At 37.0% G+C, this 72089-nt stretch overlaps 4 protein-coding genes across 4 annotated transcripts; 2 read left to right on the top strand and 2 right to left on the bottom strand.

Moving 5' to 3' along the window:
- Positions 1-2137: 2137 nt before the first annotated feature.
- On the top strand, positions 2138-4412 carry LOC110925452 (protein FAR1-RELATED SEQUENCE 5-like). The gene is made up of 6 exons (XM_035984294.1): positions 2138-2313; positions 2506-2764; positions 2854-3417; positions 3768-3893; positions 3954-4080; positions 4192-4412. The coding sequence occupies exons 1-6, from the start codon at positions 2138-2140 to the stop codon at positions 4410-4412; spliced, it is 1473 nt and encodes a 490-aa protein (XP_035840187.1).
- Positions 4413-28692: 24280 nt separating this feature from the next.
- LOC110925449 lies at positions 28693-29146 on the bottom strand. Its single transcript, XM_022169404.1, has 2 exons — positions 28984-29146; positions 28693-28904 (listed from the first exon to the last, which is right to left on the bottom strand). The coding sequence occupies exons 1-2, from the start codon at positions 29144-29146 to the stop codon at positions 28693-28695; spliced, it is 375 nt and encodes a 124-aa protein (XP_022025096.1).
- A 7481-nt stretch (positions 29147-36627) lies between these two features.
- On the top strand, positions 36628-37311 carry LOC110925448 (protein DMP10). Its single transcript, XM_022169403.1, has one exon. It carries the CDS (start codon positions 36628-36630, stop codon positions 37309-37311), a length of 684 nt encoding a protein of 227 aa, XP_022025095.1.
- Positions 37312-38126: 815 nt separating this feature from the next.
- Positions 38127-41550, bottom strand: LOC110921018 (probable serine/threonine-protein kinase kinX). The gene is made up of 5 exons (XM_022165279.2): positions 41373-41550; positions 39180-40127; positions 38807-38929; positions 38574-38723; positions 38127-38496 (listed from the first exon to the last, which is right to left on the bottom strand). The coding sequence occupies exons 2-5, from the start codon at positions 39990-39992 to the stop codon at positions 38362-38364; spliced, it is 1221 nt and encodes a 406-aa protein (XP_022020971.1). The 5' UTR covers positions 39993-40127; positions 41373-41550; the 3' UTR covers positions 38127-38361.
- Positions 41551-72089: the final 30539 nt, after the last annotated feature.

Raw genomic sequence — 72089 nt, 5'->3', positions numbered from 1 at the left:
ATGAGCACTTGAAGTATTGGTCCATTGTTTACGCTGTGATCAGGTTCAGTAGGTGGTCATTTACTTCCACTATTACTTTTATTATTTTCCACTTCCTTAACCGTTTTGATAATATATGACATTGCTTCTATAATCCCTTGTGCCACTATGTGTTGGATGGCACTGTTATCTACTTGGTTTCCATTATTATCGTTATTCGGGTTTTCATGATTCACTTCATTGTCCATCTGGATTATAAAAATTTACCAAGTATTAATATCATGAAACAATATTTAATGCTAATAATCACATGACAACACATTGATCCAAAATCGTCGCCATTGCGACCTTTACTCTCTTTTATATTATGCATCTATATCTATTACAAATACAACTGGAATTGAAAATACAATACTAGTATGCATCAGCAGCTATAGGATTATTTATTTTAGTTGATTATATATATATATATATATATATATATATATATATATATATATATATATATATATATAGAAAGGTTAACATACTTCACGGCTTATCATACATCACGTAGGAGACAATGGTAACCGTTGGATCAGGGGTACAATCACGCATGGGACCACATAATCACGCATGGGACCACATAATCACGCATGGGACTATAATCACGCACGTTCTATGATAATAACGCACGTTATATTTTTTGTCATGTATGTTAATGTAGGTTAAGCCTTGAAGTACATTATACTTTCTCTATATATATATATATATATATATATAGGTAAAGTGTAGGATACAAATCTCCTAATCCTACATTACGTACGCGACAGTAGTGGCCGTACACGTGTCCTGGTTTGTTTTTATTTGATAAGGTTAAATCAGACAATGAACTCAATCATCTGAGGGCAAATTCGTCTCTTCATTCAATCTGCGAGAAGTTCGTTACACTAATATCCCGGTAATTATCATTCGAATCAGTTCCAAATTTTTCATGATTTGTCAATTGCAGTTTTCGTTCTTCTGTGTTAGGGTTTCATTCGATTTGTTTTTTTTATGGATCCACAGAGTAGCACTGGACGAACAGATGTTGATTCTGAAGAATCTGGACCGATCGGTGATCATGCTCAATTATCTGCATATCAGAGAGTTTCGATTGAGGATGTTTTAAATCCGCAACCTCCAAATCCAAATCCAATTGCAAGTACAAGTGCTGTAAACGTAGAGTCGAATGGTAATTATGTTAATGCTGATCTTTAAATTGTTCGTATATTTGTTTTTGTTTAATCGTAGCAATGATTTTGCATTGTTGTAGCTGTTTTTGAAGTTTGATTGTTGAGTATATTTTGATTTGAAAGCAACATGTATAAGTTCGCATGTTACGAGTTTTCAATTCGCATGTGATGTTTATTCTGTTACGGATTTTCGCATGTTTTGATATAATAAATCGTATGTGTAAAACATATTCACCAGAATCATAATTTTCATGTTATGGCTCATACAAATCGCACGTGTTGTTTGTTGTAGGATGAAATTAGGCATGTATTAATATATCGCATGTAAGGAGTATGATAATTCGCATTTGATTTATGTAGATGAAAGGATTTACACTCCGGAGGTTGAAGCATCAGCTACACCAGTGGTTGGAATGCAATTTACCTCTATTGAACAAGCATATGCGTTTTAACAATCATATGCTAAGTTAGGTGGTTTTTCTACTCGGAAGGGTGGTGAAGTACACAGTGGTGGTATAACCAAAACGAAGTATTTTGTTTGTTCTAAAGAGGGTCATAAGGCAGTGTGTATTGAAGATCGTTATTCGAAGTCAAAAAATCCATACAAATCAAGGAACAGGGGGACCATTAGAACTGGATGCAAAGCTCATCTTATGATTTGCACGGTGGATGGTAGATTATATACAGTAAAGAGATTTGTTGTTGGTCATAATCATAAGTTTGTATGTCCACATGATATTCATATGCTGCCAGCTTACAGACAATTGTCAGATGTCCAGGAGGAGATGGTATGGGAACTAGGCACTTTAAACCTTGGTCCTGTCAAAGCTTTCCATATAATGAGGAAATGTTATGGTGGTTTCGAGAACGTTGGGGCCACGGTTGATGATTGCAAAAATTTTAGGCATCGAATTAACAGCTATACAGGAGAATATGACGCTGACATGGTGAATAATAGGATGACCGACAAAAAAGAGTATTTAGCTGATTATTCGTTTGAATATTCTGTTGATGATGACAAACGGTTAACTGGTTTGTTCTGGGCTGATGGGTTATGCAAGCTGAACTTTATGGAGTTTGGGGATGTGATATCGTTCGATGCAACTTTAAAGCCAAACAGGTAGGTGTTTCAAGATAAATATGTTTTTTATTTATTTTCGCATGTTATATGTTTTCCTAAACTCCCAATATCGCATATGTAGACATTGAAGAGTCGGTGTTGAATATATCGCATGTTATACTATATATTTTCGCATGTGATATCTGTCTATTTTCGCATGTTTCAATGTGTATTTCGCATGTGTTTGTTCAGGTACAAGATGGTGTTTGTTCCGTTCACTGGCATTGACAACCACTGTCGAAATGTAACCCTTGGAGCTGGGTTGTTGTCATCGGAGAGCATTGAATCCTATAAATGGCTTCTGAATTCATTCGTAAAGTCATTTGGGCGGCAGCCAAAGGTTGTAGTGACGGACCAAGAGCCTGCTATGAAACAGGCTATTGAGGAGGTTTTTTCTACCAGTAGACACCGATTGTGCATGTGGCATATAATGAAAAAAGTGGCAGATAAGGTATAGCATGCTATATTGTACTTTGTTAGCGTTTTTTTTATAATATAGATTTTGTTATAGGCTGATATAAACTGCATTTATCAATATAGGTTGGACACGAGTTGTGCAATAACGATGAGTTTAAAAGGAGGATGTGCGACATTGTATGGACTGATTCCATTGAGCCTGAAGAATTCGAGAGGCAATGGAAGTTGGTGATGATTGAGTTCGATCTCACTGAAAACAAATGGATTGATGATATGTTTTCGATGAGAAACATGTGGATTCCGGCTTTTTACCAGCATGAGCCCATGTCTTGTCTCATGCGAACAACTTCGAGATCAGAGAGCGAGAATCAATTTTTTTGCCAGGTTTCAAATTCAAAACTCACACTTGTAGAGTTTATGAATCGTTTTGACGGTGCAATGGATGTCCAAAGGTTCAATCATAGAAAGAATGATCATATTTCAAGATATACAGAGCCTGCTGATTGGAGTGAAACTACTTTGGAAAAAGATGCTGCTAAGATATACACCAGGTCTATATTCTTTGATCAGCAATTAGAGATTTATGGAACAATTTCCGAATGTCTGCCGATGGACACCAAAGTCGAGGGTCTACAGATCAGGATATTATTGAAAGACTTTAAATCCCATGGAGATGGTTTATTGGAGGTATTATAGCATATATATTTCAAAGATGCGATTTTTGAAAACCTATTTGCGAATTTCATTTTCAGAACTCGATTTTGCAATATGCGATTTTGATGTTCATATGCGATTTTATATTTATACAATTAAATGATTTTTAGACATGCGAAATTGTTAACTTACACATGCGATTTTAGTTATTAATATATTTTTTCTTTTGGGTTTCTTAGGTGTGGTTCAAGAATCTTGAAAATGATGTAACTGCACAGTGTAGCTGTTTGCGTTTTGAGCAGTATGGGCTGCTATGTAAACACATCTATTTTCTTTTCAAGATGTTTGGTGTTAAAGAAATACCAAACAAATATGTTATGAAGAGATGGACGAAGGATGTGGTGCCGAATGAATTAAATTTGAAGTACAATTTAAGGGTGGGTGACAAGGATTTGCAACACAAGGCTAAACGGATTGCTCGTGAAATCATTCACACAGGGGAGTATTTGGTTAGCAATTTGATTTCTGACCTTGATCAACTTGTTTTAGTGAGGGATCAAATGATGCAGCTTAAAGAGAGAGTTGATCAGAGTCGTATAACTAAGCAACTTGATCAAAAATATGACCGATTTTCCAAGTTGATTGGTTATCAACAACCAGTAACTAATGCTCCTCCTACTGTCCGTGTGCCGGCTGGTATAAGAAACAAAGATCGCGGCTCGCATAAATGGATTAAATCCAAGAAGGAACAAATGATCAGCCGCAAAGGAAAAAGGTCTAGGACATGTAGTGTATGATATGTAAAAGGTCATGATATTCGGACTTGTGAGATACTGAAAGGCAAACAACAAGGCAAACAGCAAACGAAGAAGATGAAAGGTGTCCAGATTGAAAAAGATCCCAGAGACAACGACAACGAGGTCGAAGACGACGAAGAGGAAGATGAGTTTGAAGATTACAGTAGTGATGATGGATCGGAGGAAGAAGATCAGTGGGAGGAGGTTTCAGAAGATGATGAGGAAGATTAATTGTTTTTTAAATGTAAATGCGATTTTATACTAAACACATGCAATTTTACATTCTTCTGTTTATATCTTTTTTTCATGCGATTTTAGTATATAAACATGCGATTTTATATGCATCAGTTTATATTTAGTCTTACATGCGATTTCACTTTTAGTAGATGCGATTTTGAGTTAACTTGTGTTTTTGTGACAAAGATGTCTAAATCATTCATGCGATAATATATTATAATCAAGCATAAGATGTGTTCAAAACATGTACCCAAAAGATAAAATAGTTGTTATTGTCTAACACAGCTACAACCATAAAACGATTAAACAGAGAATTTAGTTACTTGAAGCAAAGATTTTGTCACGTTCGACAGAGCTGAACTCCATCTTCTCCTTCAGAGTGTTTAGAGCATCTTTCAGGAAAGAGAAGGCTAAGTCATCAGCTCGAGATTGCTCCTTTATTTGATTCAAACCTGCGTCTCTGAAGCTTGATGGTGGTTCTTCAAGTAGTCTCTCCCACATCTCTTGATTTTTCTTGATTTCTTCAATAATTTTCCCCTGCATATCAAGAATCAAATGAGAAGAGTTGACATCGGTGCTTATGTAACGCCCCAAAAATCCGAATGATTATATTCGTAAAAGGTTCTTATATAATATATCCCAAAATAAATATTAGGCTATTTTTCCTAGTTAAGGTTTATGGCAAAAGCTAGTAAAAGAGATAAGTAGTGCCAATTGTGTCTTAGAGGCAAACTCAAGGGGGTTAAAATGGGATAAATAAAAGCTAAGTTATTAAAAGAAAAAGATTACACACACACACATACATCTTCGTGTGTGTTCTGGATGGATCGAGCAGGGGCTATCAAAGCCCCAAAACCCTAGTTCTTCAAAGCTTCAAATTGAAGAATAAATCAAGGCTCAAATTCACAACCGAACGTGAATTAGTGATCACCTTCACAAGGGGATCGTAAGGTATGTCTTAAATCTAAGATTTGTGATCATGTGTGAAGTGGGTTATGTTCAAATCCGTGAGTTAATATGAAATTTATCATGTACAAGGGTTAGAATCCTCATATAGAACATGGGTTAAGTATGGTTTTCGTTAATTTGATGATTAGAGGTGAAACCCGTTAGTTAGGGTGAAGATGATGACTAGAATCACCTCCTATGTTCAAGTCTTGTTGAATGATTGATGTATTATGTGGGTATGATGAATTATTGTTAGATGAATTAGGAGGAATATGATGATGTTATGTTTAATGTTCATTTGGAATGATATATGATGATTAGTAGTAGGATTTGATGGGTTATGTATGAGTTTAGAAGATTTATGTATGAATTAGTTGTACGTTATGCTTAAAAGGTGGTACACACACACCAAGCGTATGATAAGATGTATATAGTGTCGTCCGTATAGTCGAATATGATGTTACGGGTATATGATGATAAGTCGATAGTTAAGTATGGTTAATAGTTGACTTTTGAAAGTCAACTAAGTATAAGAAACATGATTTGACTCGTTGTCGTAAATGTAGGTTGATGGGAAGTCGTATGGTACATGTTATAGCAATCCGTGTTAAATGTAATGACATGATGAGTTACATGAGTTTAAACATATACGGATATGATTATATGAGTTATGTTTGTTAGAAATGATTAATGAAAGTTAAGTGTGAAATATGTGATTGATATGATTGTTATCATGTACGAATGCATATGCTAATAGGATTGTGATCTTGATGAAAAGAGAGTATAGGAATCATGTCAAGACGGACTCAAGCATGAAAGGATAACGGGTCAAGAAAAGGCGAGGAATCGGAGACGAGCACGGACGCATAAGGTAAGTGATTTCCGTAATCACTTCTTAGTTCAAGTAAGTAATAAAGTGTTGTGATTAATTAAACATGATGTTTGAGGTCAAATATGTGTTAAAGTCTTTCGTCGTAAATGATGGGATTAAAGTTGACCAAAATGCCCCCGATGGGTATTTTGGGGTAAACGATCTTAAAAGTAGTTTAGAAACAAGTTATTCGATTAGTGTAATGTTTTGGACAAGTATGGATGTGGGGATGATGGGTTGGTTATTCATAGACCAATTAATGCGCGAATACCCTTAACGGGTCAAAATAAGCATATGAACGATACTGTGTTAAGAGGATGTAAGACATCCAAGAATTTAGTAATTTATGATAGACGTCACTGATATTATTATGTTTATAAGAGGTTATGGTAAAACAAACAAGTTATGATAATGTATGCATTAACGGGTCGAAATTTGGTAAGAGGGTAATAAGCCGAAGAGTTAAAAGTCTGAAATTTTATTAAGTCGGATGTTGGATTTTAATTCCATTAGATGGAGAATTAAATTACGAACACGTAGGAAAAAGAATCGGGTAAAACGGACCAATAACGAAGAAGTTATGACCGTTTCCGTGAAATTCGGTTGCACTGGGAATCTGCAGATCAGCAGCAGCAACATTCTGTCGATTGAGGGCGTCGCGCCACGCGACGGGGGGTCGCGCGACGCGACGGGCTAGGTTTCTCTGAAAATTGTTTTCGTGCCTCGTTTTGTCTTGGGAACTCGTTTAAACGCGTTTCAAGTTACGTTTGACTAATTTAACTTACGTTTTTATGAGCTTAAGGGTATGCACTTATGTAGATAGGTATGTATGTATGTATGGTTATAAGTATCCGAGCAAGTACGTGGATTTATGATGGTATGTATGGGAGTAGGTATGTATGAGCTTGGTATGATGCAAGTAGGGATGTATGTATGTATACATGTATAATGTCACGAGTGTACGTAATGATGTAGGTATGTGTACTTGTAGATACGTATATAATGATGTAGATGTATTTATATGTAGGTATGCATGTAGGTTAGCATGTATGCGTGTGAGTATGTACGCAAATAGGTACGTGTGCATGTGTGTACATATGTATGTATGGAGATATTATGTATGACGTTTAGGTATGCATGTAAGTCATTCAATATGATTAAGTTTTTATGTCGTTATTCGTGTACCTGGAGGTTTAAGGGTAATTTAGGTACAGTATCGAAGATTCACCGGAAGTGAAGTACTCAGAAGGAACGTCAATGTAAAGGAATAATGGAACGTAAATAACCCAAGGCTAAGTTTCATTTATATTGATAACATATTAATGTCTTGTATGTGTTTGGTGAGTGCAGGTTGTTCGAGCCAGATTATCTTATGTAAAAGAGCGACCAAAGATCGAGTCACAAGATAGATTGTACGGGAGCGTCGAGTACGTAACTGAGTGAAGCTAGATTATGTTTTCTTATTGTAAACGAGTATAATAAATATATTTAATGTAAAAGACTTTACCTTAAGAATGAATTTTAAGTGCGTCGAGGTGTTTGTGACGAAAGAAATTTTTATGGTATGAATTTCCGCTGCGACTTTAGTCAAATACGTACTAGGGTGTTACAGCTTATTTATGTCAACGTGCGAGTTGACAATAGCTCTTTTATTGCAATGTTTTTTTATTTTTTCTGAATCTTCAGATGCCATTTTTTTGTGGGTGTTTTGTGTGTGTTTTTCTGTTCTATGTCTTAATATGGAAGGTAGTTACTTGGGTATTTTATATTAAAATAGGAAATTTATTATGTAGGTAGGGTGGTAAGTTTCAGTAGTATTTATTGTAAAATTGATCATTACATGTCAAATTACAGTCACATCGGTAATAAATTAAGTTTTTTATTTATTTTAGTTATTAATTCGTTTTTTTTTTTTTTTTTTGCATTTTTTAGGACAAAGTAATTTGAAAGTATTAGCAGCATTTTATTCAAAATCGCATTTGATTTGAAAACGAATTCGCAAACTTTAAGAAATCTCAAAGATAATTAACTATTTTTGAAATCGCATGTGTAAAAAAAATGAATTTGCAAACTATAAGAAATTTCAAAAATTATCAACTTTTTTTTGAAATCGCATGTGTAAAATCATGAATTCGCACATCATAAGACATCTTAAACATATTACCTTCTTTTTATATGAATTCACATGTAATGTGATATGATTTCGCAAACTTTACAAACAACATAGCCTTTCTTTTTGTCTGAAATGTTTTTCGCATGTTTTATTAATATATTTCGCATATTTTATTTGATTTTCATCCTGCATCATCTTCTTCGATAGACGGTCTATCGATTTGTTTCAGTTCTGAACTTCCAAATTCAGCAGAATTTCAATTCGCAGAAGGAGTTGGTGACTAAGAAAATCGATCGATATTTGATTACTTGTTGGATTTTCGAATACGAATTTTGAATAAGAATCTTACGGTATGATTTTTGAGGTTTTGTTTGCTGATTATCAGGGGTTTTTGATTTTGTAATGGACGATTTTAACCTTGGCGGTTTCACATATATATTTTAATTTGATTAATTTAATAGTTAAGCACGGGGTTTAATTAAGATGATCTGACGGTTGTGGTTATAGCGTACGTAATGTACGATTAGGCATATTGTATGATAACCGGCCTATATATATATATATATATATATATATATTTACAAATACTCAATCACTGTGAAATGTAACTTAAAACATTTGAGGTTTTGTAAAAACAGTTTGCAAAAAGGAGAATTACTCACATTGTTACTTTAGGGTTTTTCCTGTGATTTTCCTGGTTATAATCTATTAATTAAACAATGCACACGCGTTAATATAATAACCCAAATTTTACATTAGTTATACCCTCCCCGAGACAGAACTCCAACGACTACGTCGGGCAGAGCCTCAACAGCCGTTACAGAGCACTAGATCAATCGGCCAGCGTATCTAATACGTAACCGGGGGTTATGATACTTACAACGAGGCAGAACTTCGTTATTTTAGTGGGTATAATGCCCGGGTATTACTGCTACACTATAGAATTTGAGAGAGAATTTTGAGATTTGAACGACGGAAACTGAAGGCTGATCGATCCAATTTATAGGATCTGATTTCGAGTTCCTCGCGCCCCGCGAAGAAGACCACAAGGGTCTTCGCGGCCCGCGACATAGGGTGTCTAGGGCCTAGCTTTGACTAATCACCGTATAGCCTTGACACGCGTGTGACACGTGGCGGCTCCAGCTGTCGCGCCCCGCGACTGAGGTGCCTAAGGGCTTCGCGCCCCGCGAGCGGCCCTTAATTCTTGTTTTTATTTTATTTTTGTAAAATTAAAGGTATTTAGGACCGGTTTTTGTATACGAGGTGTATTTTAAGGCGTATTGGGCTGTTCTAAATATTTTAGGGGTGTCGGAAATATTTTAAAAGTGTCGAAAATATTTTAGGAGGGTTGTTATAAAATAAACTACAATCCTAGGCTAGTTGTTTGACTGTTTCTAAGGTTAGAGAGTAATTGTTATATATAGAAATAAGCTACAATCCTTGCCACTGTGAGTAGAACGACGTTGTAGAATGGTTTCTCTCACACACATACATATATACATAACATTACTATGCATGACCCTTTAAACTCGAGTAGGTCCACAGCCTCTGGCGTTTGAAAACCAAATGTATCAAAAACAAATGGGATAAACACGTGCTGGTTGTCAATGCACATTTTCTCGTGTTTGGTCACTTTACCCGAAGCAACCTTTAAAGCAGTCTCACCCACCGTGAAAGCACTACCCCTAAGGCTACATGGTATGGTGCCCATCCTCCCTTGGAGGATGATCCGCCACCTAGGCGCCACATCATAGTCCTCCCAAGGATGGTCCATCCCTCAAATTTAGTGGAAATGGGAGGATGATCCTACATGATCCTACCCCACCACTTTTTTATTTTTTATTTTTTTAATCTTCCACTTTTTTTAACATTTAACAAATAAATTAAGAAAATATTTTCATTCCATATATATAAATAAGCAAGTTTTTTGTGTATAACCACTTGTACCTTGTGCTTTATGAGTTTTCAAAAAAAAAAAAAAACTTGAATTTTTTACTTTTAACCCAAAGGATTTTAGCTTTTGTAATTTTAACCTTACATGATTTGTTTTTTTAACTTTAACCCAAAACTTTTCATCATTTGCAATTTAATTTCACAACTTTTTTCACTTATACTTTTCATCTTTGGCAAATTTTCGTTTTACTATAGTTCTAAATTTTTCGACTTAATACAACGCAACATACGAGTGTGGTTCAACTTTTTTATGTTTTGTTTCAAATTTTGCAAGTTAACACGGCGCAGCGTGCATGTGTGGTTCAACTTATTTAGCTCTATTTTTTCATGTTTGACAGGTTCGTCGCAACACGCAGATCCTAGGTCGAGTCAGTGTTGGTGGTCGATGACGGTTGTGTGACATTAGTACTATTTGACATCGTTTTACGCCCCGCCGCAACGCGGGGTGTGCTTTGGGGGTTTTCTAAAGAAAAAATGGTTATGCATATGGTTGTCGTGACCTTGGCTTTGGGGGTTTTCCAAAAAAAATGTTTTTTTTTTTTTTACTTTTCACAAAAAAAATTTCATAAATTACTTTTAACCCAAAACTATTTGTTTTTTTTTTTTTTTACTTTTAACCCAAGACTTTTTATCTTTTGCAATCTATCCTCGCAACTTTTGCAAAAGTGAAATTGCACTAATTTTAACGTTATTTTACTAATTTCGTGAAAAAAAAGTTAAAAGCGACGGACGGTTAATCATGCATCATGTGGTGGCGTTAATAGACGAAAGATATATGGATACATGCACTAAGCGGCCTTTGTCCCGGTTGTTGAGTGTCATGTGTCTTATGTCCAAGGCTTGATGCAAAGCTACTATCGAGCCGGGGGTCTCACTAGAAGCAGCCTCTCTATTCCTACGGGGTAGAGGTAAGGCTGTCTAGATCTTACCCTCCTCAGACCCTACCTTAGCTTTGCTTTTGGTGCGATTTACTGAGTATGATGATGATGATGATGATGATGATGATGATGATTTTCCGCAAATTTTTCGTTTTATGCTTGGTTTTAAATTTTGTGACTTAACACATCGCAACGTGCGTCTTTGGTTTAACGTTTTTACGTTTCGTTCTAAATTTTGCGAGTTAACACGACGCAACGTGCGTGTATGGGTGAACGTTTTAACATCGTCTATGTTTTCCCCGTTTGACAGGTTTAACATAACGTGTGGGTCCAAAATCGACTTAGTTATAACTAAAGAATCCCCGCCGCATTGCGGCGGGTCTCAATTCTAGTTAATATTATAAAACATTGCATAAACTTAAAAAAGAAACCATAAACTTAAAAAAATCCTAATAAATTAAGATGTACCAGGACCTTCGCTACAAGTTACGACAAATTCTGCTGGACGAAGCCCACAAATCTCGATATTCTATTCATCCCGGTGCCGATAAGATGTACCAGGACCTTCGCTACAAGTACTGGTGGCCGGGCATGAAGAAAGATATCACTATCTGTGTTTCGAAGTACTTGACTTGTTCGAAAGTAAAGGCCGAACAACAAAGACCCTCTGGCTTACTCGTCCAACCCGAGATCCCGATGTGGAAATGGGAGAGTATAGCTATGGACTTTATAACGAAACTCTCGCATACACCATCAGGTCACGACAACATCTGGGTTGTCGTTGATCGATTGACTAAATCTGCTCATTTCCTGCCGATACGAGAAGACTTTAAGGTAGAGAAATTAGCCCGAATCTACACCGACGAGATCATCTGTCGACACGGGACGCCTTGTGACATCATCTCTGACCGCGATGGTCGGTTTACCTCACGTCTTTGGGAAACGTTTCAATCTGCTCTCGGTACTACGCTAAATCTAAGTACCGCTTTCCATCCCCAAACCGACGATCAGACTGAAAGAACGATTCGTACTCTTGAAGACATGCTTCGCTCGTGTGTCATAGATTACGATGGTAATTGGGACACGCACTTACCTTTGGTCGAATTCTCGTACAATAACAGTTATCATTCTAGCATTCAAATGGCACCATTTGAGACATTATACGGAAGAAAATGGCGATCGCCGATTGTGTGGCATGAGATTGGAGATGTGCAAATAACCGGTCCTGAGCTGCTGAAAGAAACGACTGACAAGATCCTCCAATTTCGAGACAATCTACTGAAAGCTCGGAGTCGTCAGAAAAGTTACGCCGATAGACGCCGCAAGCCCCTTGAATTTGACGTTGGCGATCACATACTCCTAAAGGTATCACCTTGGAAGGGAGTGATCAGATTCGACAAGAAAGGAAAGCTCGCGCCTCGATATGTTGGACCTTTTAAAATTCTAGAAAGGATTGGGAAGGTGGCCTACAGACTCGAACTACCGGAGGAACTTAGTAATGTCCACCTGACTTTCCACGTTTCGAACCTCAGAAAGTGCCTGGCCGAGCAGGATTTACAAGTGCCACTTGAGGATCTACAAGTGGACGAAACATTACACTTCATGGAAAAGCCTGTCGAGATCAGGGATCGAGAAACCAAGAAGCTCAGACGCTCAAGTATCCCCATTGTGAAAGTTCCCTGGGAAGGCAAACGAGGTGCAGAATTCACCTGGGGACTCGAAAGTGGCATGAAGGCGAAGTATCCACAGTTGTTTGTTACGCCTACGCCTTAATTTCGGGACGAAATTCCCTAAACTAGGGGAAGCTGTAACACCCCGCGTTTCTAAAGTCAACGTACAGTCAAAGTCAAAGTCAAAGGAAGAAAAGATTGCTAATTGCGATCTGTCACTTCTTACTTAACTAGTAATTGTACGTCTTGACTTGTAATCGAATTCTTTTATTTATTTATTTGCTTTAGTTGTGTTATGTGGAGTATCTCTAATAATCGAAGTTTAATCGCATGTTTTATCGCTTTATCGCTAATCGCATCGCAATCGCGTTCGCAGCTTGATTGATAGGTTCTGTATATTGTTTTACGTGTTTGTGCTATTTATGTATTACTTGTGCATTTTTACTTTATGTTTGTGGTGATTAATCGAAACGCGATCGCATCGCAACTCTATCGTAACGCAACCAAATCGTACACGCTAAAGCAAGTATTTAGGATGATTGTACGTTAGATATAGTATTTGTGTGATTTTATTATTAATCTATCGCATCGTTTAATCGACACTCGCTTAAACGCATCGCAACGCTCAGTACACGAAACGAAACATCGTAACCCAACTCGCGGCGCCACTTCGATCGAATGACCATTCGATCGAACGGTCATCCGTACAGATGACCATCCGATCGGATGGCCATCCGATCGAAGTGACATCCGATCCGTCACCTACGCGTACTTTCCTCTTTTGGCAACCTATAAATAGCCCTGTTACATCACCAACAGTGATGTGACAGCTCTCTCGTTCGACCAGCGTGCTTAAGCTCACTTTTCTCTCGATTTCTCGCGATTCTTGTAAGTTTTAAACTCAAATCTTGTACATCTATCATCCACACACCCTTCTTCATCATTTCACCTTTGCATCTTAACTTTTAACCGTGAAATCAGCGGATTTGAGGTGTTCTAGGATGATGTCATCATGGAATTCTTATGAACTTCAAGATTTGGCTTCATTCCACCAAGAACAACTCAGATCTGAAGGATTACCACATGATTAAACATTTTTTTTGCATAGATCTAAACATTTTCGAAGTTAAAAGGATTGAAAGATACTTTTCCAACTTTCTTTCATATCTTTTACACTTAATGCACTCAAAACTGATAGAATCAGAGCTCGTTCAGGCCTTCTACTCATTTCTTAGTGAAGTGTCTGTCTGAGATCTGATTCCTATCAAAGAGACAACCGATTTCGGGTTGAACATGAACAACCGTCATGAAGAGTTAGCTGAATGGACTGGGGTGATTCCCACTTCGATCAGACGACTTGGACTTGACGAGGTTCTGTTGTTTAGCACGATGTCATACCGTCTCGATCAAACGACAAATTTTCAAAAGTTAACAAATTTTCAAGTTTGCAAAACGACCAGATTGTGGGACGGATTGCCGTCTGATCGGATTGTCGTCCTATCGGATTGCCGTCCGATCGGATTGTCGTTTAATCGGATTGCCCTCCGATCGAACGACAATCTGATCGGATTGCATCTGGACTTCAACACTTAATCATTTTTATAATTTTCAAGATCATCAGTTCTAATGGATTGCCATTCAATCAGAAGATCATTCGATCGAATGTCCATCCTGTTGTGAACTTGTTCTCAACTGAAATGTCTCGCCAATCGGATTGCTATCCGATCGAACGACCGTTCGATCGAACGATCTGAAGGGTAGAGATACTTCTCTGTTTTCGAAATGCTACAATGAAAACTTCAAAGCCATCATACACAAACACATCCATCCCAAACGAATGTCAATCCGACCGAATGGCCATCCAATCGGATGACCATCCGGACGGATTGACATCCGATCGAATGACCATCCGATCGGATTCCCATTCGTCACTTAGTTCTTTTCGCACCGTTTAACACGTTGTTCTTCGCTTATGCTATCGCTAACTGTTCCGGCTATCTCTCAGCACTCCCTTCAATCCAAGAGAGTGTTTATTTACTTAACGCTATCTGTGAGTATACTCGATCCCTTTTTGCTTTACGCACTGTTGGGTGTTACATACATTACTTATCTAAATCACAATCGACACACAGCGCAAACACTATTTATACGCTGACCGTTATTGCATGCTACGTGTTATTCGATGATTGCTTGTATGTTATGTTAACACAGTGATTGTTGCCTGACACCTTAGCAACGATAGTACTATAGTTTGGACTCAGCACCTATCGTGGACAGGGGTTGTTAAGGGTTTTTCTCACATGTCACAGTGGTGATATGTGTTGCGCATTCTACAACTCGATGTCACTTTTGTGCATACTTCATTGTCGATAACCTACTAGCTTTCGCTTTGCGACATGTTACATGCTGGTTATGCGTAAACGATTTCGAATACTATTGTACTATTAAACTTGTATGCTCACCTTTACACTATGTGTATTGACCTCTATTTTAACGTATGTGATAGGTGCTTAAGATGCTAGGAATGTTGTGTTTTGGTGAATCAAGTTAGGGGTCTAGTTATGTCACGCTAAATCTGAGTTGTCGGAACAGTGTTTGTTTTTTGGACAATTATTTGTAATAACTGTTTTATTTGGATATGTTATGGTATGGTATGGGACGTGACGTTTAAATATCTGGTAATTAATAGTTGTTATGGATACTCATGGACAATATGTTTCGCTCAGTGCCATGCCCCGATGTTTCCGCCATCGGTTGGGGTGTGACAAGAAAGAGTAGAAAGGAATAGTGTTGTGACATGTGGCAAAATTGAAAAATAAAGACGAAGGTTTCTTTTTATTAACATTGTTTTACCACTTTGTCTATGTTTTCATTTAAACTTTGTTAAAAAACGATCCGCCCCCTACTGTAGAGCACTGTATAAGAGCACTTACAATCTTTCCTTCCAAATATTTGTGAGTGTACTCTTTATATTATAAAAACTGGGTGTGAGTGAGAAAAGAGAAAATGTTACTATTCATCTGTATATTTAAGGAGACACTGTTCAAACTCTATAATTTTTTAATACATTTTGAAATTTTGTAAATTATTGTGAGTGGAGAAGAAAGAAAAAAGTAATGACAAAGGTATAAAAATTATTATTTAATTAAAAAAGAGAAAAGATATTGTGATTTTTAGTTTAATTAAAAGTATATATAATATAAAGGCTTTCACTATTCTCACACCCTAAATCTTATTTTCACATTCATTTTCACGATATCTCTCTCTATATATCTATGTATGTATAGAAAGAGACAGAGTGAAGGGGTGTGTGTAGGGCTGTAAACGAACCGAACGTTCAGCGAACAGTTCGCGAACCGTTCGGCGGGAAGTTCGTTTATGTTCGTTCATTTAATAAACGAACGAACATGAACAAGAAATTTCGTTCGGTTAGTTAAATGAACGAACATGAACAGAGGTTTCGTTCGTTCAGTTGTGTTCGTGAACGTTCGGTAAGGTGTTCATGAATGTGTTCGTGAACATTCGTTCATTTATGTTCATTTGTTTGTGTTTTAATTAAAGATTTTTATACTTTCATATATTTTATCTACACCTTTTATAATATTAAATTTTTATTTATTCTATTACCCTAACAATTAAAGTAGGAAACCCTATTTCACCTTGTTTATGCACCATTCCCCTTTCCTTTCTCATTATTTATATGTATGTATACGATCGACCTCCGTTCCACAATAAGAGATTCAATCTCCAGTGCTACTCTCCGGGTCATCCACCTTTATCCTTCATCGCGTTCGCCAATTTTTTTGTGTTCGTTGGTGTCCGTGAACCGTTCGTGAACACGCTCTTTTCTTAATGAACGAACACGAACATGAAATCTCGTTCGGTAAGTGTTCATGAACCGTTCGTGAACACCTTTATTTCCTTAACGAACAAACACGAACAACACGTTGTTCGTATTTATTCAGTTCGTTTACAGTCCTAGGTGTGTGCATATTAAGCTTCCAATGGAAGGAATATGAATACTCTAACCCACTACTTCTTACTTGTCCTTTTTAATGTTATTTTGTGAATCACTCATACTTTTTTGAAAAAAACTACTATATGAGTACTATTCAAACTTTAAATTTAGCATCTATTCAACTGGATTCGACATCTTTTTAAACAGGATATCTTAATTAGTAAGAAAGATCTTTTATTAAAGGGGAGGTGCACTTAATCCATATATCCTAAGTCTTATCAATTTACCTCTACACGTCACTTAAAGTATTCACTACCTTAAAATGCCCTTATATAGTGTTATCACTATCCTAAAAACAATTTTTTATTATCTAATAAATTTTTTTACTCGTAAATTTTAGACTTCAATGATTAACAAACTAAAATATCCTAAAATTATTTAGAATTTTTTAAATTCTCCTATATATTAAAATTGTAATCAACTGAACAGTATACTACACATATAATAAAATATGATATAAAGATTTTTTTAGTTTTATTATCTTAATATTATAATAATTGTTATCTCCTTTACTTTTTAAGTCTGATAAGCTTGGTGATAACCAGTACTTGTATCGAAAATACCGGTTCGTTATCGGTACATGAAGGTAAAAACCAGCACCAGCCTGGTACATAAAACGCCAAAAGTCGGTACCGGATTGAGTTTGATAATCTTTTAGTTCGATAAAAGTGGTAATGCTACCCAATACCATTTGCTCATCCCTGATCAGGGGTACCGTACGAACACCAACGGTATCGTACAACTTTTTTTTAGTTTCAGGGGTAGGGATGAGCTCAGTGCCAACTGATACCGAATCGGTATTGGTACTGAAAATACCAGTTACGCTATCGGTATATAAAGGTAAAAACCGGTAGGGAACCGGTACTAGGAACGCCAAACGTCAGTACCGAATTGGTACTTAGGATCTTTCGGTTCAGGAAATTCGGTACCGGTACCCATTACTATTTGCTCATCTCTGACTACGGGCTTCTACCGAACAACATCATTACCATACAACTTTTTTAGTTGATTTTCTTTCGGTTATTTTTTAGTGTTTTTTTCTACATTTTCTTTTTATTCTTGTCAGTGATTTCGTGTGCAATGCGCCCGTAGTTATTTAAAAAACATATAAACACAGAATAAATAACAAAAGAAGTTCGCCGCGTTTATATCATTTAGTTATAGTAGAGTTTAAGATATTTGACTGTCATATCTAAGTTGGGTATTTATAAGTAAAAGAATGTATTTTTTTTTTTAAATTTGATTTACCATACCATAACCGCTACCCCCAACGGCTACATCAACCCAGCTAATCAAAGCCAGCCATGTGACACTATCCCCCGCCCTATGTCAGCGAGGCAACGCCATGGCTAACGCTAGCCCGGTGTGGTCTAGCCAGCATTGCGTGACAACCGCCGCCTCAACCAGGGGCGGACTTACATATATACCAAGGTGGGCGGGCGCACCCCCGGGAAAAAAAATTTAGTGTTATTTTCCGTTGAAAATTCCGTCTACACCCCTTGGATTTTTTCGTCCGCACCCCTTGAATTTTTTCATCCGCACCCCTTGGATTCTTTCGTCCACACGCCTTAGGTAAAAAATGTTTTCGATTTATATTTTAATTTTTTTAGTAAACTCTAATTAAAAAAAACTACCTAAATTATATAAACTTATACTACCCAAGTGTTTGGGATTGCGTTTTCAACCTGATTATTTGATTATTGTGTTTTGAAATCGCAAAAAATCTATTTTGAGTGTTTGGTAAAAAATTAATAAAAAGTGATTTTTTACGTTTTGTAGAGTTCAAAACGTGATAATCCATAAGTAGGTCACCCCTTGCTGCAGGAAAACGTGATAATCCAAAAACTGATTTTCTACGTTTTCACTTATTTATTTTTTTAAAATATATATACTTGCCAAACACTCAAATAGTTGATTATCTGATTATTGTGATATCAAACAACATAATCAAATCCAAACAATGTTGATTATCTGATTATTGTGATATCAAACAACATAATCAAATCCAAAACTATCTTTCTTCAACACGTTTTATTACAGCTAATTATCTGATTCTGATTATTCAAAACGCATAATCTATTTTCAAAACTCAACCCCAAACACCCCCTTAACCCAAATACCCAATACCTTAACCCACTATTTCATTAAACATAATTATCCCACTAATTACTAGCCCATTAACCAAACTCAACCTAAGTTCAAACTATAATAATTAAAATAAGCCCAATAGTCTCTTAGAATTCCTCCCGCCCTCCATCTCTTGGGTCGTCTCCTACCAGCGATCATCGAACACAACAACAACCACAACAGCACGTCATCAGCAGCCGCGAACCATCGCTGTCCGACACCAAAGGGTAACAAAATTCTTAAATAGGTTTGAAATTTCATGTGTTTTGGCGTTGTTTATAGTTGTTTAGATGATTTTTAGGGTGATTATGTTGTTTAGATGATTAGGTTGATTACACACGATTTCTAGGGTTGAAAATTAAAATAGAAACAGTATGTTATGGAGCGATGAACTTATGCATCAATTTGTTTGTGATAGGAACCATGAGTAGGGACGTTATGGCTCAATTTCTTTTGTTTTACATGACCCGAACCGAACCGACCCGATACGAACCGATTTTTTTACTTATATACCTAGGGGCCTAAAATCTTTAAAAATGTTTCGCACCCCCATAGAAAAATTCCTGGGTCCGCCACTGGCCTCAACCCACGCCCCACACTCCACAGTCTAATGGACCACCACCCCATTGGTAAGAGTAATTATGATTACTCTACGATAGTTACATAATTACTCTACTATTGTAAAATCACGATTTCTTTTTTAAATTCTAAGATTAAAATACATGCTTAATAAGTTTGGAAAAAAATCGATTTTTTTCTCTCCTTACTCTAATATCATCTTATATGTTAAAACTCATTTATACAATAATCTTACTCTATATAATAATACTAATGCACATCTTCAATTTATTCATCTTTAATCAAGATTTTAATCATTGGTTTAATACTTGCCAGTTGCCATCCATGCATGTAGTAACCGATCTCAGAGATTTTCATCTTCAAAATTTTCAGTATAAGAAAAAACCTCTATATTAACACATTTTTTAAGTTTGTGCGGATGATATGTCGCCTCTAATGGCGTTTTTCACCAATAGAGATGATACAAAATTTGTATCTATAGCTCTGTCCCTATAGAACATAAAAATCATCCCTATAAATGAGTTTATAGAGATAACATGCCGTCTTTATATGGTAGGTAACTTATCTAAAAAAGCATAAATTAAAAACCTTATAAAAATAACATGTCGTTTTTATAGGATTATCTATAAAATCGACATTTGTTGTGGTTATAGATGTTATCCATACTTCCTAGAATTCCAGGGATACGTGAAAGGAATATTTTTTACGTCATCTATTTAAAGTGATTACAAATTATCAAATTTTCACAACATATCTTTTATGATTAACTGTAATTTAAAATAAAGTAATTACATATTATCAAATTTACACAATTTATTTTTTTACGCCATCTTTTTAGAAACTCAACTAATCAAAATAAAGGAACTTGTAAAAAATGTTTAAAAGAAAACCTAACATCCGAATTCTAGAAATAACAAACTTTTTTTTAATATTTGAGGTTTTGGAGTCATTTTAAAAGAGTACTAATGTATTGGTATAAAACACTATTCTTAAGAGGATTCATGTTTTGTTATAATATATGTATATATATATATATATAATAAAATAAAATAAAATAAAATATAATATAATATAATATAATATAATATAATATAATATAATATAATATAATATAATATAATATAATATAATATAATATAATATAATATAATATAATATAATATAATATAATATAATATAATATAATATAATATAATATAATATAATATAATATAATATAATATAATATAATATAATATAATATAATATAATATAATATAATACCGTATATTCTTTCCAATAATTCCCTTTTATATTTTAATAAAATATACGTTTTTAATAATTATATATACGATTAGAAAACTAAATTAGAATCGGATTAACTTAAATAAAGGTTTTGTAACATTTGATTATACTTTTTAGACGTTTTAAATACATGGGACACTCTTTTAATTTCATTCTTGAATCTACCACTATATATATCATCCGAGGGTATAGCCACAGGAATAAAAACTTAAGAAATTAACCATGGGTGCCTCTGAAAGCACTCCAAGGTCCAATGAAACAAAGGATGAGGAGAAACGTAAGCAAGAAAACAACAATTCCCTTGGTGATGCCATTGCAGCTGCGACGGCCGTAGCAACGGTTGCGGCCGGCGCAGCTGGTGTTGTTTGGGGCATTTCTAAAATGCTTTCCAACAACACAGAAACCGAGGAAAGTAGCCGTCAAGTGACGGAACCATCATTGCTTAACACTTCTCGTACACCTGTGGTATACGAGGCTGCGCGTGGGCGACGTAGTTTCTGGTCTCCCCCTCCACCAGGACGCTTCAAAATGAACACCGATGGCGCATGTCATCCCATGCGCCAAGACGGTGGTGTCCAACGTGGACCAAGCGGGTATGGGGGGATCCTTCGAGACCATCATGGAAACTGGGTTCGAGGGTTTATAGGGTTCATTGGTGATCAGTCTGATTGTTTTACATCTGAGCTTTATGGGATTCTTAAAGGGTTGGAGCTTTTAGATAAACTTAAACTCAAACAAGCCATTCTTGAAACCGACAGTCAAGCTGCTTTCCAGTTTGTCACTGGACATGATGACGAATACCTTCGCCAAAAAGAAATTGTTCGTGCATCATGGTCCATCATCCAGAAGTGCAAGCAACTGGCTGAAAAGAATGGGATAACTTTCAAACTTGTTCCTGGAAAAGATGCCAACCAATGTGCTGATAAGTTGGCTGGTATGGCCATTTTGAGAAGATCAGCGTACGTGGAGTTCAAAGATCTTCCTCAAGAATTGAAGTATCTTGTTGAAAAAGATGGCCAACTTTAATCGTTGATACTTGAAACCTACTTATGGTTAATCTTGTATGTGCTTCATGTTTGGTTCTGAATAATCTTTTATCTTTAAAGTTTGAACCTGCTTCTTGTTCAATGTGTTTCATCTTCTAGTCATATTTATGTTTCTATATATTTTTTTTTTCTAAATCTGGGTATGTTAATTCAAAATAATCTACCCATTCAAAATAATCTACCCAACATTAAAGTTAGGCTGAACGGGGTGTTCGCGGGGACTCACCTCGGGGAGGCATTTTGCCGATTAGGTGGGTACCGCCATTAAGGCGGGGGAGTGAATCGGGGAAGCTTGTAGGTGGCGGCTCACCGAGAGAGAGGGGAGGAGAGAGAGAGGAGAGAGGGAGAGGGGACCAATCACAAGCTTTCCTTTTTTTTTTTTTTTTTTTTTTAAAAAAAAAACCAATTCACCTAAGAGGGGAGTGGCGCCATCAAATTGGGGTGTTAGGGGAGTTTAAGAGGGGAGTTGACGTGGCACACGGGGATTGGTTTGGCGTAAGAGAGTGCACTCACCTATTAGGTGTGCACCCCCTTCACCCTTACTGATTTTAAACAATAAGTAATTCAGCAAATTGTAAATGATTTATGTTCACATAAAAAACATTGTGTAACACATTATAACATATCAATTAAGTAGAAATTAAATAAAAGTTTTCTAAAGCCTTTTCTTTTACTAATATCACTGATTAAGACATTTACCATTTTGCTAAGATAGCTTAAAATGCTCGTGACCCCAAGCTTGTTAAAAAGAATTGAGAAAACCCTCCAAAAATTAAAACAATTTGTTACAAATTCAGTTGATTGCTGCTGCCACTAGACTAACAACAAGCAAACAAATAATACTAATGTTTACATCGAGATAGTTGGTAAACGGGCAACAAGCTACGCCGCTATCTCTTTTTGAATAGCAAAACTAATTCGTTTAAAAACTACATCCATAGATCTTGGGGTCATAACATTATTATGGTTGACCCTTTGAACTCGACTAAGTAGGTCCACAGCTTCTGTCGTCAGAAAACCAAACGTATCAAAAGCAAATGGGATAAACACGTGCTGGTTGTCAATGCACGCTTTCTTGTGTTTGGTCACTTTACCCGAAGCAGCCTTTAAAGCAGTCTGACCCACCGTGAAAGCACTACCCCCTAAGCCCAAAAGCGGGGAAACCCCTGTTAGGGGGGATGGTACGATTGCGAGGAGTGTGATCGGGGACCGGGTTTGCCGCATGGTGATTGATCGCCGGCAACATTTCGGTGAGTGGGGACTTGCTAATTCGGTGTATAGTCACCGATTTGGTGAAGAAGAGGAGAGGTGGGAGAGAGAGGGTGAATGGTGGGTCCTAACCCCTTTCAACCAATCATAATTTTTTTAAAAAAATTTGTTACCACTCTTCAGGTGTTTTTGAATAACTTTCAGTGATTGAGTGCAAAATGAGGAGTGGAATGGGGACTTGACATGGCATAATGTTATTCGCTGGACAATGACTCAAACACCTTAAAGTGTTTGAATCACACCCTTAACCCTTAGATCCTGGCTCGGTTGGCAACTTTTCCAAGAACATGGTTGAAACTCAACTTACACCCGGATCCTTTACGCGAAAAAAAAAAAGAAACCATAGGAATAAAACGAGGCCGAGAAGGAAAAAGGTAAAAGAGGATCGTCGCATATATGCATGGACAAACGACGAAGAGCTGATTTGGATGAAAATTACAAAAAGTTGTAAAAGCCATGGACATAGGTGAGAAAATCAAACTATTTAAATTAAAGTGTTATTTATGGCAAAAACAAAGGCACTAAAATGACAATTTATTCGTTAATTTATTTATTTGTTTGTTTTTTTTTTAAATCGAGTAAATTGTCATTTTTTTTAACGGCCAACAAATTCAATCCCGAGCACTCTCGGGGCACCCACTGGACAAACGGAGTACTCCGAGAGTAACCCGAGTCCACCACCAATTCCAGGGAAAACCCGGTAACCCACCCGCCCGTAGGCACGACAGTAAAATTACTGGTAAAACCCGTTTGGCTCAAGGATCCAACCCAGGTTTCCTTGGGTCTCCTGTCATTGCCCACCAGTGCCTCACTCTGCATCAAGTGGGAGTCGAACCTGCATCTCTCAAGAGAAATGCAAGCCTTTCACCACTTGATCTAGAGATCATTGGCAGTAAATTGTCATTTTAGTCCATAGAGTAGAATGCAAATGGAAATTAAAGTAGAGTGTATTTAATCATTTCTGCTGTTAGCCCTTTCTATAATTTTTTTTTTTTGAAAAGTAAACTTCATTAAAACCGGCCGGCCTGATAAAAAACACAGGACCGCACCACCAACCAACTTTTTTTTGAAAATAAAATTTCATTAAAGACAACCTCCGACTCAAACGGGCAAAATGCCACTACAAAACAAAATCCCCGACCCAAACGGTAGGGGCGTTCAAATCGCTCGCCGCTCGTCGCTCGCTCGACGCTCGTTCGGAAACTGCTCGGAAAATGCTCGTTCGATTTGACGCTCGGTTGTAAACGAGCCGCTCTGCTCGGTTCGGTTTGTAAACGAGCCAAGCATGAGCAAAGGTCCGCTCGGCTCGGTTCGGCTCGGATTATTGTTTTAATTAGTATATATATATACGTATACATATACACATACATCTATAAACAAGTATATACATATATATATATAAAAAATATAAATTATACATATATGTACACACATACACCTATATATACACACACATTTACACATACATATATACTTATATAAATTAAATTTATAGTTTTATATGTACCAATCTATTAGATTTTGGTCAACTATATACAAATTTACAACTATATCTATACGTACTAGCCCAACCACGCCAATAAAAAATTAAAATCTAAACTAAAATTAAACCCTAAACCGATAAAAGAATGTATGTTCATCGCCTCAATGTTTCATGTCGTTACCCTAAGTCGATCGTCTCCTGCTCTCAACGTAATTGTTCGTCCAATATGATCATCGCCTCGTCAGCCACAACATTGTTATTCATAAGAAAAATATTATGCCATGAAATATGCATGTTTTTAAAGACATAAAAACTTGAGATCGAACATTGTCATTATCTCTCTTAGCAAATTTAAATTGGGCGACACGGTTGTCCAAATCGCTCGAACTTCGCTCGACGCTCGCTCGGAATTTTTACTGCTTGAACTATGCTCGCTTGATTTGATGCTCGGATTTAAATGAGCCGCTCCGCTCGGTTCGGTTTGAAAACGAGCCAAGCACGAGCAAAGGTACGCTCGGTTCGGCTCGGCTCGTGAACAGCCCTACCAAACGGGCAAATGACTAAATTACAACATATACATAGGAAATTTACACCACTCCTTCCAACCTATATATTTACATGAAGATCTATTTTTTAGCCACCAAAAACCTCTCGTTTTTATCTCTATCACAATCTCTTGCGGACTTTTTCTGATCTAATTGAACACCAAATCGTTTCTAGCCTTCATAGACACCAACACGAGATAATAAACAAACCCCTTAGAATCTTCTTTTTTTCCTTTTTCTTCTTGAATACTAATATGAATATTCATTAAATCTTTGAAATCAAAAGCGAATATCTTCTTTGGAACTTCAACATATACAACGGATAGCCCTTTCTATAGTTGAAAGGAAGTTAGGGAATCTTCTTTCGAACTTCAAAAATATCTTCCAACGAACTGCAGGAGATCGAAGAGTTCCTGCACCACGCACACACAGCAAACAGGTCTTGGAAATATACATCCTTAATTGTAACTTCGGACTTTTGCTGCTTACACTTGCCAATAGGCATCCATGCAGTAAGCCGGTAACCGGTCTTGGAAGTATACATCTTGGGAGCTAACAGTCTTGAATTAATTAAATCAACACAGTTTCTTTTTTTTTTTGAACGGCCGACAAAAATTTTATTATTTGTAGCAAGAAACTACCCGCCAAACTTACATATGTTTCCCACCAAAACAGCAAATATAACTACATACAAAAAGTACTATTCACCAATTTCAAATCGACACCATTTCTCCCATGTTAATGCCACCAACTTTGATCGATTCTTAACCCATAGGTATGCCATAGCTTTAATTTCATCCAATATCTTTGTAATATTCGGGATAGCTTGCCTGAAAACCGACTCATTTCTCAACTTCCATAGGCTCCAAAAAGTCACTAGTATCACGGCGTGTACGGCTTTCCTTTTCTTTCTTGCATTTGATGATACTCCGGTCGGGTACAGTAAGTCACTAACTCCAAATGCAAATATAGGAGGGATCTTGCACCAAGCCGCTACATTTTGCCAAACAATCTGAGCAAACTGGCAAGTAACAAAGATATGTTCACATGTTTCCGCAGCTTCGCCACATAGAGCACAGAGATCATCCTGAACCGTAATGTTTCGGCGAATCAGCGCACACTTCGATGGAAGTCTATCCATTTCTGCCCTCCAAGCAACAATTGCCACCTTTTTCGGGACCCAATTATTCCACTCGAACGGTCGTGCCGGAATTTCTCGGTTGTACGTTCCCAACAGCTTTTTAATATATGCAACATTAAAGGAACCATTTGATTCATATTTCCATTTCCAACGGTCCCTACCTGGGCCAATATTCACCCCACCAACAATATTAATAAGAAGTTGAAGTTGGACATATTCACTTCCACTTAGAATTGGGTGAGTCCAGGCCCAAGAAAAAACCGGCCCAGCTCCATCAAACTCCAATCTGTCTGCCACCAAACAATCCTTGATCCTCTCAGCTTTGAACAGGTCCGGAAATTTAGTGTATAATGGTTCTGAACCGGCCCATAAATCTAGCCAAAAGTGTGTGTTTTTCCCATTTACCACTGATGCACTACTAGCACCCTTAAGGTCTATTCCAGCAATTAACAAAGGCTGCTGTATACTAATAATGTTCTTCCAAGGCCCCGAAATAGACACTTTAGCCGGTATGTCGTTCCATGCTCTAGAGTTGTGGTGTATTGCCCAAATTACCCTCCGCCACAAACTATCCTTTTCCGTTTTGAACCTCCACCACCATTTTGCCAACATAGCTAAATTGGTATCTCTAATAGACCCGAAACCCAACCCCCCGTATTTAACAGGAGCAATTGTTCTATCCCACGCCACCCAGTTCATTTTAGCTTTCTCTTCCGACCCTCCCCAAAAAAAAAATCAACACAGTTTCTAATAAATAAACATAGCAAATTAACATCCAAAATTAACTTTCAACATTTAAGGTTTTTGCTTGTATTTGGAGGCATTATCTATGAGAATGGGTTCTAATTTACAACTCGCGAATCCTCATCCATGCAGAAACAAACCTTCGAGATAATAGTCTTGGAAACTACCACCCATTATGTATATATTGTTGATGAAGAAGGATTAATACTAACTTTGTTTTTATAGTAATATATAATTTTTTTTTATTTAATATATTATAATAGTTTATTATTATATTTCCTTTTAGTAATATATTTTTACTTTTTTTTCTTTTTTTTAAAACCATATATTTCCTTTACCATTTTTTCTAATAATTTTTTTTCTTTTTTTAGAACATATATTAATTTATCGATTAACTTGATAGTTCTTTAATAATTTACGTTTATACTTTTTTTTTTCTAAAACTTAAGTACATAGTTGTGTTTGATTTTTTTCCCGACATTCCGTTATAAGTTTTGTTAAAAACGAAGTTGAACTCATAATAAAGTATTTATTTAGTATCATAAAGCGGTACGATGATAAACTAAATCGTTCAAATGGTTTGACTTTGTAAACAACATTCTTTATTTTCAAATCACGTTTGTTTTAAATTATCATTTCTCGCTTTCACCGCAACACACTACATAAAAAAAACTAGTTTCCTTGAAATGTGTTACCTTTTTCATCAAGAAGGTGACATTAGACCATCCGTGCCAGAGCGCCATACGGGCTTTATGTCGACGATCGCGCCCCATAACGTCGGGAACACCGCCACCCGAGGCGCTATGGGCTAAAAATGGAGAGGGCCACTATGAGCAGAACGACGTTGTAGAATGGTTTCTCTCACACGCACACATATATACATATAATTGAAGGGGTATAACCTCACATCTACATAATCCCCCTCCCCCTTACAAACTTAAGTTATATAAGATGGCAGGGTGTGGGGATCGTCCCCCCTCGTCCCACACCGCCCCCTCCCCCTCGTCACGTCCCCGGTGTCGCATGGAAGACGGCAGCGACGAGCTGCCTCTCTCTCTCTCCTTCAGGTTTCTCTCTCCCTCCTTCAATTATATATTGATTTTTTTTATTAAAGTGCATAGTCCTCCACACCATTGGGTAGTCCCAAAGGGGGTGGTCCTCCTCCCGTGGTGATGTGGCTCCTACGTGGCGGGTGGTCTCCAAAGAGACTAACCAAACCACACCCAATGGTCTAAGACCATAGGGTATGGTGAGGTTAGTCCCCAAAGGGACCACCCGCCACGTAGACGCCACCTCATCAACGGTGGAGGACCATCCCTTGGGGACTACCCAAGGGTGTGGAGGATAGTCCTCCCCCTTTTTTTATTATTATTTTTTTATTTAGTTAAATAATTAAAATAAAGTAAATAAAAATAAAAAAAAGTTACATTTAAAAAAAACCTAAAGTTACATTAAAAAAAACTTAAAGTCACATTTAAAAAAACCTAAAGTTACAAATAAATAAAAAAAACTACTCGTTGTTTTCTCCGAGATTCCAAATGTGTTCGATCAAGTCTGATTGAAGATTGGCATGTCCCACGCATCGGCTGCCGTCCCATAAGCTAGTTAACGAATCGCCGCAGTGCATTTCTGTAAGGTGGTGAAGCCCCTTTTGCCTCTAGCATCGTATCGCAATGTAAAAAACGGGTCATAAGCGGCTAAATCGTCGGCTATACGTGAGAACAGTCGACGACTCATTCTGAAACGGCGTCTAAAAATACTCTCCGAGTACAACGGTTCGTCGGCAAAGTAATCGGTGACTAATATTTCGTGAGCACCTATAAAATATAACTTATAAAAATAATGCAACGCTATAAAATATAAGAATAAAAATATAAGAATAAAAATATAACTAACTTTCTCGGTCTCGGTCGATGGCCGGGTTCCTGTTTCGTGGTTGTGACGAAACCTCCTCCTCCTTTTCTTCCAGAACTAGTTGTGTTGCGGCTACCACCGTGTTTATAAAATATTTTACGGCTTCTAAGGTGTCCGTCGAACCTGACGAAAAGGAAGATGACATTGTGTATTTTTTAGAAAAGATTATTTGAGAGTGTAAAGTGGGTTGTTTGGAAAATGTGGGTGAATTTTTGTATAAAAATGGTTAAATGAATAGGTATTTATAGGCTTTAAAATAATTAATTTTTTTTAAACTAGCCGTTACCAACGGCGTTAAATGAAGGGGGGCCCACAACTTTGCCTCGTCTCCAACGTCTTGGAGAAGACGGGAAGGACGCGACGACCCTCTAGGGGGCGGTGTGCGACGTGGTCGATGATCCGGGACGGGGAGGGGAGTTATTGTTTTGTTCCCATTAAAATCAAGGGTTCGATCTCCATTAAAAGCGGATTTAATGTAATTTCAAGCTGTTTAAAAAAAATGTCATTATTTAAAATCGAGAAGTCGCAATGGATTTTTTGAAGCCCACAAACGGATGTGGCACTCACAGATGATAATGACTCGGACACCCGCATTGCTCGTGCATGGTAGGGATGACAAACGAGTATATGAATAACGATCTCATACCTGATTTATATAAACCATTCGTCTTACATCTTGTTTGGTACTAGCTACTTATTGCCCATCTGAGTGAAGGCGTCCCACATGGTGAGCAAGTTGTTGTTGTGCAAATACTTGTACCTATTATTGTGGAAAGTATTTTCTCTTTATGGCCATATTTTTAGATCCCGTTTTCTTGCCTTAGTTTATGGCTAGAATTATTTGTTTCCTTTTCCTTGTTCTTGTATCTAGTATATATGTTCTGTATTGGAGCCTTGGTGGAATAATAACAGAACTACAATATTCAATATCTGTTAATATGGTATCAGAGCAGGTAATATACTGCTCTACCATTAAACCCTAACATCTTCGACCGCCAAGAACAATGGCCGGAGAAAGGAAGGCGTTGATGGTAACTATGGACACATGGCATGGGCGTTTGGGGCACGCATCACATGAGAAACTTTATCGGTTTGATTTTATTGAATTTCCTTCAAAAACTAGTATATCGTTTTGTGATTCTTGTGTTAAAGCAAAACATAAGAGATTATCGTTTCCTATTAGTTCTATTAAAACCAAAGATTGTTTTGAGCTTTTGCATTGTGACATATGGGGGAAGTATAGAACGCCTTCACTCACTCAAGCAAGATACTATCTCACCATTGTCGATGATTATAGCAGGGGTGTTTGGGTATTCTTGTTGAAACATAAAAATGAAGCAAGTGATTGTATTATTTACTTTCATCAATACATCAAAACCCAATTTTCAAGGCTAGTCAAACGTATTCGGTGTGACAATGGAGGAGAGTTTACCTCTAATCGCATGAACATGTTTTATGCCGAAAATGGCATCATCCTTGAAACCACATATCCACACACGCCTCAACAAAACGGTGTTGTGGAGAGAAAGCACCGCCATCTTCTCGAAACAACACGTTCTATCAGATTTGAGGCTAACCTACCAAAGAGATTTTGGGGGGAGTGCGTCTTAACCACTGCTCACATTATCAATCGTCTTCCCTCCAAAGTCATAGGCAACAAGACGCCAAATGAAATGATCCACAACGAAAAGCCGAATTTTGATCTTTTAAGGGTGTTTGGGTGTCTCACCTACTATAGAAATACCGACACGAATGGTGACAAGCTCGAAGAAAGGGGGAAGCCAGGGGTGTTTCTCGGTTATCCGGGCGGAACAAAAGGATACAAATATTTTATGTACAAAGTGGTAAAATCATTGTTTCAAGAGATGTCAAGTTTGTTGAGAACATCTTTCCTTACAAAGGTGACCAACAAGACCACGTGTCAAAAGACGATGGTGTTTTCGGGTTTCCACCTTGGTACTATGGAGACCACAATGAAGAATGCAATATTAATCAAACACCAACTTCCGCTACAGACAACGAAAATGAGAGCAATGATGAGCCACAAGTGACTGAGCAAAATGTGGTTGAGAATGACATGGATCCAATCGGACCCATTAATCCCGAAAATAATGAGGCCCAGCAACCGAACCCTCCCGAAATGGAGGTCGAGGCCCAGCAACCCAACGATATCGAACCCCTTGAACGATAACCGAGAGAAAGAAGGGAACGTGCTAGATCGAAATGACTAGATGGGTATGATGTCTCACTACCACCGTCCCTCGACCATGCCGCACCTGTTTCTGATCAACGCTCCTCTACGGTACATTCCATGTCCAACTATGTTTGCTATAATAATTTTTCACATTATCACAAGGCCTTCTTGTCGGCCATCGATAAAACCGATGAGCCAAGAACCTTTAAACAAGCTGTGCAGAATGAAACCTGGAAGGTAGCTATGAAACGAGAAATAGAGGCTCTTGAAATGAACGGAACGTGGACTCTTGAAGACTTGCTGAAAGGTAAGAGGGCCATCGATTCCAAGTGGGTTTACAAGGTTAAGTACAAGCCCAATGGAGACATTGAAAGATACAAAGCCCGCTTGGTTGCTAAAGGTTTCACACAAATGGAAGGGATCGATTTTCATGACACGTTTGCTCCGGTTGCCAAGTTGGTTACCGTTCGAACCATTTTGGCAGTCGCAGTCAAACGAAACCGGATAGTTCATCAATTGGACGTGAATAATGCATTCCTACATGGTGATTTGATGGTGATTTGAATGAAGAGGTGTACATGAAGATACCTCAAGGTTTTGATAAAGGAAAGGAGAACAAAGTGTGTCGTCTAAGAAAGTCTCTTTATGGGCTCAAGCAGGCGTCGAGAAATTGGTATCATAAGTTTACCACAGCTCTTGTCGAAGCCGGTTTTAAACAGTCAAAGGCGGACCATTCCTTATTTATTTTCAGGAGGAAGGAAATATATGTTGCAGTCTTAATCTACGTTGATGACGTAATTCTAGTTGGAAATGATGCTACGAGAATGAGCGAGATAAAATTGTTTCTGAATGAACGTTTCAGCATAAAAGATCTTGGAAATCTTAAGTATTTTTTGGGGATCGAGGTCGCTAGAACAGAAGAAGGTATGGTACTTTGTCAAAGGAAGTACACTCTCGACATTATTGAAGATGTTGCTATGCTTGGATGCCGGTCGATTCCGATACATATGGAACAAAATCTAAAGTTGGAAGCAAGAAAGGAGGAAGATCGGGTTGATCCAAGTCATTATCGGCGACTTGTCGGGAGGTTGCTCTATCTCGAGGCCACACGTCCCGATATTGCCCATTCGGTTAGTATCCTAAGCCAGTTTGTGGCGGATCCTCGTACAAGTCAACTTGAAGCCGCTACAAGGGTCGTTAGATATTTGAAGGCAACCGCTGGACAAGGCATCCTATTGCCGAATACGGGGGAAACAATCTCGTGGCCTATACCGATTCCGACTGGTTAGGTTGTCCTTTCACTAGAAGGTCAAGAACCGGGTACCTTATTCTCCTCGGGGGTGGTCCCGTTTCTTGGAAGTCAAAGAAGCAGTCGGTCGTATCTCGATCCTCGGCTGAAGCCGAATATAGAGCCATGGCCACAACAGTTAGTGAAATCCTTTGGCTGCGATGGCTCCTCAGTGATCTCGACACTCCCCAAACAGCTCCAACCACCGTCTTCTGTGACAACATTGCAGTCAAACACATTGCAAATAACCCGGTTTTCCACGAGCGTACTAAACATGTCGAAATGGATTGCTATTTTGTCCGCGAACGTGTCGAGTCGAAGGAAGTTGAACCGGTTTACATCAACGCCAACCATCAAGTGGCGGACTTGTTTACCAAGGCTCTCGGATTGAAACAGTTGGAGGTTTTACTTGGCAAGTTGGGCGTTCGGAATCTTCACGCTCTAACTTGAGGGGGAATATTATTGTGGAAAGTATTTTCTCTTTATGGCCATATTTTCAGATCCCGTTTTCTTGCCTTAGTTTATGGCTAGAATTATTTGTTTCCTTTTCCTTGTTCTTGTATCTAGTATATATGTTCTGTATTGGAGCCTTGGTGGAATAATAACAGAACTACAATATTCAATATCTGTTTATAGTACCAGCTCAGAGCATCACCCGTCAAACTGAAAGAAATCATGGCGAGACGTTGGGACAGGTCGATCTTAAAAAATGTGTAATATTGGTCAGCTTGAAACAACCAATCCAATGGTTTGGTTCAAAGGTCGGAAGGGTTAGTTTAGGAGGACGTGGTTGGAGGTGATGGTCCATCAGAGGGTACCGATTGAGTTACTTTTTTGAATATCTATTTATCCATTTTGCTACTAATTTTCATGTTGTAGATCTATCAGTGGCACATCATCGGTGATCTGTTGATATCCATCATTATTACGGCATGAGGTAGTTGTTGGTGATCCATCGAAAGATATCCGTTTGTGATCCATGATAAAGAGTATCGTTGATCCGCTAGTGAAGTATTTACCTACGCCTAGTTTCCTCACAAAACTACACCAACAAATGTAACTTTATAAAAAATATTGCCAATGAATCTTCTCTTAGACCCTTAATATGTCGATCCAATTGATAGACAAACTAGTGCTACGCCCCCATGTTGCAATGGGGGACATAAAACCGTGCCAAGTTACAACAATGCTATACCACCATTAACGACCACCAACATCGGAAAAACTCGTAAAACAAAATAAATAAAAAATGAAAAAAGTAGCATTGGGCGAAACGTAGACGTAAAATCATTGAACCACACACGCCCATTGTGCCGTGTTAATACGAAGAAATTAAACCGAAACGTAAAACATAGAAAAGAATAATTTAGTTGATATAGGACTTGCGAGTTGCGATGAACCTATCATATGGGAAAAATAGACGTAAAACATTGAACCACATACGCACCTTACGTCGTGTATGGACACGAATAAAATTTAAAAAAAATTAATGTGTATTACAAAAGTAAATACATGATTTAAATAAGTAATAAAACTAAAACAAAGAAATCATAATAAAAATAAAGATAACCCATGTACCTACAACCAAACTTTTTTGAAAAACTCATAAAACATAATGTACCATACATTTAAGCCCACAAACCATGCTAATTGATAGTATGGAAATAGGGAAGAAGTAACGTGGGAAGTGTTGAAAAGGGCAGCATGCCCTACTTTTTTTTTTGGAACGGCCAACGAATTTTTTAAATGGGTTAGTGGCGAAATTCACCAAATCGGGATACACTCGCCTCCGAACCGGGGAAAACCCTCACCTAGGGCTGAAGCCCGTGAACACTCGCCCGAAGGCACGACAGTGCGGTGAGGTAAAACCCGCTCAGTTCAAGGATCGAACTAGCGATCTCTACACATATTCTTCTAGTCTCTCATCATCACCAGGTGCCGTAGAAAATAATGGGGAGGACACGAATCGAACTTGGGTCACTTAGAACACCAAATCTCTCCCTTACCACTCCACCACCACCTCATTGGCCATGCCCTAATTTTCTATTAATGGGCTTTTAGTTATTTAATCTACTGCCCAACTAAAACTTAATAAGAATTTGTTTGAGTTAAATGTCATTTTAGTACATGTGGTTTGAACTATTTTGTCTATTTAGTCCAAAGGTTTCATTTTTCGCTTGTATGTTCAAAAAGTTTTCATCATTGTCATTTTAGTCCACTAGGTTAACTTCATCTATTTTTATGTTAACGAGAAGGGCAATTCGCTCATTTTATATGTAATTCTGTTAACTAGAAGGGCAATTTGGCCATATAAAATGACCGAATTGCCCTTCTCGTTAACAGAAATAATTGACGAAGTTAACCTAGTGGACTAAATGGTAATGGTGAAACCTTTTTGGACCCACAGGCGAAAAATGAAATTTTTGGACTAAACTGGTAAAATAACCCAAATCACAGGGACTAAAATGACATTTAATTCAAGTTTTAAAAGTGTTCCAATTAGGTCACTCAAGTTTCAAAAGTGTTTCAATCAGGTCACTCAATATTCATTTTTCATTAAAATTAAGGGTTTTTTCATTCTATTTCATAAGTAACCATGGTGATGTGGATTTTTGTTTCTTTTTCCCTTTTATTTGATGCTAACTTTGAGTGATGACGTGGATTGTAACTTGTTTTTTAATTTTTAATGTAATTAAAGTGTTTTTATTTTTAATAAATATAATTTCATATATTAAAAAAATCCGGCCCTAACATCTTATTCTTCATTTTTTTTCTTGACACATAGAAAAAAGGACATAACTCGATTTGAATGTTAAGTTATCTAATTAAGACAAAAACGATACGAGTGAACTAATTAGAACACTTTTAAAACTTGGTTACTATTCTGTGACATATTCCCTTAGGGTGTACCTATTTGCACACCCATTTGCCTATTGGCACACCAAAAAGGTGTTTTGTCCTATATGCACACCCTGCAGTGTCGAGCTGTGGCCAAAACGCGGCGTTTTGGTCCGGTCAACCAAACAAAGACTGACGGGTCTGTTGACCGGACCAAAACGCCGAGCTTTGGCCGCGTTTTGGTCCTGTCAACCAAACAAAAGACTGACACCCGGTCTGGTTGACAGGACCAAAACGCGGCTAAAGCTCGGCGTTTTGGTCCGGTCAACAGATCCGTCAGACACCTGTCAGTCTTTGTCTGGTTGACTGGACCAAAACGCCATGTTTTATCTACAGCTCGACACTACAGGGTATACACATAGAAAAAAAAAACACCTTTTTGAGTTTGCTATCTACGTGTAGATAGTTTGAGCCTTCCCTTCCCTTAATTTAATTTGTTTTCTTTTTCTTGTAAAACTGAATGCTTGAAAAGCTCAACAAGATCAAGGTCTATTTTCTTTTGCTATATGCTTAAAAATCATAATACAAGTGCATGTCGTTTCAACTTTTTATTTTTTTAAAATTTATTTCATTACTTACCATTTCAATTAAATGCATTAGTTACTTTGATGTAGGGTTCTATTTTTAACAATAAATTTTCATAAAAAAAACTTCATATTGATCGATATACTCTAGATTATTGTTACTAACTTAGTATCGTTATAGTGGTTATAGTACATCCATTGAATTATATAAATATACTTTTTTGTATATACAAATTACATTGTGACCCCTGGCCATATGGTCCTATTATGGGTTTTTAATTTTTATATATGTAATTGATGAGTTTATATTATAAGGCGGGTATGGTCTGGTTCTTTTATCTCACTCAAGGCCCAAATGTTTTTTAACATTTTTGAAGGCGAGGTTGAATTAAGCTAACAAAATTCTATAAGTATATATAGAAAGCCAAACTTATATGTATGAAAAAATAACATCCACGTGCATGAAATGACCAAAAACATAACTCGACACTCGTGTTTTTTGTGTCCCAAATTCCAAAATTCTAATACATCAATGATCATAATCTCGGCAAAGAAAACGTGTGGATACTATTATCATCTATTACATTGTTAAATTTCTAACAATATGATCTTTTTTGTAGTAATATGATCAAACAATAACCATAAGTTTTAAATTAATAACGTTATCACTCTATGTTGAACATAAATATAAATTAGAAACAGTCCCATTTATTTCATTCACCATGGCTAACCAATCTCCACAACAAGAACACTTGCCACCACCGCACAGGCCTTCCGGCCGGCCAAGGCGGCCGAACTGCCGCAACTTGGCTCACCCGGTCCACAAGACCTTAGCCGCTGCATCCAACCTAGCCAACCTCCTTCCAACCAGCATGGTTCTAGCCTTCCGAGCCCTCACTCCATCATTCACCAATAGTGGCACCACTTGCATACCAGTAAACCGCTATCTCACCTCCTCGCTAATCGGCGTTTCGTCCATCATTTGCTTCTTATCCTCCTTCACTGACAGCTTCATTGACCCCTTTGATAAAAAACTTTACTATGGTATTGCAACCTTCAAAGGGTTTTATATATTTAATTATGGTTCTTATGGAACTCACCACCATTGTTGTGAACAAGAAGTAAAAGCAGCAAATGATGATGAAGATGTAGAGGGGTTGAAAAGGTTAAAAATCAATGGCATTGATGTTGTTCATGCTTTTGTTTCTCTTGTTGTGTTCTTGGTGTTTGCTTTTAGCGATATCGATGTGCAAAGGTGCATGTTTCCTCATTCGGGTGCGAATTTGAGTGTTGTAATGATGAATTTGCCGTTGGGTGTTGGGATTTTGGCGAGCTTTTTGTTCACCATATTCCCAACTACGCGTAGAGGGCTTGGTTATGCTGATTGTCCTCTGCATGAAAGATGAACTTTGTTGCAGTTTATAATTTTATATATAGATATGTTCATATGTAAGAATAGTTATGGCTGAGATGATTTGTTAAAATTAAGGAGACAAATATTTCAAGTTGAGTGTCGTATGATGTTTCACACTTTCACCACCAATGTAAAACAAGTCAAAAACCAGTTACAAAAATTAGTTGGGAATTTTTTTCACATTTTATAATAAGAGTTATCTGAAGGAACTCAGAAATGTTCGAAATAAAGATAAAATGAATGAGATGCCGATACTTAAAATAGATTTATACTTGTGACATGCTGTGAAATGAGCGCTAGGGAAGCCTGCTCGGAGTATGTCTGTGAAACTTCTGTCGTTGATCAGACGTATGTCCCTAATACCCAAGTGATAATTTATCAATGATCTTTTGGTACCATACATCAATATCAACCGCATTTGTTAGTAGTTATGGACAACCTTAGCAACAACTAAAGGATAACGATTTGTAAACAAGTTCGTCTCAGTTTTAGTTGTTCTCGGTAATTAAAGAGGTAGCTGCGACAAACATCCAGTCAATGTTCTGCTGGTGAACATTCTGTGGGTGAGCTGTCAAAGAACATTTCATCATTGATCTATCGGTGATAAAAAATGTCACGCTTCGGTGAAAATTTTCCATATGTAGATGATTTCAGAAAACTTAACACCCATACACCATCTGTGTTTACCCGCAAGTGACGAGTGAAAACCAATCATGTAACTCGATACTTAAAAATCAAACATGCAACACATAAAAACCACAGGGACTGAATATTCTGTGGGTGACCGACCACCCATGTACTTAACCGGAAAGAAATACATAACCTAGTAATATATAAACCTTAACACCAATACGTGTACATGACAAATCGGTACGATTTGGTAAAACAAAGTACGACATGTTTAAACTCAAGCAAGTACTTTGTAACGCATTGAAGTATTGTAGACCAATGCATTATACAAAAAGCATGTAATCTAAATAAAAAAAAAACAAAGGATCTAGTCGATTTGTGAAGAAATAAAAGCTTAAACTTTACAAACACATCATAATGAAAATTTCTCCTTCATCCGAGAAATAAGCTTAAACTTTTCCTCAGCCTCGACCTGCTGTCGCATATCTGACCCTGAAGCTCGATCTGGGTGGAAGCTCAGTAATGCTCGCTTATAAGCCACACGCACCTGAAATCGTCATCATAGATTCTTAGGTCCACATAACTTTCTTTAAGAAATGAGAGAGTTATAAGTATGCAACCAACCTCATTCGGAAAGACAACAGGACCGTTACCAACTTGGATTCCTAAACCACGCAACAACGAAGCCATATCAAGACAAGTAATTTCCAGCCTTTTAAGATCCTGTATGACTTCCGTGCGGTATTGTTCCTTCAAATTCATATTTTCTTCATCCTGGAAAACGAGAACAATAGATATTAACGATAGTAGTTATCATCGTCATCAACATAACAGTAGTGTTTATTCGTTCTACAAACCTTTTTTTGACTTTCCCTGATTTCTTCGACACGTTGCTTCTGTCTTCTCTCCATGTCTAATAAACGTAAGCCTTCAGCCTTTTTTCTTTTCAGCAAACGACGCAACTGTTGAGCTTCCTCTGCCTGCAAAAGTTAAATACAAGTTTTTTTATTTAAAAGTTGACAAAATGTTTATAAATTAATATTTTTTTCGTAATCACATTTCCCACACCATTTATAAAAACAAACAATAACAATTTTCCGCAATTCGGATCAACAGAATTTGACAGAGCCATTTTTTACTCGTACCAAGACATAGCCGTTTGAGCCGTCACCCAACCCATCCATTTTCCAATCGTGTGATTATGTTATTAATTAAACATGTAGTATTTACCTGTCTTTGTAAGGCTTCTTGTCTGGCTAACAATTCTTCTTCTAGTGCCCGTTTATATTCATCAGTCTCTTTAAGCTTTTCACGTTCACCAATAATCGAATTCTCAACAGCGACATCATCCTCATCATTAACGGTGGCCGCAATTTCCAAATCATTTTTTTCATTCTCCTCTTCACTACTAGTTTCAGGCGTCTCACCAAGCGGTAAATCATCCTTACCACCATCAACATCTCCATTAACGTTAGAACCTTGATCATGTTGCGTGGTTTTATCCACTCCAACCTCACTACGCATGTCGGCGTACGGCATAGAAGAATTCACATGATCATTCTGTACAACGCCTTTTCTCTTCAACGACGCTCTTTCCCACTCCTCTCGTAGCTTTCCCGAAAAATCCTCCATAAACTCGCAATCCGGACCGTCATCATCCGACGAATCGCTATCCGATTGTGTTTTAAAACCTCTTCCGGAATACGTTCTTTTGCCCTTCGATAGCTTTACCGGAGAGGGATTTTCCGAACCGTATCTTCTGCTAGACGAAGCACCGTTTTCGAAATTTCTTTCACCATTTACATCCGCACCGGCATTATGGTCGCAAGGGCTTTCATCACCATCGTCGTCGTCGTCATCTATGTAAATATATGTCCTCGGCCGAGTCTTGTGACTCTTGTCATTCGAACCTCCTCCTTGTTTCTTTGTATGACTTTCGGGTATGTCAAGTATAATAACGTTATTGTAATCGTAAGTATCAACGTCAATCAAAACTACGTTATCCGCTTCAATATTGTTCCTGCATCTACTTAAGGTCTTCATATCGTCTATTTTCCTCAGCTATTGACTATATCAAATGTGTTTTAAATGTCTTCGAAAATTTCTTCTGGATTCCACATTTACAATTTAACGATTCTCTTAACTCTGTCTTTATCGGTTGTGCTGCACAAGTCATTCCTACGAATCGTCACCGAAGATGAGAACATGTACAGTTAGAGATAGAAAAAAAGATACATTTAAAAAAATCAAATCCATGACGTAGTCTTGGTTTTAAAAAGCGAGAGGCGCACAAAAGCGACGAGGTCTAAAATTGAGGCGCGAAGCGCAAAAGCGGTGGGCTTTTCGTACCCGAGGCGCAAGATGTTTATATAATTTTTTTTATATATCCCATACATATCCCATAGGTTTTTAGCTTCCTTTAACCAAAATATAGCTATAAGTAAGGCTTTTATACCATTTTAATTACATGTACAAGTCAAAAAACCCAAGGTACAACATTTTTATGCAGTAAAACGCCAAAAAATGAGCCTTTTGGTCGCTTCCTGTAATTAAACAAGGCGAGAAGCAAAAAAGCCCCAGGCCATGCGCCTTGTTGCGCCTTGCGCCTAGGCGCACTTTTTAAAACCAAGGACGTAGTTACATTAGCCATCTCAGGAGTGTGACAAAAAAACGCGCCTGAGGTACAAGGCGTACGAGATGATCTGGAAAACACCACTATCTATATACAACCAAAAGGATGAAAGATTGTATAAATGATTCCCTTAAAAAAAAGAATCTGATATGTAAAAAGACGAAAGAGACGCAGCTTCTGGTTGTACAAAAACCTTATTTAGTTGTACATAGAGCAACGCCTCACACCTCAGCTTTCAAATCGTAAATGCTTCGAAGCGCCTCACACTATCTAAAATCAAGCATGTGTGTATTATGTATACGACGAATATATCACGACCCTAAATAAGTTTCCTTTACATTACTAACTTGTGATTACGAACAGTATGTTATCATCGTGTTCATATAACACGTCGTCAACGACGACTAATAACCGACACTAGTGTACTCGGATCAATTACATCATGTTACATAACAGAACTAAAACCATCAAGTTCCATGCAGTCATACACACCATCCACAATGCTATCACTTTCAAAACTAATCTCAAGAACACAAATTATAAACTCAAAACAAACATAAACCCTAATTTACCCACATGCAATCTCACCTCGATCCAAACCGACTAACCGTTAAAAAACCCAAAACCTATAAACCCAACAATCCTACAAACAAACAAGCATGCAGAGCTAACAATCGCATGCGTAACAATTTCAAGAAAACCCCAATTCGTATAAACGCGAAAACCCTAAATTGAAACCCATCGCATGCGTAACAAACTAAAAAAGAACCAAAAATTCGATTTCAAATTACCTGTAAGCCGAATTTGATTACTCGATTGTGGAATCCATTGCACTGGAAATTGAATTATTGGGGAAAATTGGAACGGTGGTGGATGATAAAAGGGGGTGGAATTTTCGAAACAAACGTGTGTAAATTTTGGGGAAAAACTCAAAAAGGGATAGTTTGTGCACAAATAGACCGGTTTGCTGACTTGGAATTAGTAATAACCATTTTTCATGGTCGGTTTTTCGATTTTTAAAGACTATGATTGCATAAATTGGTCTTTTTCACACACTCTTTTATAAGTTTTGAAGAGATAGTGGGTTAACAATAAAACACGTACGTAAGAAGCTTTGGTAAGTTTGGGTTTAGAAACAAGTTGGACTAACGTGATTTGATTTAATAGGTCGTATTTGGTCTGACATGTTTAACACATTTGGTTTGACCTATTTAGTTTAATCGTACGACCTGCTAACTTGTTTACAATAAACCTCTAATTCGTTTAGCATGTTTCCAACTTGAAAGATTTTGTTTACAACTCATTGACATGTTGATCCATTAGATAAATGGGTTAAACGAGTTGTATTTGGGTTTATACACTTTTAAATCTTTAGGTCATGGTCAAGTTAAATTATTCAACATATCACGATTGACACCCCATCCCTAGTTAGAAGTGTCTTGATTTGGGAGGCCTGAGGACTAAAGAACACTGTTTTTTTTTTTTTTTTTTTTTTTTTTTTTTTTTTTTTTTATATATATGAATGCAATATGTACATGTATATGTAAATGATATCTAGTAAGTTAGGTTTGGTAGAGAAGGTAAAGCTTGAAGATAAGTTTTGTACTCTATTAATTTCTCGGTCCCTAATGCGTGCAAGTGTGTATATGTTTTAGGTATATATTTTAAGCCCTTTTTACACTTTTTAGCCAAGTTTTAAATTTATAAAACACGATATTTACTAACAGTAAACACATATATGGGCAAGTGCACCCATCGTGGACGTAGTATAGTGTTGGTAAGATACCGAGGTCGTCCAAGGACACAAGAGCTTTTAGTACCGGTTTATCCTCAACGTCTAATCAAATCAAAATGTTAGAAAAGATTTTAAAACTAAGAAAATAAAACTAACTAAATGCTGAAAAATAAAAATAAAAATAAAAACAGATAGACAAGATAAATCACTTGGATCCGACTCGTGTATAGTGTAACCTTTGATTATTTTCGCACTTTTGCACCTGTTTAAGAGATTATCTTAGTTATTGTAGTAGGCCCCTCTTTTGAAGGTGACGTTACCCTCAACCCAGTAGTTTGAGTCAGCAAGGATACAATCCTAAAGGGTCGGATTGTTGAAAGATAATTAATTAAGTTATTAATGCAAATTATGGTAGGCCCCTCTTTTGAAGGCGACGTTACCTTCGACTAAGTAGTCTGAGTCAGCAGGGATACAGTCCTAAGTAGCCGGGTTATAGTATTAATAGTAGTTTAACTTATGAGGGGGTCAAAGAGTTTGGATCCCCGCCATCCAATACCTTTGGGTATTGAAGGAGATCCTACTAAATTTGACCCAGGTCCCTTGCAGGACCTCTAAACGCTGAACAAGGGCAAGACTCTTACCAAACCGTTCCCTTAACCCCCGACCAGGTAGCCAACATACCTCCATATAGACCGTGGAGATATGAATGGTGAAAATCTTTTATTTTATATAGACAGTAAAATAATGTCAAGACACACGGACAAACGATAAGGAAGAATCACCTTCAACATAAGAAACTAGTTATTAAAGTCATTAATAAAAAACCAAATAAAAAGTGCAAAAGATTAAAAATAAAAAGTATTACACTAGACACTTGTCTTCACCAAGTGATGTAAGAGACTTAGGCAAACATGGCCTTTGATTGTCAAGAACTCTTACGATCAATCTTGGATCCCGAGACGACTCACACACTCTATGATGGACAATGGATGATGGTGTTGTGATGGTGGTGGGTGGTGGGTGAAGTGTGAGAGAGGTGGTGTGCCAAGGGATGAGTTGAAATGGCTCCAAGCACTCCTATTTATAGGCTGAAGAGAAGCCTGGGCACGGCCCTGTGTCCGTCTGACACTCTCTCTTTTCATTAATTGTAATTCGCAATTACAATAAATGCGCCTGCAGTACTCTGACCACGCCCCCGTGTCCGGTGGGCACGGCCCTGTGGTGGGCAATAGAAGCTTCTATTAGTTTGTCTTTTCTACTGCTTCTTGGGCACGGCCCCGTGCTCGCTGAGCACGGGGCGTGTTCAGTCTTCTGTCTTCTTTGTTTTGCTTGGGAGGATGCTGTCGAGGGGTCGAGCAATCCACTTTTGTCCCTTTTCTTGTATTTATGTTAGATTTTGCTGTCTTTTTGCTTCTTTTGTTAATTTGAGCTCATTTAATCCTGAAAATACAAAAGGAAGACAAAAGCACACTTTTTCCAACATTAGTACTAAAAAAGGGTTAGTTTTATGCCACAATTGATATAATTTATATGTTGCATTTTGCGCGTATCAGTCCCTCTAGTCGGGTGGGTGTTGGCTTGTGGGCAGCTTCAAATCGAGGGTGATAGAGGCACACATGTCTAGGGCAAACAACCCTAACCCTATTGGATTAAGGCCATATATGGACTTAACTTGGGGATCAATTTTGGTAAATCCTATTAGACTCTATAAATGTATTTGATGTACTTGTAATTTGATTATTACATTATGTAACACCTCGCAAAATCATGTACTATATAGTATCGACACGTGTCATGAACTTTAAACGTGTAACGAATTGATTACGCAGGACTAAAGTCGACAAACGAATAAAGTATGTGTGTAAGAGGATCCAAAGTGTCAACATTTGAAATTTTAGCCTTTCAACGACCCTACACGACGTGTATACCCTTAAATGAATAAATTATGAAACGTATGGAACCGTTTGTGGAAGAAAGTGAAAGTTTACAAGACACAAGGGTTAAATGTGTCAACATGTTAAAGTAATAAATCTGAGTGACCTTTTAACGAACCCGGAGCTTTGTAACGATTAATTATACTCCCTAGAATAAGTGGCGAAAATTTCACAAGGTTTCGATATCGTTTGAGATAAATACGTTAACTTCCGTAATTAAGGGGTTAAAAGCGTCAACGAGGCAAAACTTGTGTATTCGGTTATCATTTGACGAAACCGGACCTAGCAATGATTGGTTATTCTCTAAGGATCACAAGAATATAAATTATTTGGGTTAAATGTGCTTAAAATGAAAGATATTGCGTTTTAAAAGGTTCAGAGGGTGAAAATGTCAAGTTTGAAACTTGCTGAGCTGGTTATCCCTATGGTGGCGTCACGCCACAACAACCACCCACTGCCGTCGCGCGATGCGACGGCCTGATCTGGGCAGAAGCATGCACAGGTGCAGGTCACTGCACCTCTTATCACCCTTGCATGGTTTTGATCGAATCTATGGATTGTTTGATGGTTTTAAAAACCATTTTGGACACATGTGATGATCAAGGAAGAGCCATAACACCTGTATTGATCTGGTGGCACCCTCAATTAGTATAAATAGGTGAAGTCTTGGCTGCCATTCCCACTTACAAACTCAAATTTCATACTTTCAACTCTCTCTCAAGCTTTGGAGCTCTCAATTTCATTCTCTGGAGCATCCTACCTTGGAAGGAAGCTCTCTTAGTCTTAATTTTCGTGCTAAAGACTCTTATAAGTGTACTTAGCCTCTGTAATTAAGTTTTCATTAGTATAATGACTGAAAGTCAAAGTTGACGTAATTCTGCTTTGACATTGTTATTAATCACAAACAGTCCAGCCATTATTCGAATTGAAAGTGGCTATGTGTTGGTAATTATGTAGGTGTTAAACCCTTAAAAGGGCACCTTCTAATTATCACATCATCTTAGTCAATTGTCGGGTCAAACTAATTAACAGAAAAGTCAAAACGGGACTGTTTTTGCAAAATAATTCATAACTGATAATACTGAAGTTATGGAACATGTTTTAACACTTAAATAACTTGGTAAATAATATAAGAACATGTTTAGGCATGTTCAACCCGACAATTCTGAGTTTAGGCTCGGTTCGCAACCGAAAGTCGCAAAAGTAGACTTTTGCTTTGACTTTCAGTTTTGACCCGAATTAGCTTAGTTTTAGTCATGCCTTAGGGTTCCTTTGTGACCATTTTATATGTTAGGATAACCCACAGAGGTTATATTACATGGTCCTTTAGAAAATCTGAATCATTTACATGTTTCCGTTAAATGCTTAAAAGTTGACCATTTTGCCCTTTTGATATAAAAACGAGGTTTTTGAAAATGTGAGAGGAAAAAAACCTTTATTAATATTAAAGTATGTCCTAAAATTTTGACATCAGTTTGTGGTCTAAAATAGAAGTTATGCGCGATATCGTAAAATGAAAGCTTTTTATTAATTAAACGGCATTTTTGGCATAAAACTTATTTAAACCCAATTTTTGACACCAAACTTTATACCAACTGTTAAGATATAATATTTAGGGATTTTTGAAAATTTTTGTTGAATTTTAAACTGATCAAAACATAAAGTTCTAGTGTAAATTTGGTATTGACGAAATTGCCCTTTTCATTGATTAAATGAGTTTTATGTATCATTTTGATACCAAACCTTTTCCTACTGATTTCATATGATAAATAAAATATTTTAAGCTGTATGAACTGATCAGGACTTCAAAATTTTATAAACATTTCAAATATCGTCAAATACCGACTTTTACGCCTATTAAGCGCATAGTATAGTTTAAAACCATATCTAATGCCAAAAACTTGTTACCTACTGATGTTATAAATAAATTTGTATATTTTAATAGTAAGCTTAAGTCTTGAACTCAGATTTCCAAATTTGACCCTTAAAGCATATGTGAAATGACCAAAATACCCCTACGGTGCATAGTTTGGCCATAAACAATTAAGTACACGTATGTATGATATCTTGCTGTTATAACCACATAAAATAAATATTTTCTCAGAAGGTTTTGGACCAGATCTTCAGTTTATATTTAAACCTCTTTTATAAACCTTAAAATGACCAAAATACCCCTTCGGGGCTTAAATTGATTTTAAAATTCGTTTTGGGCATAATGGAAGGTATCCTACTGATATCATAACTTAATTAAAGCATATTAACTTGTGAAACATGTACATGACTCTTTTGGTTACCCGTTATGCATATTCGCGTTCGGTACGGTTTATGCGACTAGTTCGCATAAATTAACCGAAACGGGCCAAACCTTATCATTTTCACTTTAAAATCCAGAATGAATTTAGTTTACCCATTTTATACAAGTCTTCATACTTGTTGGGTCTAAATCACATTCTAAATCTTTGCTTAATCTTGCGTTTTGAACCATAAACCTTTCTTTAAAACTAACCGGTCTAAGTTATAACTTAAATAAGACCTATTAGGAATCTAATAGGTTATTAAAACCTTCGTTCCAGATTAGGAGCCCAGTAAAAGATACTTGTACTTGCTGATTGTTATACGGCTGAGGATAAATTTATATTTTTGCTCAGGTAAATATTTTTAACTTATTTTCCGTTCTACGGGCTTGGGATACGGTATTATAATAATACCGCTTGGTCGGGTATGGAATGTTTAATCGGTTAGTGGTTAAGCTATTGAAATAACCCGTTTTAATCTGTCTTGTTTGATGCAATGCCTTTGGGGGGTTAATGACCATGTCCTGGATATCCTCGGCTCATTTATTAGAAATGGCCACGGCTTAAGCACGGGGTGTAGGCATACACCTGACAGTTGCGTATGTATAAACGATATCTCACATCTCTTGTGGGCATATACTTGTGGTGTGTCAATTAATCTAATCCGACTCTTATAACCGGGTCCTGAATGGACTGTAGGATCGTTAGTTGACCCGAACGAGTCTATCAGAGGAGTTTTTGTCAGTTACAGGTGCGAAAAACAAGTAACTGATGTAGAAACAGCTAGCAATTCACTTAAATCACTGATTTGATTGATATTACAGCTTATACAGTCAACTCTCACACCGGCAGCACTTCGGTATGGAATACAAGGAACAGTTACCTGATTTCGCTCATAGACACCTATATATATGGTCTTGATTCCGCTCGAAAACACATATCAACGGTAGGAGCGGAATTAGAAGGTTGTGATTCCGCTCGAAACCGTTTCAGGCGGAATCACCTACATATGTAGGTTGGAGCGAAATCAGCCACTAAACAACCTAAACTTTGACATTTTCTCGTACAATGTGCCCTGATCTAACAATCCTAGTCTAAGACTCGATACTAGACGAAGTCGACAGATGCATGCACTAACAGACTCCCCCTCAGATGTTGACGAGTCTTAAGTGTCGAGTCTTCGCATCTTCAGTCTTGATCTGTCTCTGAGCTTCAGTCTCTCAATCTTTTCTTGCGGGTCTTCAGACTCCCCCTTGCGATATGCCGGCATTTCTTCAGTTCATCAGCATCATCAGCTTTAGGATCGTTGTCTGACTTTCACAATCTGAGTTCTCAGGTATTGTAACCTTGCTCTCTAAACCATAAGCTTGTCAGGATCGAATGACCTGGCTCTTCAGACTTTCTTTCTGCTCAGGATCATCACCTAGCTTAAACTTAAACTTGCATAAACTCTACCTCATAGTAAATTTCTCTTACTTACACATTTCAAAAATAAAAACATGCACTAACTCAGACTCTCCTTCAAAACCAAACAAAAATGATTTTTCATATCAATATGATGAACCACTTGAAAATTTGATCAAAAAATAATCAGTTTTAAAAACAAACTCCCCCTCAAATTATACTCATCAAGTTTAGCACTCAGAATTTTGAAAATCAGCTTTTCAATACCAGTTGTCGAAAATCTTTTTGGATTTTTGAAACTTTATGCTAAAACACACTGAAAATCTTTTTGGATTTTGAAATAAAAAAAATGTAATGCAGTAAAGAAATATTTACAAACAATATTTTTGTGAGTTTGTGTAAGAGGATCATATCAGTTTTTGAGACAAGTCACCAACACCGTTAAGCTTTATTTCATTTTAAGTTCTAAACAATTCACCTAGATTGTCAGTATATTTGTCCACTTAAATTTTCACACAAAGTTCTACTGATCCGAGATACGATGTTGATGTTTTAGATACTTAAACTTATTCGCGTGTCCCACTACTTGAATATACTCCTGTATCCAGATCCCAATATTCAGTCTTACAGGTGAGTATACCACAGATGATATCTGTCAGGGGTTAGAAGCGAAACCGTGAGAGCTCAGGTCAGAACTTCCGTTCAGCAGAGAGATGACGGCTCGACTTTTTGGTGTGTCCCCTCTAGAGGATCTTTTGTTACAACAGCAATGACTATCAATTTTATTGTTTCATCAATTTGCTGAGGGCGGCGCTTTTTCAAGCATTTTGCAAAAAGTATTATCCGGGGACTAGGTCAGTATTTCCATACAGCAGGAGTCCCGGGATAATACCCCAGATATCACTGAGCATAAAGACCTAGTATCTCAGAATAAGGGACCTTTCAAACAAGATTTCAGGGGTTACCTATATATCCAAGAAATTGTTACCCACAGAATAAGCAAGTTTGAATTTTTAGATTTATATCTCGTTACAATCTACTAAATGTGCAAAAACCTACTGGCATATCCTCAGTGAAATTGTTTATCACATTTTAACTTTCCAATTCTTTAGCATGTTGTGACAGTCCACTGATGTACTATCATTTCCTCTTTTTCACAACAAAACTCATTTTTGTTTTATCATGTTTTTGGCTTTTTCAAATTTTCTAATGTTTTTGGATTTTCTGAAATTTTCTACTCCCCCTAAAATGCAAACACATTAAAGAAAATTGAAAACAAACTGTACAGAAACATGACAACCGATATCAAATCGCCTCAATTCGCCATCCACTTGGCATAAACAATCAGAACTCCCCCTTTCAACAAACTATTTTCTCATTTAGATTTCAAAACACTTAAGTTTGTTTTAATCAAAATGATTTTTCCGGAAAATAAGTTTGTTTTTACCACTTGTAGATTCACTTTGTAAGTTAGGGGTATGGTTCATCATATTGTTCATCAATCACTTGTATGAAGATATCATCAAGTTCAACTCAATGACCTTGAGTTAATCAATTTATCAGAATCAACTTCTTACCACTTGTAAGTATTTTCAAAACATTTAACCACATGTAGGAATAAACATCTACACAAATACATGTTACCAATCAAGATGCCGATTCCTGCTTCACGCTTACCTACCTGGAAGCTCCGGCATAGTCCTTCAACCTGTAAAATTTAAACTCATTCAAAATCTTTCAAACAATCTATTCAAAAACTAGAATGATGCCGATTCCTGATCCACGATTACAAAATTGGGATCTCCGGCGTAGTCAGATGTTCAATTAAAGAAAATGTCCACCCAGGCCTGACCAGCCTTGGGTGATTTCAATTCAGATTTAGTTGGGGCATAAGTTGCTTTCTTTTTAGCATAAAAGTCTTTAACCCCTTTAACCTTCCCATCGACCATCTTTCCAAAAAATTTCTTCACATTTCCATTAAAAGTTTTTTCAACATCAAAATTTTCAGTTCTCAATGGTGGAAAGTTCTCATCATCCATTGAAGGAACTGAGTTTTCATCACTCTCATCAAATTGTGGCTCCTCTGATTTTGTGGAATCAGATTCATCACCAGATTTTACTTCAGATTTCTTAACAACCCACTTCTGGTTGTCAAGTTTCGCACTTCTCCGGTAAAATCTTTTCGAACATTCACCAACTTCATATATAGAGTTTTTAAACACTTTAAACTTCTTAGTTGGTGGTTCGGTTTTATCGACAACAGCTTCTTTTAGTTTTCCAGAAACTCCCTGTTTTGTCTTGGTTGATTTAGGACAATTCCATGCAATGTGACCAACTTCATTGCATCTAAAACAGGTTCTGGTTTCTTTTCTCTGAACTTCATTCTTCCTATTCTCAGCAAGAAATTCTTGATTTGATTGTCTCCAGAATGAGCTCTTCTTCTCCTCTTCAGCAGACGGTCCTGAAACAAATTTTGTATTTTTAGAAGATTTTTCATTTTTATAACTTTCAGGTGGAATAAAACCTAATCCTTTCTTTTTGAAATTACACTTATAATTTGGTTTCTTTTGAAAATCTAAACCATAACTGTAATTCTTTTTCTTGTTTAGCCGCTGTTGAACTCTTGAAGTGTATTTTTTAGGTTTTTCTTTAAGATTTAAATCTTTTATTTCAGAAATATTAATTTCTGTCATTTTGAAAACCTTTTTGATCGTTTCAAATCTAACACTTCTTATTGGAAACTCTTTATCAAAATATAATTTGTCAGAATCATTCAAAGTATATGCAACTTCAAATGTCTCATCATTCAAATTAGATTTTGACAACAAAAACTCTTTACTGTACACCCGTTTTCCTGACGATTTAGAACTTTTCCCGGACGAACTCGAACTCCCGACTGACAAACATGATCTTTCGGACTCGGACTTAGACTCTGACTCCTCATCCTTATCCAACACCTGATCAACCATTGTTTTAATTAATTCGGACTCATGAGCTGTGTCGGACGCTGTGAACATAATGTCAATGTTGTCGGGTAATACATCAGTTATCTCGGACTCTAACTTTATATTGACCGCCTTTTTTAGTTGTTCCTCGTTAGGTTTTCTAGGCGAGTACTCTTCCCAAATCGGAGGCGGACACTTGTTATAGCTAACACACGGTTTCTTACCAGTATCCTTCTTCTTCTTTGGCTGTTCATCTTTAAATGCCTCAAAACCTGCAACAGTAGGGTAAATTCTGTCAATTAAGTAATCAGAACATGTATAACTTTTCAGTAACCGTCTGATTCTTTCATTTTCAGTCTTTTCAGTATCCAGCTCTTGCTTCCATTTCGCACATTCTTCAATGTAGAAATTTAATCTCTTTCTGCTTTGACATCATTGTTGCATTCAACATTTTTAACGCTTTTTCTCTTTCAGTGTTTGTCGTTTGCAAATTATTCACTGTTCTGTTCAAAACATCGTATGATTCTTTCAAATTCTTCACATCAAACAACAATTTTTCTTTCATCTTTTATGATTCACTAAACCTCTCGTCTTTTACTTCACACTGTTTGCAAGATTCCAAACATGTGAGACATGGTTTCGTAACTTCAACAATCTTCTCGACCTCCACGATCTTTTCAACTTCAACTATCTTTTCCACTTCCACAATCTTCTCAATCACTTTGACTTCTTTCAATTCTTTTGCAGCTTTCCTCTCTTTCAGTTTCTTCAATTTTTCTGCAAAATAAAACTCAAATCTGTCAGAAGATAAATGAGTTTTTCCAATATTTATCTGTTCAATTTCCTCATCATCACTACTTTCAGAAGAAACAGATTTTCCATCTTGACTCTCCTCATCATCTGTAACAACTGCCACTAAAATCAATAGTTAGGATAATAATTAGTTAATAAGGAAACCCTAATTAAGACACCCAAGTAATTCTGCACTAGCCCTAAAATTTTCAGAATGATCGGAATCAGGATCAGGGCCCCTAAAACTCGAGGGGGGTAAACCCTAGTTGATAATTATCTTAATTAAAACGTTGCTTTGTTCTGATTTGTTGAAAAGTTGAGTCACCCAAGCTACAACCGAGTCTAGGCTGCCTATGAATTAGACTACTTAGCTTACGGACCGTAAAGGTTCGGGCTTACGGTCCGTAAGGAGGTCCCAAAACTTGCTATAAATAGCCGACCTTGGCACTTGACTGTTGAAGTTAAAACGATGTAAATAGCTGCTGTAGACGTCGAGATATCACTGTTATATCACAATTAAACACACACGATCACGAGGTGCTGCCGCAATCAGGGTAATAACTCGATCGCTATTACGATTCAACGTCCGATCGATTATAACTATCCAACAATTGTCCGAGTGCTGCTCAAATTGAGCTTGTACTTTGTTATTCATTGTGATTTCGACTTGAATGTTTGAGTGCTGTTCGAATTCGGACTATGCTTTGTCATTCGTTGTGAATCCATTGAATTGTTAAGTATTGCACTTGATAATAGTTGTGAGGGTTTAATCTCGTGAATTGACGTAACTGCTGAATTAGTTACTAATCCCGTTTGTGTGTGCATTGTTATTTAAACTAGGTTAGAAGGCTAATCAGTAAAGCTTATACTCTGCTCGTAAATCTGCAATGTGAGTCATTCCACTTTTATAAACTCTTTTCTCGCAGTTTGTGAGTCAACTGTTTTACAAAACTCCAAGTTATTTTCAAAGTTATAATTACAGGGATTAAGTCTATGTAATCACCAAGTTATAGCCGGTATGTGGGGTTTTGTATACATTACTTATTTCCCATCACACTTGGACAAACGGGTGGCCAAGGGGTGATCAGACCACAGTCACAGACACCATTGGACAAATGGGCTAGCCAATGGATGGTCGAGTGACAAATACTGTGGGTAGTTGGTTTGATATCAGAAACATTGTAATTCCCCTTAATACTGTAGATTATAACAAACGAGTCGTTTTAGTAAACTGAATGATTCACTCAGTATTTCCCCGCTGACAAAACCTTTTTCAAACATGTTTCAGGTGATCTGGTATGAGCAAAGAAAAGTGCCGTGGAGCACTCCCAGCTTAGAAAAGTGGCTCAATGTAAATAAATAAATGAACATGTTTTGAAAATAAAGATTTCCCTGAGAAATCACAGTATTGTAAATTTCGGGAATTTATCCCTAAATTATGAAACGAGCAGTTTAAATTATTAAAAAGATCCTGTTTTAAAAAGACTTCCGCTGTCGCCTAAATCAAATACCACGGGATTCCTGTCCCGCGGCTCCTGAAACGGGTCAAACCGGGTCGGGGGCCGTGACAGGAAAAGGTGGTATCAGAGCCACTGTTTTAAGCTTACTGATTAAGCTCATTGTTCTAATTAATTTAAGTTTATCGAAAGTTTTATTTGTCATTCTGTGAATATATGCTTATTAACTGATTAATTGTTAAAATTACAGTATGGGTAAACAAAAGATTTCTGCTATCTATCGCAAATTAGATAGTACACCTAAAGAACAGGGAACCTCTTCCTCCAAATCTCCCACCAATTTAGAAGAGGGAATCTTTGTCCGTAAGGCAAATTATGAAAACCCACTTACACCGGAGAAAAGGAATTCAATCCTTAGAAAAGGTCAAGAGAAAAAGAAACCCGAAACCAAGAGAGTGAGGTTTAACCCAGAAATTCAGGAAATTAATAATAAACCACCAGGGGAAAATAATTTAGATGAAAAATGGGCAAATCTGTATCTGCTCGCCACTGTAGCAGAAAATGCAAATCTTTAAGCTTTAAACCTAGAAATATTTACTTCCTAGTAAATAAATAAATAGATCTGAGTGTGTTCTGTTTGCTGTATGTTGTACAAATTGGTATGCAATAAAAATGTTTATTTGTTAAGCTTTGTTTCAAAGTTTTAACTTAGCATTTTGTGCATTTTGCATATATGCCGTACAGCATGAATGAGATGTCGGAAGCATTTCAGAATCTCAACCTCTATCCTGTACCGATTGAAGTCTCCCACAACTTCACTGGTTACATTGCTGACATAGAGGAACCTCTGGAATTCCAAGCTCCACCGCTGGAAAAAGCCAAACCTAAAAAGAAGAGAAGATATGTAGGGTGGCGAAAAGTGCGTAGAAGGAAACCTAGGAGACTCCCTAAAATAGAAAATCCTGTGAGTGTGAGCAAGGGAAAAGAAATAGAAACCGGAGAAAGTTCCAAACCAGCAGAGATAGGGATAGACCTAAAGCAAAAGGGAATAAAGATCGGAGAAAGCTCTAAACAGTCTGAGGAAATCACATTCCAGGACGAAATAGACCGCCTACTGGATAATTGTGATGTTCTAGAGCCTATCAACAATAATCTCTTTTCTTATCCTGCTACAGCCCAATTCCCAATAAACCTAGGACCAGCTATTCCAGATCCACTAGTTCACACCCGACCATTAGGCCAAATGGAGGAATGGTGGACCAATGACTGGCAATTCCAAAATATAATTAATAGTCCCTATAGTTTTCTCCCACAGTTTGATCCAGAACCTGTCCCTAATCCGCCAATGAGCTATGAAAATTTAGCTGAGTTACGTCAGTTTGGTGAAGAACTGATAGGCACCGGGAATAGGATTCGGGAAATGGGGGAGCAAATCTCTTGGAAGTACGACGAGAGGGAACGTCGTTACTGAAACTGCCAGTGAACCAAAAAGATAGGAGGGGTTTGGAAAAGTTTGTTTGTATTATAACTAATATAGTAAAACTGATTCTGTAAAATGGGCAATAAAACACTGTAAGATAAAAAGTGTGTATCGAAGCAGGTATAATATATGAAACAAAACAGAAGTCGAGGCATCGACAATTTTGACTATGTTTGCATGTTATGCTGATCTATGTGTTTTTTCTGTGTATGTATCTGTGATTTTGATATTAATAATTAGACACTAATAAATTCTAATTAGCAGATGGAAAACGCTAATAGTGAACCAGTTAATGAAGTAAATCAGTCTGAGCAAAATCAGGAAGATCAATATATAACTAGACAAGATATTGAACACTTTATTGCTCAAGGGATAGCCAATGCTATTCCAGAAATTGTGGCTGAACCACAATTACTTCCTAGTAAACGTATTCAGGAAGATAACGGCAGTAACAGCATAAATGGAGGCGGCAATCATGACGATCATGATCCGCAACAGGCCCCACTCCCTAAAAGAATGAAAGCTGCAACGCCTGGTTGCACTTACAAAGAATTTCTTGCCTGTAAACCCGCAGAATTTGCAGGTAATGAAGGGGCAACTGCAACACTGCGTTGGTTAGAGAAAACCGAGGCAGTAATTGCAATAAGTAAATGTGCTGAAGAAGATCAAGTGATGTATGCATCAAACTTGTTCAAAGAAGGGGCGTTAGAATTGTGGAACACGGTGCTCCAAGCAAAAGGAAGAAGGGTGGCATATGCAATGAATTGGGAAGTTTAAGCGTCTTGTTGAAAGAAAATTCTGTCCCGAATACGAGAAGGAACAAATGGCAAACAAGTTCCTGAGTCATCGTATGTTAGGTGTAGACTGTCGAGGATATACTTCGACATTCTTCGAATATGCGAGAGTGGTACCTTCCCTGGCTTCGCCAGAACCGGTACTTATTTCCCGTTATATTTAGGGATTAATTGGAGAAATCCGTAACATCGTTAAAGCTGCGAGACCACGCACGATTGACGATGTGGTGGAATTAGCTAATACCTTAACTGATGAACTAGTCCGCACCAGAGAAGAAGATCGCAAGAAGGAATTGGCTCAGAAGATTACCCAAGGATTCCGCGTAGGTAATAATAGCAATAAATTCAAGAAAAGAGGAACCGGGCAATACTCGTCACCTCCTTTCTGTAGAAATTGCAAAAAGAAACACTATGGACAGTGCAATATATTTTGCAACTTCTGCAAGGCGAAAGGACATCGGGAAGAAGACTGCAGAAGGAAAACAAAAGTTTGTTATAACTGCAGAGAAACATGACATTTCCAGTCTGAATGTCCTAAGTTAGCTAAACCAGCAGACAGTAGAGCTAAAATGACTGAAGGAACTACTAAGAAAAATGCTCGTGCATTCCAGCTGACCACTCAAGAAGCCGAACTCATTCCAGACGTGATAGCGGGTACGTTCTTAGTGCATAACGTCTATGCAAAAGTATTATTTGATTCTGGTGCAAACCAAAGTTTCATTAATACTGCATTCTGCCAAGCTCTTAACTTACCTCTAAATACCCTTAGGCAGATCTTTTCTGTTGAAACGGCAGATGGAAATTCTGTCAACATAGACAAGGTTTTGCAAGAAGTAAAAATAGAATTGTTAGGTCATAAGTTTTCTGCAAACCTGTTACCTATGAATTTAGCCGGATTCGATGTAGTGTTAGGAATGGATTGGTTAATAGCCAACCATGCCCGAATCCTGTGTGATAAGAATTCCGTAGAAATCCGTACTCCCACAGGAGAAGTAATTCTAATTATAGGAGATAGACCTCGGAAGCCACTGAAATTCATTTCAGTAATGAAATTGGCTAGTTATTCAAGGAAACAAGAAATGGTGTATATGATTCTGTAATCATTAACACTAAAAGTAAGGAACTCCAGGACATCCCTATAATTTCAGAGTACCCAGATGTTTTTCCTGAAGAATTACCTGGTTTACCACCTGATAGGGAAGTAGAGTTTAGAATTCATTTAATTCCAGGTATTACACCAATAGCTAAGACACCTTATCGATTAGCACCTACTGAAATGCTAGAATTGAAAAAGCAATTAGATGAATTACTAAGCAAAGGATTCATACAACCTAGTTCATCCCCTTGGGGTGCACCAGTGTTGTTTGTGAAAAAGAAAGATGGATCCATGAGAATGTGTATCGATTATAGGGAATTGAATAAAGTTACAATTAAGAATCGATACCCATTACCTAGGATTGATGATCTTTTTGATCAGTTGCAAGGAGCTAGGTATTTCTCTAAGATAGACTTAAGATCTGGATATCACCAGTTGAAAGTACAAGAGGAGGACATACCTAAAACTGCTTTCAGAACTAGGTATGGTCATTATGAGTTTACAGCCATGCCCTTTGGATTAATAAATGCTCCAGCTGCATTTATGGACATGATGAATAGAATCTGTAAACCATACTTGGATAAATTTGTAATCGTATTCATTGACGATATACTCATTTATTCCAAAAGTCAGGAGGAACATTGTGAGCACCTGCATACACTCTTAACTTTGTTAAGAAAGGAAAAGCTTTATGCCAAATTCTCAAAATGCGAATTCTGGCTACAAGAAGTGCAATTTTTAGGTCATATGGTGAATCACGAAGGAATTCACGTAGATCCTGCTAAAATAGAAGCAATCACGAATTGGAAAGCTCCACAAACGGCTATGGAAGTTAGAAGTTTTCTAGGCTTAGCTGGATATTATAGACGATTTATTAAAGATTTTTCTAGGATAGCTGTACCTTTAACTAAGCTAACCTGTAAAGCCGTAAAGTTTGAATGGGGATCTAGACAAGAGGAAGCTTTTAGGATTCTAAAGCACAAGTTAACGAATGCTCCAATTTTAGCTTTACCCGAAGGAATTGAGGATTTTGAAGTATACTGTGATGCTTCAAAATTAGGATATGGATGTGTGTTGATACAACGCAAAAAGGTAATTGCGTATGCCTCTAGGCAATTGAAAAAGCACGAAGAAAATTATACAACTCATGATCCAGAGTTAGGAGCCATAATTTTCGCCCTTAAGATCTGGAGACATTATATGTATGGAAGTAAGTTTACTATCTATACGGACCATAAGAGTTTAAAGTATATATTTGGGCAAAAAGAGTTAAATATGAGGCAAAGAAGGTGGATGGAAATCTTAAGTGATTACGACTGTGATATTCAATATCACGAAGGAAAGGCGAACGTAGTTGCCGACGCCTTAAGTCGTAAATATCATGAAAAGCAAAAGCGAGTCCGTGCTCTTAGGTTAAATCTACAATTAGATTTAATTGAACAAATAAAGGAAGTTCAAGGAACGGCAATCAAGGACGATGCCGAAGGAATGAAAGGTTATCTAAAGGAATTAGAACAAGGAAAAGATGGAATTTAGAGATTCCACAAGAAACGAATTTGGGTACCTAGGCAAGGAGAATTAAGAAATAAGATTTTAGAAGAATCTCATAAATCTAGGTATACTGTACATCCAGGAAATAATAAGATGTACCAAGATTTAAGAAATAATTTTTGGTGGATAGGAATTAAAAAGGATATAGCCGAATACGTATCTAAGTGTTTAACATGTTCACAAGTTAAAGCCGAACATCAGAAACCTTCAGGACTACTACAACAGTTAGAAATGCCTGTATGGAAATGGGAACTCATAACAATGGATTTTGTTACTAAGTTACCCAAAACCAGAAAAGGTAATGATGCTATTTGGGTAATTGTGGATCGGTTAACCAAATCAGCTCATTTTCTACCAATGAAGGAAACCTTTAGCATGGAAAGGTTAGCCAAGTTGTATGTAGATGAAGTAGTATCCTTACATGGAGTCCCACTCTCCATTGTATCGGATAAAGATAGTCGTTTTACTTCCCGTTTCTGGACAAGTTTCCAAGAAGCAAACGGAACTCGACTTAAATTGAGTACTGCATATCATCCTCAAACAGACGGACAAAGTGAAAGGACGATACAAACCCTGGAAGACATGCTCCGAGCATGTGTAATTGACTTTGGTGGTAATTGGGATAGCCATTTATCATTAATTGAATTCTCCTATAACAATAGTTATCATTCGAGCATCGAAGCTGCTCCATTCGAAGCACTGTATGGACGCAAGTGCAGAACTCCCGTTTGTTGGGCAGAGATAGGAGAAAGTCAGTTATCAGGACCAGAGATTGTGCAAGAAACTACTGACAAGATATCGCAAATCAAGGAAAGACTGAAGACTGCTAGAGATCGTCAGAAGAGTTATGCGGACAATCGCCGTAAGCCATTAGAATTCCAAGTCGGAGACAAAGTACTATTGAAAGTTTCTCCTTGGAAAGGAGTAGTACGATTTGGTAAGAAAGGAAAACTGAGTCCCAGATATGTTGGACCATTCCCAGTGATCCAACGAATAGGACCAGTAGCTTATCGTTTACAACTACCAGAAGAATTAGCTGGAGTACATGATGTGTTTCATGTATCCAATCTCAAGAAATGTTTATCAGACGAATCCCTGGTAGTACCTCTTCAAGATATAGAGGTAAATGAAAAGCTGAAATTCGTAGAGAAACCCCTACAAATAGAAGATCGAAAGATTAAGTTTCTCAAACATAAACGACTGGTATTGGTCAAAGTCAAATGGGAATCCAAGAGAGGACCATAATATACTTGGGAACTAGAATCAGAGATGAAGCGAAAGTATCCTCATCTATTTCAGTAAATCTCGAGGATGAGATTTTTCTTAAGGTGGGGAGGATGTAACAACTGCCACTAAAATCAATAGTTAGGATAATAATTAGTTAATAAGGAAACCCTAATTAAGACACCCAAGTAATTCTACACTAGCCCTAAAATTTTCAGAATGATCGGAATCAGGATCAGGGCCCCTAAAACTCGAGGGGGGTAAACCCTAGTTGATAATTATCTTAATTAAAACGTTGCTTTGTTCTGATTTGTTGAAAAGTTGAGTCACCTAAGCTACAACCGAGTCTAGGCTGCCTATGAATTAGACTGCTTAGCTTACGGACCGTAAAGGTTCGGGCTTACGGTCCGTAAGGAGGTCCCAAAACTTGCTATAAATAGCCGACCTTGGCACTTGACTGTTGAAGTTAAAACGACGTAAATAGCTGCTGTAGACGTTGAGATATCACTGTTATATCACAATTAAACACACACGATCACGAGGTGCTGCTGCAATCAGGGTAATAACTCGATCGCTATTACGATTCAACGTCCGATCGATTATAACTATCCAACAATTGTCCGAGTGCTGCTCAAATTGAGCTTGTACTTTGTTATTCATTGTGATTTCGACTTGAATGTTTGAGTGCTGTTCGAATTCGGACTATGCTCTGTCATTCGTTGTGAATCCATTGAATTGTTAAGTATTGCACTTGATAATAGTTGTGAGGGTTTAATCTCGTGAATTGACGTAACTGCTGAATTAGTTACTAATCCCGTTTGTGTGTGCATTGTTATTTAAACTAGGTTAGAAGGCTAATCAGTAAAGCTTATACTCTGCTCGTAAATCTGCAATGTGAGTCATTCCACTTTTATAAACTCTTTTCTCACAGTTTGTGAGTCAACTGTTTTACAAAACTCCAAGTTATTTTCAAAGTTATAATTACAGGGATTAAGTCTATGTAATCACCAAGTTACAGCCGGTATGTGGGGTTTTGTATACATTACTTATTTCCCGTCACACTTGGACAAACGGGTGGCCAAGGGGTGATCTGACCACAGTCACAGACACCATTGGACAAATGGGCTAGCCAATGGATGGTCGAGTGACAAATACTGTGGGTAGTTGGTTTGATATCAGAAACATTATAATTCCCCTTAATACTGTAGATTATAACAAACGAGTCGTTTTAGTAAACTGAATGATTCACTCAGTATTTCCCCGCTGACAAAACCTTTTTCAAACATGTTTCAGGTGATCTGGTATGAGCAAAGAAAAGTGTCGTGGAGCACTCCCAGCTTAGAAAAGTGGCTTAATGTAAATAAATAAATGAACATGTTTTGAAAATAAAGATTTCCCTGAGAAATCACAGTATTGTAAATTTCGGGAATTTATCCCTAAGTTATGAAACGAGCAGTTTAAATTATTAAAAAGATCCTGTTTTAAAAAGACTTCCGCTGTCGCCTAAATCAAATACCACGGGATTCCTGTCCCGCGGCTCCTGAAACGGGTCAAACCGGGTCGGGGGCCGTGACATCATCCGACATCACAGCCATCCATTCCTTCATCAACTCTGGCTTTTGCACAATCTGAGCAATAAAAGCTCGAACATTTGAATCAGCTGGAATGTACTTGTCCCAGCTAAATCCTTCAGCCATTTTCTCATCTTCTTGATCAATGATGCCATAGTAAGCCTTCTTGTTTGCATCTTCGATCATTTTAATGAGCAGTCTGTGACTCCTTTTGCTGATGCGGTTGGTAAGTGATTTGTTGATATATGGACTTCTTATAATAATCATCTTTTCCAAAAGGATCCTTTGCTCCTCTCGGCTCCTGATTCTTGCATTCTCTTTTAAAATGGCCTTTCTCCCTGCAACGAAAACAGACAACTTTAGATTTATCAAAACCTAAATTAGAAAGATTTGCATCCAAGAAATCACTTCTTCCTGTAATCATTCTAAATTTTTCTGCTCTCCTCAAAACACTAGCTAAGGCCCATTTAATGTCCATCAGTTCCAACTCCTCTGCATCAATCTGGTCATAATCTTCCTTTGTGAAGCATCGGATTACCAATTTTTCCGGCAATCAACCCTTTATAAGATTCTAATGCAGTGACCAGTAATCCCATATGACTTTTCACAACTTCTTCAGAATAATTTTGTCCATTTTGAAGATGTAAAGCCACATTACACTGAATCAAATGCCCATTTCCAACAGATGCATTTTGAACACTTGGAGGATTCACATTTGAAAATCCACTAGTATTGATTGAGCTTTGACTGCTTGTTCCGGATGAATTTCCTGCACTAAATGCTGTTTGGATTTTTGGACTCGCTTCAACTGTCTGAACATTTCCTTTATGATACAGTTTGATATCTTGCTGGTTGCTTGAACTGTTCATTCTGGCAATTTTCTGCTGTTCAAGATCCTGTGCCTCCAACTTTTCAATAAACTGAGCAATTGATAATCTGCTAAACTGTCCAGAATTTTTCAGAATCATCAGATATGTACCCCATTCCTTTTGTGGTAATGCATCAGCAAGCTTTTCTACCTATTCTGCTGGAGTTTTTGTAATCTTCAACTGTGACATGGTGCGTACAAGATGACAATATCTCTCAATGAGAGTCTTTGTTGTCTCACCAGGCATACAAGTAAACAATTCAAACTCCTTTTTCAACAAAGCTGCTTTACTCTATAGCATTTCTGTACTTCCTTCAAATTTCTTTTTAAGAGCTTCCCAGATAGAATAAGCACTGTCATCATGTTGAAGCAACACAAATATATCCTCTTTAACAACTTGTTGTAATAGATTGATCATCGTTTTCTCTCCTTTATAACTTTCTCTCTCTTGCTCTGTGAATTCTGAAATGATTTTATCAACTCCCACTGAGTTTTGTGGCCTCTCATATACAGTTTCAATGCTTTCCCAAGCTTTTAAATGGTTCGCCTGAACCCAATTCTCAAAACGTTTCTTCCATCCATGATAATCTTCAATTCCCATAAGTTTCGGGGGTTTTTGCATTGTTCCGGTTTCATTCTCCATGTTCATGTTCTTAGCAATGTCAGCCGGAGTAGTTGGTGTTGTTGCAAAAGCATTGTAAAATTCAGAATCCATGCTTTGGTAACACGTTTTTCAAAGTCTATCACTTTGGAGCAGAATATGAGAATTCAAGTGAAATCACACTTTGCACTTCTGGAGCGAAATCACCCAAATAACTATTATGCGAAATCTGATTTTGTTGTTTGGAGCGAAATCAGAATTTTGGTAACTTGGAGCGAAATCAACAAATGCAATTTGGAGCGAAATCTCTAGTTTAGCAGCCTGGAGCGGAACTAAAAGCAAGTTTTGGAGCGGAATCTCTAGTTTGGCAGCCTGGAGCGGAATTAGACACTAAGTTTTGGAGCGGAACCTTAATTACGAGCGGAATTAGCAAGTAATTTTGAAGCGGAATCAGACATTAGGTGTACCACAGGAGCGGAATCAGAAATTATCCGTTCGAGCGGAATCAGTTCGAGGGTCCATTTTGTCCATTTTTAGTCCGATTTTAGCAGTGAAACTTTCAGGGATTTGTCAATAGTCACTTATACACAGTCTGTGAAAATTTGAACCAGTTTTGACTGTTAAATCTTTTTGAACTGATGAAAGAAGGTGTAGAAACAAGAAATCTCGATGAAATCCAGCTAATCTATGCAGAACTCCTCATCCTGAGCTCTGATATCACTTGTAGGATCGTTAGTTGACCCGAACGAGTCTATCAGAGGAGTTTTTGTCAGTTACAGGTGCGGAAAACAAGTAACTGATGTAGAAATAGCTAGCAATTCACTTAAATCACCGATTTGATTGATATTACAGCTTATACAGTCAACTTTCACACCAGCAGCACTTCGGTATGGAATACAAGGAACAGTTACCTGATTTCGCTCATAGACACCTATATATATATGGTCTTGATTCCACTCGAAAACACATATCAACGGTATGAGCGGAATTAGAAGGTTGTGATTCCGCTCGAAACTGTTTCGGGCGGAATCACCTACATATGTAGGTTGGAGCGAAATCAGCCACTAAACAACCTAAACTTTGACATTTTCTTGTACAATGTGCCCTGATCTAACAATCCTAGTCTAAGACTCGATACAAGACGAAGTCGACAGATGCATGCACTAACATGGACGACAAACATGTAAAACTGTATACAAGATTATTTAAATAATTGTCCCAAGTTATAAAAGAATTTGTGCCTTGTGCATTTAAATCAATTTTACAAACACTTTTCAAAAAGAGTCAGTTAATTGTATTTACCAGTGTAAACTGACGTATTTTTCAAAAAGGTTAAGTGCAGGTACTATGCATAATGGGCTGGCTACTCCTAGTATCAAATAAAGAGTCTTGCAAGCTTTTGATGCTTAAATCTATTGAACAATATTTCTTTTTATTTTAGATCCGCCTGTGGATCCACTTACAACCCGTTGTGTAATATTTTATGTTACTTTCAATTTGGTTTGTATAATTAATACTTTAGACTTCCGCTGTGCATTGAACTGTGATTATTGACTATGATGATATCAACTACGTCACGATACTCCCCACCCGGCCCACCGGTAATACGTGGAAATATCGGGGTGTGACAAATTAACATTAAAGAATAACCTAGTTGTAACTCGTGGACATAGTTCAATTTAGATCGAACCACATAAATTCATTGTTCTTTTATTGCTTTCACATTTCTAGTTTGTGTTCGTTTGTGCTTGAGGCTAAAACTAACGGGTTGAACATGTCCTGGCCTGAAGGTAAACCTAAAACCAAATCAGAGGGTTTCCATAACAGTTCCTTCAACATGTTATGTGTGTTTAAAAAAGTATACATGTGTGTTTTAGTATTATAAGTCAAAGACGATACAACAATCGACAATCCAATATTGAATTCAAAACCATGGTGCAATTACAACAAACAAAGAACGATTAACAAACAAACCAGGGTATGTTCTAAGAACAACAAACCTTTAATTAGGAATCTTTGAAGTATATTGATGGTGTGAAGGATTAAATCTTCACAACTTAATGATATCCATAGACGACGCGAGCATGCTAAAGTATGTGTTATCCAACAACACTAAACCTTCAAGAACCAAGCTTTGGAAACGAGAACACCTTCTTTCTCTCTCTAGCTTAAGCAAATCAGGTTTCTAGAGTCTCTCAGTTATTGAAAGTCATGTGATGATGGAGTGAACAATTCATAAAACCCTAGTCTTATTTATAGTGGTTTAGAAGTGAAACCCTAAAACAATTACAACCAGTTTTAGTATTATCTATAAATAAAAAAAATTTCAAACTAGAGATTTTATGAATCCTATCCACATATACAGGGATGTAATATATAACAAATATATAGTTGTGATTAGGGTCAAAATGTTTAATCAAATTTTTTATTCACTAGATAAACCATATAAGTAAAGCCCTAAGACAATCAAAATTAGTTCCAGTCTTATCAATAAACCCATAAAATCTCAAAACCTAAGGGTTCATTTGGTTAACGAAATATTTACTACGGAATTGAAATGTTTAAAATTATTTGAAATATGAGGGAATTTGAATTAATTCCAACAGAAATTAGTGTTGCGTTTGATTTGTATACGAAATTTGAATACAAAAACAAATTATTTATACAATTACCTTGTATAATCTCACTCTATATATAATAAGAAGGTGAATAACGGAAAGATATGGGTATATTGTTAATCTTGAAACATTCATTTGGAAAGTTTATAACTTCCTCCCATATAAGGATTTTAAATTCCTTTAAGACCATAGGGTATGGTTTGGGTAGTCCCTTTGGGGACTATCCGCCATGTAGGCGCCAAGTCACATTCGATGAAGGATCATCCAAAGGGGACTACCCAAGGGTGTGGGGGATTACCCAATAATAAAAAAACTAATATATAAATTAAGGAGAAAGAGAGAAGAACTAAGGGGGCCCACCATCAGCCAATCACTGGCCTCGTCTCCAACGTCCTGGAGAAGACGCCAAGGACGCGGCAACCCTCTAGGGGGCGGTGTGCGACAGAGAGGACGACCCGAGATGGGGGAAGCCGACCCCCCATACCGCACGGTAACTGGTGGGATTTGAAGGAATGTTTTCCAATTCTAATTAAAAGAAACCAACCAAACATACATTCTAAAGGAATTTTTTAAATTCCAATTCTATTTCCCTCGGATTCCATGAACCAAACTACCTCGAAGAATTTTGTGAATCCGTTCCATATGTTTAGGAATTTTTTAAATTCCAATTCTATTTCCCTCGGATTCCATGAACCAAACTACCCCAAAGGATTTTCTCTCGTTTTTATTATTTTATATTTCTATTCTTATTTGAACTTTACACATATATTTATAAATTACCCCCAAAGGATTTTCTCTCGTTTCTATTATTTTATATTTCTATTCTCATTTGAACTTTACACATATATTTATAAATTACATAAATGTTGAGATCCATAACTTATTGATTTATCTTCCATATATTAAATCAGTAAATAAACCTTTAATTATTATTATTATTATTATTATTATTATTATTATTATTATTATTATTGTTATTATTATTACTAGGTTAAAACCTCGTGTATTACACGGGCTGAATAAATATGATTTTATATATTAAATAATAAAAAGTTATATTTTTATGAACCCATATATTGTACGGGTTAAATAAATGTAATTTTATATATATCAAATAATAAAAAAGTTATATCTTTAAAAACCATGTGTATTACACAGATTAAATAAATGTAATTTTGTATACTAAAAACGTCGTATCTTTTAAAAAACGTGTATAATCGTGTTGAATAAATCTACCAAATAATAAAAAATTACATCATTAAAAACCCTGTATGTTACATGTGTTGAATAGATCTAAAAAAGAGTTGTATTTTTAAAAACCATGTGTATTACACATATTAAATAAATGTAATTTTGTATATTAAATACTAAAAATGTCATATCTTTAAAAACCCGTGTATAGTCGGGTTGAAGAATCTACCAAATAATAATAAAAAAAATTGTATCCTTAAAACCTCGTGTATTACACGTGCTGAATAAATCTAAATTTACATAGCAAATGATAAAAAGTTATATCTTTAAAAACTTCGTGTATTACACGGGTTATATAAATGTAATTTTTTAATTTCTTGAATATTAATTTATTATTTATATATTTAATATAAGATAAGTAGGAAATAGAGGTATTTGTTTTAAAAATATATTAAATTAACAATTTAGATTTGAGGATAATATTTATTAAAGTATAATAAAATTTAATACTAATTTATTACTTTAGTTAATATAAGATAAATATAGATTTGAGGATGCCTTCAATAAATGACACGTGTCCAAAAGTTGTTTTCTTTTATTATAGTAGATAGATTATTATTATTATTTTTGATATGTCACATCTCAATTAGTTATTATTTTTAAAAAAATAAAATTTTTAATATTTGATAATGCTTTGTAATAATAATTTATCCAAATAATGTATAATAAAAAGGATCTTGACGAGTGTTGACACACTTAAAGCATTTAGATGCATACTTGATGAACGTTTATCTATATGCAACCCTATAGAATCATATGTCGATAAACATGTTGTCATATATGTTGTTTCGTTGACATACAAGATCTAATACAGGCAATGATATAAAAAAAGAAAAACTTTTATAGACTTGCCACAAACACGGAAGAAAACAATAAAGAAGAGGTTTAGGGTGTTTCCGGTTAGAAGCCATAGGGACCACCCTTCGACAATCCAATCGGTAACCAATATATATTTGTGTGCTTAATACGTGTGTGTATATATATTAGAGATTATAAATGAAAATGATAAAGACCATTCTTTTGGAGAGAGGTTTTCTTCGCTTATGTAAGAAAGGGTGAGGGTAAAACAAATGTGCGAACCTTTTCTCGCCCAAAAGGTGATCCTAGTCCAAGGAGAGGGAAACCTTAATCGTTTCATTCACGTTGCCCAAAGAACAATATAAACAAATGCTTTAAGAGACTGAGCGGGGAACAAGGAAAAAAATAACAAAGTAGTTTTAGGGTTAAAGGTGTCTTGTGTTAGAGTCTTGGGGGGGTGCTTAAAGATGAAATAACCAACGATTATGTATGTGTGTGTAATACAAATATGTAAATGTTATTGACTATAAATGAAAAAAAAAGATAAATACCACTATCGCTTTAAGTTATGTAAGAGAGAGTGAGGCTAAAACTAATGGATCGAACTTTTATGCCCCAAAGGTGGGCCTAACCCAAAAAGAGTTTCATACACACCTTTTAAAGAAGGGGAAATGGACTGTATCACCCTCAACTATGCAAAATTGGCCAATATCATGCTCAACTTTCAAGTTGGCTCCCACCACCCTCTACTCGACAAGTTGGTGTCACTGTCACCCCTTTGTTAAAAAACCACTAACTGAGTTAGTATTTTAAGCCTATGTGGCATTTAAATGATGACTTGGAAGCACACGTGGACAGAAACTTGATATATCATATGTTTAACATCAATTCAACCATTTAACCCTAATTCCCAAACAAACTCATCTTCTCCCCCATCAAATTGGTGACGAAGATCAATTGCAGGTAGAGGGTCATCGCCGTTCTTGCCCTAATACCTCCTCCCCATAGCCGATCTTGCCCTAATTGCCCATTGAAACATTCAGTCAACATGTCGTCGTCTTCTACCTCTGCTCTAATTCGAAAACCTAAAGTCTTCAAGGTCGATTTGGATGGAAATGTGTACTGTCATCACGACGTTGTTGCTGTTCTTCGAGTAGCTGGTCTTAAAAGTGAAAGACATGGTGAAGAATTTTACGGCTGTTCTCACTGGCCTGTAAGTTGAATTTGCATATCAATTTGGTGTTTAGGAGATATTCCATTGCAATTTCCTTATAGTTGTTGTGTTTTGTAGAGAGGGGATTGCAAATTCTTCCTCTGGAAAGAAGATGTTGATAAGATGTTTGTTGAATGTTCATACGGCACCTTAACTCAAGTGATGTTTAAAGACCTGAAGATAAAGAACCTTGAATTACACAATATGTTGTTAATAGAAGAGAACAAGAACTTGAAAGCAATGAGATTTGACACAAAGACGAAGTCGAAGAAACCATATGTGCTAACCTTTGTAATTGCAATTGCCATATTGTTGTATTTGTGGAATTAGTATTTATTGATAATGAACTATTGTGGTATTTAGTGTTTGTAACCATTTGTGCCCACTTGTTATGAAATGAAGTGTTTTGTTACTTTGACTCAATTGGACATCTAAGTTAATGTACATGTTGACCATACTTGCAAGTGACTGAAACTGCATATGAAGCCAAAATGGCCACTGTTTGAACCAAAATTCACAAACTGTGTAAAGCCAAAGTTTGACAAATTTTGCTGTCAAACTGTAACTAGGTGCACAATTGGGCAAAGTTTGACCAAACTACAGTCAAACTGTAAATAGGTGCATAATTGGCCAAAATATGAACCAAAGTGCAACTGCACTTGCAAGTGACTCAAACTGCATAACTAGTTGCAAAATTGGCCAAAGTTTGACCAATTTGCAGTCAAACTGTAAATAGGTGCATAATTGGCCAAAATATGAACCAAAGTGCAACTGCACTTGCAAGTGACTCAAACTGCATAACTAGGTGCAAAATTGGCCAAAGTTTGACCAATTTGCAGTCAAATTGTAAATAGGTGCATAATTGGCCAAAATATGAACCAAAGTGCAACTGCACTTGCAAGTGACTCAAACTGCATAACTAGGTGCAAAATTGGCCAAAGTTTGACCAATTTGCAGTCAACTGTAACTAGGTGCATAGTTGGCCAAATATGAACCAAAGTGCAACTGCACTTGCAAGTGCACTTGTAGAAACAGCAGACCAAACTGTAAGTTGAATCAAAATTGGCCAAAGTGCAGAATCACTAAACCAAACAGCAGAATCACCAAACCAACCAGCAGAATCACCAAACCAAATAGCAGAATCACCAAACCAAACTGCAGACTAACCAAAACATACTAAACAGAAAGCATGGTCATCAATTTTTTAGTCAACCTATTAAAGTGAACACAATGACCATAATGGAATATGTACACCAATATGTGACTCAATCAACAACAGAAAAAGTCAAACAACACTGAAAAGTCAAATAACACAGAAAAAGTCAAACAACATAGAAAAGTCATAGATTGACTACTTAACTGGTCCCACATTACTAGAAGGTGTTTTTAGACAAAATATTAGAGTCATACATAACATTGCCTACTTAAATAAGTCATACATAACAGTGCCACAAACACAAAATATCACATATAACTTCAGCCTTGATTGGTCTTTCTCTTTCCCTTTTGACTTGACTTGTTGGTTCCCTTTTGAGTAGATTTCTGAGTTGCCTCTTAAGTGGACTGCTGGGTTGCCTCATGAGTGGACTGCTGGGTTGCCTCTTGAGTGGACTGCTTTGTTGCCTTTTTAGTTAACTTCTTTTGTCTCTTTGGAGCAGAACCACCTGAGACACAAACTTTATGCCATGTAATTAACTAAAGAATAAACTTAAACTTAATAACATTTACCATCAGTTGTTTTCCCCTTCTCAGTGCACTTTCTTTTGTTGTGACCTCTAGCCCCACAGTTACTACATTTCATTATAACCCCATGCTTTGTGAGTTTCCTAGGCCTTTTTGGATCTTCATGAGGATCCCTCTTCCTATTCTTCTTGGGCCTACCAGGAGCAAATTTGATTGGTGGTGGATCCATTGGCTGATTGATCTTGGTCCAATACCTTTCACTATGCAATGGAGGTATTGAGAACTCATAAGCCTTCATGTATGTATCTTTGTGATAACACACATCAACATAGTCTTCAGCATTCTTATGTAAAATACCAGCAACAGCACATACATGTTTACAAGGATATCCCCTTAAATCCCATTTTCTACATGTGCAGCTTCTCTTTTCTAGATCCACAGAGACATCATCAAAATCCCTTACTTGAAAAACTTGATATGATGAGGGATACACCTCACATCTATAAGAAGCAGCTTTTGAAAATTTAAGTTTTTCCTGTATTTTAGGGCATATGATAACATCTCTGGCAGCCCTTTCTGTCCTTTTTGTCACTAACCTACTCATGACCTGAATCCTTATATCCTCTAACATATGAATTATGTGTTTTGACCTTGCATTAATGATAAAACCATTAAAGGTTTCTACCATGTTGTTTACTATTACATCACACTTGGTGTGGGTGTTCAAATAGCACCTGTTAAACCAGTTGGGATTCTGCTTCAGTAAGGCCTCTACTGCATCAGGATTGATTGCTTTCATGTCTTCAATTGCTTGTAGATAATCACTTTCAGAGTAAGCCCTAGCTGATTTCCAAAACAACTCTTTCAGTTCCTCATCTTTGAATGACTTGTGCCAATTTGCATAGATGTGCCTTGCACAGTTTCTATGCTCTGCATAGGGCCACATCATTGAAACAACATTTAACAGACCCTGCCAAAGCATTTAAACATAAGTAATGAATAACTAAACAACTGATTTAGGAAGACAGAATTGAGTAACAACCTTTTGCTGATCAGAAATCAATGTCCATGAAAGCCCACCATCATTTACTTCCAAACATAGCAGTAGCTCATGCATGAACCATTCCCAACTGTCTTTGTTTTCTCCTTCAACAACAACCCAAGCCACATGATACATTTGGTCATTAGCATCCCTCCTAACAGCAGTTAACAACATTCCTCCAAGGAAGGTCTTTAGAAAACACCCATCTAAGCACAACACCTTCCTGCATCTAGCTAGAAACCCTTTTTTAAGACCATCAAAACATACAAACAGTCTGAAGAATGCTTCACATGTGGCCTCTGGATCTAGATTAATGAAACCTGGTGGAGCAGTTTCCAACTTGAAAGTTGATGATGGATTTGCTTTCCTTAATGCATTCATATATGAACCAATCTTACTGTAATGATCTCTCATTGATCCATGAAGCTTCTTATGTGCACTTTTCTTAGCCTTATAAGCCAACCACTTACTTATAATCACCTTGTACTTTTGTCTGACAGCAGTTATGATTTCCTTTGCAGACCAGTGTGGTTAGTTGCCTGTTATTTATCATGTTTCTTTGGCAAGTGTGATGGTTTTTCACACTTTTAATCATGTAACACTCTTTCCCTGTGTGCATTGAACAAAATAGATGGAAAGGACACCCTGCTACACACTTGATTACTACACGACCTTCTTGTTTGCTATCACTCTTTGCTATGAAAAGATTCCTGCAATTAGACACAACATATCTTCTAACTGCCTCCTTAAAGGAATCCCTTGAAGCAAACCTTGTCCCAACTTTCCAAACAAACTTATTCCAGTTAGTTTGTGCACTTACACTAGGAGCAGTTTCCCTAAACTTTTTACCTCGAACATCATCTTTTTCACTATCACCTGGTGTGGCAATATCACCATCTGATTCTTCATAACTACTGTATCCCTCTACATGTGCACAACCTGCATCATTAGATTCATGCAAATTACCTTCTTCTTCATTATGTTTGATACACTCTTCAAGTATCTTCTTTGTGGCTACTTCTTCATCCTTGGTAGCTTGTTTAATTGCATCTTGTGATTGTTTCCATTCAAAATCTTCTCTGTCTGAATCTAAGCCAACCAATTCTTCCAAAACCTCATCCTCATCAGAATAACAATCCTCATCATCATCACAACTG

This window comes from Helianthus annuus, chromosome 15, assembly GCF_002127325.2.
Source record: "Helianthus annuus cultivar XRQ/B chromosome 15, HanXRQr2.0-SUNRISE, whole genome shotgun sequence".
Taxonomy (NCBI): domain Eukaryota; kingdom Viridiplantae; phylum Streptophyta; class Magnoliopsida; order Asterales; family Asteraceae; genus Helianthus; species Helianthus annuus.
This window is presented reverse-complemented; position numbering and strand designations above follow the sequence as displayed.

What these genes read in the sequence shown, in the direction of transcription:
- LOC110925448 (XM_022169403.1), top strand. Translation starts at nt 36,628, where the DNA reads ATGGCTAACCAATCTCCACAACAAGAACACTTGCCACCACCGCACAGG.
- LOC110921018 (XM_022165279.2), bottom strand. Translation starts at nt 39,992, where the DNA reads ATGAAGACCTTAAGTAGATGCAGGAACAATATTGAAGCGGATAACGTA. An exon ending in AAGAAGCCTTACAAAGACAG is followed by an intron (nt 38,930 to 39,179) that starts GTAAATACTACA and finishes TAACTTTTGCAG; the next exon opens with GCAGAGGAAGCTCAACAGTT. An exon ending in TCAGGGAAAGTCAAAAAAAG is followed by an intron (nt 38,724 to 38,806) that starts GTTTGTAGAACG and finishes CTCGTTTTCCAG; the next exon opens with GATGAAGAAAATATGAATTT.
- LOC110925449 (XM_022169404.1), bottom strand. Translation starts at nt 29,146, where the DNA reads ATGTCATCTTCCTTTTCGTCAGGTTCGACGGACACCTTAGAAGCCGTA. An exon ending in CATCGACCGAGACCGAGAAA is followed by an intron (nt 28,905 to 28,983) that starts GTTAGTTATATT and finishes TATATTTTATAG; the next exon opens with GTGCTCACGAAATATTAGTC.
- LOC110925452 (XM_035984294.1), top strand. Translation starts at nt 2,138, where the DNA reads ATGGTGAATAATAGGATGACCGACAAAAAAGAGTATTTAGCTGATTAT. An exon ending in TGAAAAAAGTGGCAGATAAG is followed by an intron (nt 2,765 to 2,853) that starts GTATAGCATGCT and finishes TTATCAATATAG; the next exon opens with GTTGGACACGAGTTGTGCAA. An exon ending in TACTGTCCGTGTGCCGGCTG is followed by an intron (nt 4,081 to 4,191) that starts GTATAAGAAACA and finishes GATATGTAAAAG; the next exon opens with GTCATGATATTCGGACTTGT.